The sequence below is a fragment of the Bufo bufo genome, chromosome 9 (assembly GCF_905171765.1).
Source record: "Bufo bufo chromosome 9, aBufBuf1.1, whole genome shotgun sequence".
In the NCBI taxonomy this organism is placed as follows: domain Eukaryota; kingdom Metazoa; phylum Chordata; class Amphibia; order Anura; family Bufonidae; genus Bufo; species Bufo bufo.
The window spans coordinates 191944903-192016991 of NC_053397.1; positions in this window are offsets into that span (position 1 = coordinate 191944903).

Consider the following 72089-nt stretch of genomic DNA (forward strand, 5'->3'; position numbering starts at 1 on the left):
ATAGGGAGTCTGCTTTGTTAGTGATATAATATTGTGAGTCCGTATAACATGGAAAGGACAGGCGTTGCTCTTAGAATCACGGCACACTTCACTTATTTGGGCAGTCACGGTGCCAAAGCTGACCAAATAACTCAAGTATGAACTCAGCCTTACAAGTCGATGTTAGCGCCAAGAAGAAGCGCACTCCTTTTACACAGTCGCCAGCTGATTCCACATAGATGACTACAGAACCTGTTAAACGCTTATACAAGTAGAGCCCCCCCCCCCCGGACAGAGTGGAGAGGGTGTCAGCAGTAAGTTTGTGTTGATGGCACTGATTAATTTGCCCTTCCTCTGATCCGTCAGAACAAGTGCCCACAAAAAACGGATAATGTCTGTGGAGCATATGCCTTGACTCGTCAGCATTTGCTCAATAATCCATCAGTATTGCAAATGCCCCAAAAAAACTGGAGTGGATCTAAAACAGAGATGACACGTAAATGGAATATTTGCATGTCTTCTGTGATTTGTACCCACTCCTGCTTTTGGCTACCAAATCATAAGTCAATTCTGATGGGACCATACAGGCCTTACAGCTGCTACACAGACAGGATCCGTTGTGCGTCTCATTTTTCCTTCTTTCTGACATATCAGAAGAAGGGTCAAACAAATGATGATGTCAGCCAGGCTGAAATGCAAAATAGTGGCCCAGTCATGAAGTGGGGAGGGTGGGAAAAGCATGAGGAGACCATGAAGTGGCCCAATGACAGGCTATGGAGGTTACGGCAGCATCAGGAGGCCACATAGTGGCACAATGACCGAGTATGGAGGTGGCAGCAGTATGAGGAGGCCACCGAGTGGCACAATGACCGAGTATGGAGGTGGCAGCAGTATAAGGAGGCCACCGAGTGGCACAATGACCAAGTATGGATGTGGCGGCAGTATCAGGAGGCCACAGAGTGGCACGACGACGAAAGATTGTGGAGGTGGCAGCAGCATAAGGAGGCCACAGAGTAGCACGACAATGAGAGATTGTGGAGGTGGAAGCAGCATGAGGAGGCCACAGAGTGGCATGAATACAAAGTGTGGAGGTGGCAGCAGCATGAGGAGGCCACAGAGTGGCATGAATACAAAGTGTAGAGGTGTCAGCAGCATGAGGAGGCCAGAGTAGCACGACGACGAGAGATTGTGGAGGTAGTGGCATCATGAGGAGGCCACAGAGTGGCACCACAACAAAGTGTGGAGTTGGCAGCAGTATGAGGAGGCCACCGAGTGGCACAATGACAGAGTCTGGTGTTGGCAGCAGCATGAGGAGATCACAGAGTGGCCCAATGACCGAGTCTGGAGGTGGCGGCAGCAGCAGTATCAGGAGGAGGCCATTGAGTGGCACAATGACCGAGTCTGGAGGTGGCAGCAGTATGAGGAATCCACCAAGTGGCACAATGACAGAGTCTGGAGGTGGCAACATCAGCAGCATCAGGAGGATACCACAGAGTGGCAAGATGACATACACTGCGTGCAGAATTATTAGGCAAATGAGTATTTTGACCACATCATCCTCTTTATGCATGTTGTCTTACTCCAAGCTGTATAGGCTCGAAAGCCTACTACCAATTAAGCATATTAGGTGATGTGCATCTCTGTAATGAGAAGGGGTGTGGTCTAATGACATCAACACCCTATATTAGGTGTGCATAATTATTAGGCAACTTCCTTTCCTTTGGCAAAATGGGTCAAAAGAAGGACTTGACAGGCTCAGAAAAGTCAAAAATAGTGAGATATCTTGCAGAGGGATGCAGCACTCTTAAAATTGCAAAGCTTCTGAAGCGTGATCATCGAACAATCAAGCGTTTCATTCAAAATAGTCAACAGGGTCGCAAGAAGCGTGTGGAAAAACCAAGGCGCAAAATAACTGCCCATGAACTGAGAAAAGTCAAGCGTGCAGCTGCCAAGATGCCACTTGCCACCAGTTTGGCCATATTTCAGAGCTACAACATCACTGGAGTGCCCAAAAGCACAAGGTGTGCAATACTCAGAGACATGGCCAAGGTAAGAAAGGCTGAAAGACGACCACCACTGAACAAGACACACAAGCTGAAACGTCAAGACTGATTTTTCTAAGGTTTTATGGACTGATGAAATGAGAGTGAGTCTTGATGGGCCAGATGGATGGGCCCGTGGCTGGATTGGTAAAGGGCAGAGAGCTCCAGTCCGACTCAGACGCCAGCAAGGTGGAGGTGGAGTACTGGTTTGGGCTGGTATCATCAAAGATGAGCTTGTGGGGCCTGTTCGGGTTGAGGATGGAGTCAAGCTCAACTCCCAGTCCTACTGCCAGTTTCTGGAAGACACCTTCTTCAAGCAGTGGTACAGGAAGAAGTCTGCATCCTTCAAGAAAAACATGATTTTCATGCAGGACAATGCTCCATCACACGCGTCCAAGTACTCCACAGCGTGGCTGGCAAGAAAGGGTATAAAAGAAGAAAATCTAATGACATGGCCTCCTTGTTCACCTGATCTGAACCCCATTGAGAACCTGTGGTCCATCATCAAATGTGAGATTTACAAGGAGGGAAAACAGTACACCTCTCTGAACAGTGTCTGGGAGGCTGTGGTTGCTGCTGCACGCAATGTTGATGGTGAACAGATCAAAACACTGACAGAATCCATGGATGGCAGGCTTTTGAGTGTCCTTGCAAAGAAAGGTGGCTATATTGGTCACTGATTTGTTTTTGTTTTGTTTTTGAATGTCAGAAATGTATATTTGTGAATGTTGAGATGTTATATTGGTTTCACTGGTAAAAATAAATAATTGAAATGGGTATATATTTGTTTTTTGTTAAGTTGCCTAATAATTATGCACAGTAATAGTCACCTGCACACACAGATATCCCCCTAAAATAGCTAAAACTAAAAACAAACTAAAAACTACTTCCAAAAATATTCAGCTTTGATATTAATGAGTTTTTTGGGTTCATTGAGAACATGGTTGTTGTTCAATAATAAAATTAATCCTCAAAAATACAACTTGCCTAATAATTCTGCACTCCCTGTAGTGTGGAGATGGCAGTACCAGCATCAGGATAGCACAGAGTGGCAAGTTGACATAGTGTGGAGGTGGCAGTATCAGCAGCAGCATAAAGATACCACAGAGTGGCAAGGTGACATAGTGTGGAAATGGCAGTAGCAGCAGCATCAGGAAGATACCACAGAGTGGCAAGGTGACATAGTGTGGAGATGAGAGTAGCAGCAGCAGCTGCAGGATACCACAGACTGGCAAGGTGACATAGTGTGGAGATGGCAGTAGCAGCAGCATCAGGATACCTCAGAGTGGCAAGGTGACATAGTGTGGAGATGGCAGTAGCAGCAGCAGCAGGATACCACATATGGTGACGCTGCATAAGTTAATGCAGGGCTGTGGTGCCAACATTGGCACCCTGGCCACACTTCACCTTCTGCCCACATATTCTACATATGGCCATGTTAACCTCCTCCGGCAGCTTAACAAAAAACTGCCACACCGCCGAGTAGGTGATTTTCCCCCCAACAGTCCGTACTGACTGACGGCTACAGCCGCTGCTTCCGTGAACCCCTGCACCACTACTTCCCGGGCAGGTAGGCTGCTGCAAAGCAGGTGGTCTACCCCGGGCACGTTTGTCTCCCTACCTCCCACTGCTGCCACCCTGCTGACTCCAAGCTATGCTTTCAACACATATAACCGCCGACGTGAACTGAGAATATATTTTTATTTTTGTACTGAAATAGGCCACTAAACACTTTCAACACATATAACTGCCGACGTGAACTGAGAATATATTTTTCTTTTTGTACTGAAATAGGCCACTAAACGCTTTCAACACAAATAACTGCAACAGTGAAGTGCGTATATATTTTTCTTTCTGTACAGAAATAGGCCACTCAACGCTTTCAACACGTATAACATCCAACGTGAACTGAGAATATATTTTTCTTTTTGTACTGAAGTAGGCCACTAAACGCTTTCAACATATATAACCGCCGAAGTTAGCAGGCCTTCACCTACAATCTTTTACTGGGTCAGCTCACCAGCAAGCCCGCACATAAAATCTTTTACAGGGTCAGATCACCAGAAGGCCCGCACCTTAAATCTTTTACTCATGCTGCTCTACAGAGCACTATTGAGACCTCATTTGGAGTATTGTGCGCAGTACTGGAGACAATATCTCCAGAAGGATATTGATACTTTGGAGAGAGTTCAGAGCAGAGCTACTAAACTAGTACATGGATTGCAGGATAAAACTTACCAGGAAAGATTAAAGGACCTTAACATGTATAGCTTGGGAGACAGACAAGACAGAGGGGATATGATAGAAACTTTTAAATACATAAAGGGAATCAACAAGGTAAAAGAGGATAGAATATTTAAAAGAAGAAAAACTGCTACAAGAGGACATAGTTTTAAATTAGAGGGGCAAAGGTTTAAAAGTAATATCAGGAAGTATTACTTTACTGAGAGAGTAGTGGATGCATGGAATAGCCTTCTGTCACCGCCAGTTCTGTGAGAAGGTCTGGCAGACGTTCTTCTCTACCTCTTGTATGACGTTCTTTGTTTTGGTTTCACTTTGTCATCTCCTTTTCTTCTGCCAGGTGTCACTTATTTTGACTAATCGTCTTCCTTTATATTCTCTCCCATACTGCCTCACTTTGCGGTTTATACTACTTCCTGGATGAAGTGTTCACTGCTGGAGGCTGCTGCTGCTGTTTGCTCAGATAAGTCTTTTCCTTTATTGTGTTTCCTTGCTGGCTTGATTTTAGGTGACCCTGACTCCGTCCGTATTAAGTGCAGGGATTGGTGATCGTGTCCCATCACTATTATAGGGTTTTCAGGTGTCACACAGTCTTAGGTACGTGGGCATGTAATCGTCTACCATTGAGACCCTTGCATGTGCATAGCAGTCAGGGAGAGCTCATAGGGTTTTAAAGGGCTCACCTATATGCCCCTTAGTTGGGGATCAAGCGAGTCGGTCGTTTATTTATAAGTTCCAGCTATTTGCAACTTCATTCGTGACACCTTCCTGCAGAAGTGGTAGCTGCAAATACAGTGAACGAGTTTAAGCATGCATGGGATAGGCATAAGGCCATCCTTCATATAAGATAGGGCCAGGGGCTATTCATAGTATTCAGTATATTGGGCAGACTAGAGGGGCACAATGGTTCTTATCTGCCGACACAGTCTATGTTTCTATTTTTCTATGTTTACCGAGTCAGCTCACCAGCAGGCTACCACCTCAAATCTTTTACAGGGTCAGCTCACCTGAAGGCCCTCACATTTAATTTTTTAGAGGGTCAGCTCACCTGCAGGCCCACACATAAATTTTTTTACAGGGTCAGCTCACCAGCAGGCCCGCACCTCAAATCTTTTACAGGGTCAGCTCACCAGCAGGCCCGCACCTCAAATATTTTACAGGGTCAGCTCACCTGAAAGCCCTCGTATTTAATTTTTAGAGGGTCAGCTCACCTGCATTCCCTCCTGTGCCATCAGGGAAATATAGCGTCCCTGGCCGAATGCACTTGTCCATGTGTCCATGGTTAACCACTTGCCGCACACATAACGCTGATAGGCGTCCGGGCGGCGGCACTCTCAGGCTCAGCGACGCCTATTGGTGTCATCTCGTGTGAGCCGAGATTTCATGTGAACGCGCGCTCACAGGAGCGCGCGTTCACAGGATCGCGAAGTAAACAAGTTGAACTACAGCATGCCAGCAGCGATCATTCGCTTGCAGGCTGTAGATGCGATTTTTTTAACATCAGAAAGGTATATTAGACGCTGTTTTGTTAAAAGCGTCTGATATACCTGCTACCTGTTCCACTGGTGGTCCCTTTTGCTTGGATCGACCACAAGAGGACACAGGCAGCTCTGTAAGTAGCACCAAGCACCACACTACACTACACACACCCCCCTGTCACTTATTAACCCCTTATTAACCCCTGATCACCACATATAGACTCCCTGATCACTCCCTGCCATTGATCCCCCCCTGTAAGGCTCCATTCAGACGTTCGTATGTGTTTTGCGGATCCGCGGATCCGCAAAACACGGACACCAGCAATGTGCTTTCCGCATTGCCAGAACTATATAGAAAATGCCTTTTCTTGTCCGCAATTGCGGACAAGAATAGGACATGTTCTGTATTTTTGCGGAACGAAAGTGCGGACTCGGAAGTGCAGATCCGCAATTCCGGATCCGAGCGGGACAAAGTCTGTCCCCATACAAATGAATGGGTCCGCAAAATGCGGAACAGAATTGTGGACGTGTGAATGGGGCCTAAGGGTCCCTTATCACCGCCAGTTAGTTAGCTACTTGTTAGGTAGTTAGCGCCCAGCCCACCGCACCGCAGTCACTGATTAGTCACTGATTAGCGTCATCGCTGTCGCTAATCAGTACTAGTACTATATAGTATCTGTAAGTGATCAAGACTGATCGCAATCAGATCTATATCAGTACATTAGGGTCACCTTAGGCTCTACAAAAAACGCAGTGTTCGCCCGATCAGGCCTGATCTTGTGCGCACACTTGCGTTCAGTCCACCCCACCGCAGTGACAGAATTTTTTTTTCCTGATCACTGCAAAAACATCGTAAAATCGCTGCGGCGCTATAAAGATCACTTTTGAGCCTTTTTGATCTTTATTAGTGATCGCAGCTTTTTTTTTTTTCGCACAGAGATTTTTTCATCCACATTGATCGATGCGAATGAAGAAATCTGTGCCGTTCACTTTTTCTTTCAGCCCAGAGGCTGAACGAAAAAAAAAAAAATCTCATTACCCGTATGCTCAATATAAGGCCTCATGCACGCGACCGTGACGTTTTTTGCGGTCCGCAAACCGCGGATCCGCAAAAAAACGGAAGGCGCCCGTGTTGACTTCAGCAATATAAATGCCTATTCTTGTCCGCAAAACGCGGACAAGAATAGGACAAGAATAGGACACTCGGAGTGCTGTCCGCATCTTTTGCGGCCCCATTGAAATGAATGGGTCCGCATCCGAGCCGCCAAAATTGCGGCTCGGATGCGAACCCAAACAACGGTTGTGTGCATGAGGCCTAAGGAGAATAGCAGAAACTCCTAATGCTGGCCATACATGTAATGATTGCGGAGACCCTCAAATGTCAGGGCAGTACAAACACCCCACAAATGACCCCATTTTGGAAAGAAGACACCCCAAGGTATTCGCTGAGGGGCATATTGAGTAAATGAAAGATTGAACTTTTTGTCACAAGTTAGCGGAAAGGGAAACTTTGTGAGAAAAAAAAAAAAATAATCAATTTCTGCTAACTTGTGTCAAAAAAAAAAATCTTCTATGAACTCGCCATGCCCCTCACGGAATACCTTGGGGTGTCTTCTTTCCAAAATGGGGTCACATGTGGGGTATTTATACTGCCCTGACATTTTATGGGCCCTAAAGTGTGAGAAGAAGTCTGGAATCCAAATGCCTAAAAATTCCCTCCTAAAAGGTACTCGTTGGACTTTCGGCCCCTTTGCGCATCTTGGCTGCAAAAAAGTGTCACTCATGTGGTATTCGCCGTACTCAAAAGAAGTAGGGCAATGTGTTTTGGGGTGTATTTTTACATATACCCATGCTGGGTGAGAGAAATATCTCTGTAAATTGACAACTTTGTATAATTTTTTTTTTTAAGTTGTCATTTACAGAGATATTTCTCACACACAGTAGGGGTATATGTAAAAATACACCTCAAAACACATTGCCCTACTTCTTCTGAGTACGGCGATACCACATGTGTGACACTTTTTTGCAGCCTAGGTGCGCAAAGGGGCCCAAATTCCAATGAGTACCTTTAGGATTTCACAGGGCATTTTTACGCATTTGAATTCCAAACTACTTCTCACGCTTTAGGCCCCCTAAAATGCCAGGGCAGTATAAATACCCCACAAGTGACCCCATTTTAGAAAGAAGACACCCCAAGGTATTCCGTGAGTGGTATGGTGAGTTTGTCTAAAATTGTATTTTTTGTCACAAGTTAGTGGAATATGAGACTTTGTAAGAAAAAAAAACAAAAAACAATTTCCGCTAACTTGTGCCAAAAAAAATTAATAATTTCTATGAACTCGCCATGCCCCTCACGGAATACCTTGGGTTGTCTTCTTTCCAAAATGGGGTCACTTGTGGGATATTTATACTGTCCTGGCATTTTAGGGGCCCTAAAGCGTGAGAAGTAGTTTGGAATCCAAATGCTTAAAAATGCCCTGTGAAATCCTAAAGGTACTCATTGGAATTTGGGCCCCTTTGCGCACCTAGGCTGCAAAAAAGTGTCACACATGTGGTAATGCCGTACTCAGAAGAAGGAGGGCAATGTGTTTTGGTGTGTATTTTTACATATACCCATACTGTGGGTGAGAAATATCTCTGTAAATGACAACTTTAAAAAAAAAATTATACAAAGTTGTCAATTTACAGAGATATTTCTCTCACCCAGCATGGGTATATGTAAAAATACACCCCAAAACATTGCCCTACTTCTTCTGAGTACGGCAATACCACATGTGTGACACTTTTTTGCAGCCTAGGTGCGTAAAGGGGCCGAAAGTCCAACGAGTACCTTTAGGCTTTACAGGGTTTCTCACAATTTAGCCCTCCCAAAATGCCAGAACAGTAAACACACCCCACAAATGACCCCATTTCGGAAAGTAGACACCCCAAGGTATTCACTGAGTGGCATAGTGAGTCCGTGGGAGATATTTTTTTTTTTTTGCCAGAATTTAGCAGAAATGGAAACTTTATTATAATTTTTTTTCCTCAGAAAGTGTCATTCTCCGCTAACTTGTGAATTTTTTTTTAATCATACATGAACTCACCATGCCTTCCGCGAATACTTTGGGGTGTCTTCTTTCTAAAATAGGGTCATTTGGGGGGTATTTATACTATCCTGGCATTCTGGCACCTCAAGAAACATGACAGGTGCTATAACTTTTGCGCAAACCAATAAATATACACTTATTGGATTTTTTTTTATCAAAGACATGTAGCACAATAAATTCTGACACAAACTTGTATAGAAATGTAATTATATTTGAACAATTTTACCAGAAAAAGTTAAAAATACACTTTTTTTTAGAAAATTGTGGTCTATTTTGATTAATATCAGAAAAATGAAAAATGTCAGCAGCAATCAAATACCACCAAAAGAAAGCTGTATTTGTGAGAAGAAAAGGAGGTAAAATTCATTTGGGTGCCAAGTTGCATGACCGAGCAAAAAACCGTTAAAGTTGTGAAGTGCCGATTTGTAAAAAAGGGCCTGGTCACTAGGGGGGTATTAACCTGTGGTCCTTAAGTGGTTAAGTGGACCTTCCCAGTAACTGCGTTGGTCAGGGTACGTGTGATGTTACGGGAAACATGTTGGTGTAAGGCGGGCACGGCACACCTTGAAAAATAGTGGCAGCTGGGGACTGCTTAACAAGGAACAGCTGCTGACATCAGGCTGCGGAATGCCTCAGTGTCCACAAGCCTAAATGGCAACGTTTCCAGGGCAAGTAATTTGGAAAGTTGCGGATTTAGTGCTGTGGCCTGTGGGTGGGTGGCTGGGTATTGCATTTAAAGGCCTGGGGTAAGGACATTTGGACGCTGCGCTGGGACACGAAAGTGGATGTGGTCGCTGATGGTGCTTGCGAAGGTCCAGGTGCAGGGTGGGATGCATCCAGGCCCGTGCCTTCGACAGGGGATTGGCCAGCCCGTAACACGGGAAAGAGGAGGCAGTGGTGTGACCCGCAGACACAGATTGTGGACCCAGGCGTTCGTCCAACTTATTACGGTGCTTGGATGCCATGTGACGGATCATGCTGGTGGTGGTGAGGTTGCTAGTGTTTACTCCCCGTCTCATTTTCGTATGGCACAGGTTGCAAACTACTATTCTTTTGTCGTCCGCACTTTCCTCCAAAAAGTGCCATACTGCAGAACATCTATCCCTTGGCAAGGGAGATTTCTGCAAGGGGTTGCTCCGTGGAATAGTTGCGGGCCTGTGTGGTGTGGCCTGCCTTTTCCCTTTTGCCACCCCACTGCCTCTTCCAGCTTGTTGCAGTGCTGCAGATCCCTCCCCCATTGTACTGCTGTCCTCGCTCTGCTTTCCACCTTCCCAGGTTGGGTCAGTGACCTCATCGTCCACCACCTCCTCTTCAACTTTCTCACTCTAATCATCCTCCTGATTTGTTGACTTAACCACAACTTCATTGATTGACAACTGTCTCTCATCCTCTTCATCAACCTCTTGAGACAGTAATTGCGGTTGACTCATTGGCAACTATATCTCATCATCATCCTCCTCATTAAACACTAATTGCCATTTCCCACCGTCTTGTTCTTGTGACTGTGGATGGCACGAGGGTCGACTCAAGTAATGCTGATGAAAGAGGTCCTCGGAATATCCAAGTGTTGGATCACTTGTTTGGCCAGACTGAAAATGGTGGTAGGAAGGAGGATCAGGGTGAGGATTGTGTGGACCAGACTCATGGCTACTGAAACTGAACTTGGTGGAAGACAGGGTGGTGCTTAACCGACTGGAAGCATTATCTGCTGCAATCCAACCGACCACCTGGTCGCACTGGTCTGACTTCAAGAGTGGTGTCCTGCGCCGCCCTGCAAACTGGGACATGAAGCTAGGTATCTTGGATGATTGTTTTTCTTGTGCTCTGGCAGAAGGCACAGTTTCTCTGTGCCCAGGACCACGGCCTCTGCGTGCACCATCAGCATCACGGCCACTTCCCCGTCCCTTACTGCTCACTTTCTTCATTTTAAATGTGATATATGCTTGAAAGTATGTCACACGTACAGTAGCGTAGGATTTGGAAGTGTATGTGCAAAAATTTTTACAAAGGTATTTGTGATGAGGAAACGTTATACAGGACAGGTACCACAGGTAATGTCACAGTTCGCAGTGTCTATGGAAAAAGTGTACTGGATGTCACTGATATTTTAGGGATGCGAACACTTTAAACAGTAGACGTGACATGGATAATTTAACTGTCCACAGCGGACACTATCTACGGAAAAACTGCACTGGATGTCATTTTACATGGTACTTTGCGCAGGATGCGCTAAAAATATATATTGCTGCTGTCACACACAATAGGTCTTAAAAGGACTTTTGGGTCTATGAAACGTTTTTGTCAAAAAATTTAATTCAATTACACTCCCTACGATCTCTGTCCCTTCCTATGGTCAGCTCTCCCTGACTTAGAATGAGCCGAACACGCGTCATCTGGTGCTATATAGCACCCGATGACGCGTTTCCGGACAGCCAATCACTGTAATGCCAACATGGCTACTGGCATTACAGTGAGGGCAGTACTTACCTGCACGTTTATTGGCTGCTTAGCAGCTGTGAAACGTGCCGGGAGGAGACTCGAGCATTGCGCTCAAACACATGCGGTACTCGGCTGAGTACCGCCATGTGCCGAGCATAGCGATGCTTGAACCGAACTAGTATTCGGCCGAGCATGCTCACTCAACACTAGTGCATATATATTTTTCTTTCTGTACTGAAATAGGCCGCTAAATGATTTTGCCACAAATAACTGCAACAGGGAAGTGCGTATATATTTTTCTTTCTGTACTGAAATAGGCCGCTAAATGATTTTGCCACAAATAACTGCAACAGGGAAGTGCGTATATATTTTTCTTTCTGTACTGAAATAGGCCACTAAACGCTTTCAACACATATAACTGCAGAAGTCAACTGAGAATATATTTTTTGATTTGTACTGAAAAAGGCCAGTAAACGCTTTTAGCAGAAATAAATGCACCAGTGAAGTGCGTATACATTTTTCTCTCTGTATTGAAATACTGTAGGTCACTACGCACTTTTGCCACAAATAAGTGCACCAGTGAAGTGCATATATTTTTTTTCTTTCTGTGCTGAAATAGGCCACTCAATGGTTTTCCCAGAAATAAATGCACCAGTGAAGTCCGTATATATTTTTCTTTCTGTACTGAAATAGGCCACTAAACGCTTTTGCCACAAATAAGTGCACCAGTGAAGTGCGTGTATTTTTTTCTTTCTGTACGCTTTCAACACATATAACTGCAGAAGTGAACTGAGAATATATTTTTATTTTTCCACAGATATAAGCCACTAAAGGCTTTTCAGCATAGCACTTGCACCCCAAGAACAAATTGCTGGAATGACAGAGCTGTATAATGGCTATTTGGATCCCCAAATAACCTTTCCCTGCACTTGTAAATCGCTTTTCTAGCACTGTCCCTAGCGCCTTCTGACGTCTCTCCCTGCACTAAGATGCTGTGAAATAATTCCTCCCTATCCTTTCCCTGCACTTGTAAATCGCTTTTCTAGCACTGTCCCTAGTGCCTTCTGACATCTCTCCCTGCACTAAGATGCGGTGAAATAATTCCTCCCTATCCTTTCCCTGCACTTATAAATTGTTTTTTTCAGTTTCTTTGTTCGCAATGAGGTTTTTCCTATTGCCCATTCGTTGCAAATCAAATTTTTCCTGAAATTCGGATCGAATTCCACTTCGTCAGTTTCTATTCACTCATCTTTAGTCACTTTGCCTCCCAAAAAATTATTCAAGCATGGTATGCACCCCAAAATGGTACCAATAAAAGATGTATACTCTGCATTCGGGTTTAGCCCTACACCAAATCCATTGAGGGCCTAATGGGGCCATGTATTCTGTTTATTTATTTTATTTATTTTACGCACTTATATAGCGCTACTATATTCCGCAGCGCTTTACACTCATTAGCATCCAATTGTCCCCAATGAGGCTCACAATCTAAGTCAGTAAGTCTTTGGAGTGTGGGAGGAAACCGGAGAACGTGGAGGAAACCCACGCAAACACGGGGAGAACATACAAACTCCATGCAGATGTTGTCCTAGTCGGATTCAAACACAGGACCCCAGTGCTGCAAGGCAACAGTGCTAATCACTCTTTCTTTGTTACAGACATCTTGTAATTTTTGTGAGAACCTTTTAGCAAAAGTTTAGACTTCTGACAGGTTGGACCTATTGTATCATCTAACCAGTTTGACTTTGGGATATCTCTAAGGGCGTTATCCTAGAGGTCCCCTGACAGGTTTCACTCTTTGACACCTATGCAGTGATATGACCTAAACTGCAGTGAAGCCACTAGACTGCTACCCCTTGAGACAGTCCTGATGTAGTTAGTGACTGACCCAAGGAGACAGAGACTCGCCGGTGTAAAGCACCAAGGGATCAGGCAGTATAGGTAGTCAGAAACATGCTGAGATCAGAGCAGACAGAGTTTGTGTGTTTCCATGAAACTAGTCAGGTCAGGGCAGGCAGCAATGGTTCAATATTGTAGTCAGGGCAGGGGATAATCAGAGTCAAAGAGCAGGCAGAGGTATGGTACATGGGCAGACAAACAAATAAGTACTAAAACACTAGAACACTAGGAACCTTAAAGCTCAGGCAAAGGGGTGGGACAAAAGAGCCCAGCATAAATAGGAAGGTTGATTAGCACCTGGGCAGAAAGCAAGGAGGAAGGTTAACTCTTGGAGTACTACAGAGAAGTTCACTGAATACTGTCCTCAATACACACGAGAGTGGAGTGACTCCTGCACCCTTCCGGGATGGTGGGGCAGTGGTGGTCACACTCCACCAGCGTAAAAGTTGTTGAAAGTTGAAACGCTCAGGCCTACAAATGTTATTTAAATGATGAAATCTACTGCATATAAATGCACGCGTGGCACGAGGCGCAGGTTGCCTGATACCTCAGTGCTCTTACAGAGTATATAAAAGGACTGCTTTAAGTTCAGATCACTATCTGCGCAGGTTTACTTTAATAGCAGGTTTAAATCGTAATACTAATGTAAACTGAGAAGAGTAAATGTGCCCAGAATCGTATTCTATAACATACTTCAGTTCATTTTTCAGTCAAGCTCTTGTAAGGAACAAGCCCTGCTCACCTGACCAATCACTTATTTTAAATGCATTTACAGTAGGCCAAATTAAATGGAAATCTCACTTTCCCGCAGCAATTTAAGAACCTTAATTCAGTTTAGCAGGAAAATGCTGAAGAAAAATCAATGTTTTTATTAAATTGTGGTGTACATAAAAAATTATGTTTTCACTAAGCCGAGAACTGCCGAGTTATTTAAATGGTGGTCCCTTCCTGCTGATTATAAGAACAGCCATGGACAGATATTGTATAAATGGCCATAACACCGCTACCCGGGAAAAGCAGACCTATATGCACTGTTCCAATGTTTAACATTGATTTTAAGCTTAAAATGGCATTTTGAAAAATGATGTCTCCTGTGGATGGGAATAAACAGTGTGCCTCGGTAAACTCTGTTTTCTTACAGGTCCTATAATCAATATTATTGTGTCTGCATCTAAATACATTGGGTCTCTGCTGAGTAGATCTGTAATTGGTGACCTATTTGGAGTTACTTCTGTTTTGTAAATAACTAGATTAATAAATCTGTAATTGATACAATGTTTCTATGAAAAGACTAATTAAAATAGAGCATCCCAAATTTTCATTATTCTGTAATTGTGTGTATGGGGTTATAGTAGCATTATATGAAAAATACATAGATGAATACTTAAAGACTATAAACACAATATCTTTATTATTGCATTTTTTTATGTTGGGCTAAATATCGATTTTTTAGGTGGTCTTTATTAAACATTTTTTTACCAGGTTAAGTTTCAGCCTATCTGTGGAGCATATAGCTTTCCATTTAAAACTGAACCATCAAGTTGCTGCTCTGAAGGCTGTATGTATAGCACTTATCTCTAAATTCCTGACAGCTCTTAAACACTCATTATAGCTAAATTCTTATCAAAGTGAAAAAGAGAGCAGAATTGCTGCCTTGGCTACTTCCAGAGGTCCCATAGCAGTGAATGGAGAGCATGCAGTGCACGCTGCCGTTCACTATAGGGGGCCATGGAGATAGGTGCAGGTCCCAGAGGTGGGATCCCCATCTATCTGACATTGATGGGACATCCTAGAGATATGCCATCAGTGTCTGAGATGGGCAAATCCCTTTAAGTGTTCCAATTAGTGATATATCAAACTCCTAATATACAGTTGCAAGAAAAAGTATGTGAACCCTTTGGAATTATATGGATTTCTGCACAAATTGGTCATAAAATGTGATCTGATCTTCATCTAAGTCACAACAATAGACAATCACAGTCTCACTAATAACACACAAAGAATAAAATGTTACCATGTTTTTATTGAACACACCATGTAAACACTCACAGTGCAGGTGGAAAAAGTATGTGAACCCCTAGACTAATGACATCTCCAAGAGCTAATTGGAGTGAGGTGTCAGCCAACTGGTTTCCAATCAATGAGATGAGATTGGAGGTGTTGGTTACAGCTGCCCTGCCCTAAAAAAAAACCACACCAGTTCTGGGTTTGCTTTTCACAAGAAGCATTGCCTGATGTGAATAATACCTCGCACAAAAGAGCTCTCAGAAGACCTACATTTAAGAATTGTTGAATTGCATAAAGCTGAAAAGGGTTATAAAAGTATCTCCAAAAGCCTTGCTGTTCATCAGTCCACGGTAAGACAAATTGTCTATAAATGGAGAAAGTTCAGCACTGCTGCTACTCTCCCTAGGAGTGGCCGTCCTGTAAAGATGACTGCAAGAGCACAGCGCAGACTGCTCAATGAGGTGAAGAAGAATCCTTGAGTGTCAGCTAAAGACTTACAAAAGTCTCTGGCATATGCTAACATCCCTGTTAGCGAATCTACGATACGTAAAACACTAAACAAGAATGGATTTCATGGGAGAATACCACAGAGGAAGCCACTGCTGTCCAAAAAAAACATTGCTGCACGTTTACAGTTTGCACAAGAGCACCTGGATGTTCCACAGCAGTACTGGCAAAATATTCTGTGGACAGATGAAACCAAAGTTGAGTTGTTAGGAAGAAACACACAACACTATGTGTGGAGAAAAAGAGGCACAACACATCAACATCAAAACCTCATCCCAACTGTGAAGTATGGTGGTGGGGGCATCATGGTTTGGGGCAGCTTTGCAGCGTCAGGGCCTGGACGGATTGCTATCATCGAAGGAAAAATTAATTCCCAAGTTTATCAAGACATTTTGCAGGAGAACTTAAGGCCATCTGTCCACCAGCTGAAGCTCAACAGAAGATGGGTGTTGCAACAGGACAACGACCCAAAGCATAGAAGTAAATCAACAACAGAATGGCTTAAAACAAAAGAAAATACGCCTTCTGGAGTGACCCAGTCAGAGTCCTGACCTCAACCCGATTGAGATGCTGTGGCATGACCTCAAGAAAGCGATTCACACCAGACATCCCAAGAATATTGCTGAACTGAAACAGTTCTGTAAAGAGGAATGGTCAAGAATTACTCCTGACCGTTGTGCACGTCTGATCTGCAACTACAGGAAACGTTTGGTTGAAGTTATTGCTGCCAAAGGAGGTTCATCCAGTTATTAAATCCAAGGGTTCACATACTTTTTCCACCTGCACTGTGAATGTTTACATGGTGTGTTCAATACAAACATGGTAACATTTAATTCTTTGTGTGTTATTAGTTTAAGCAGACTGTGATTGTCTATTGTTGTGATTAGATGAAGATCAGATCACATTTTATGACCAATTTGTGCAGAAATCCATATCATTCCAAAGGGTTCACATACTTTTTCTTGCAACTGTAAATTAGATTGATATTTAAAATCAGATTTGACTAAGTTGGAATAAAAGTGTTGCATTCAGCATATCAGGCTTATGAGGCAAAGTGTGGCAAAGCAAAAGCAGATATGCTACATTTTATATGGTATTGCCAACTTTGAAAGAATTCTAGGGAGAAATGACCAATTTTACGGAGATATTAAACAGGTTATCCCATGATTAATGTAAAGAATTAAATTTGAGAAGTAAATATTATGGAGGGCACTCAGTTATCTGGCTATTGCAGGGAAATATAACAACGAAAATATAGCAAAAAAAATATTTTTATTCACATCTATAAACCACTAGTTGGCCCAAAGAGATATATATGCTGAGTCCATCAAAAATTATATAAAAATAAGTAAAACACTAGTTCAAAATGTAGATATGCACGTACATTTCACCTAATTATACATGTGTGATAGTCATGGTTGATGACCAGACCTAATAGGTGAATCTGCATGTACACCTCATCTAAATATGCATTATATCATAATTGGTACATGGTTATCTCACAATAAGTTGTGTCAACAAATCACAATTTAAAATGAATCAGAAAATGCACATCAATTGCATAGTGCAAATGGCCAGCAATACTCTATATGAGTGTTGTTATAGTGTCCTAAGAACAGAAGATATCAGAGTCCAATTTGGAACAATGTCCTTATATTTCACTCAGTTGCGCCTGCGCTATATCAATGTGAACTGTAGATAGTAAGTGTCCACAAAGTGCACATTATCTACATTTTGAACTGGTGTTTTTAAACATTTTAATTCCATTTTATTCTTATCTTACTGGTTTTATATAATTTTTATGTACTCAGCATATTTATCTCTTTGGGCCAACTAGTGGTTTATAGATGTGAATAAAAATCATCCATAATATTTACTTCTCGACTAAGGCTACTTTCACACTAGCGTTCAGAGCGGGTCCGTCTGTTGTCTGCTCAGACGGATACGCTCATATAATGCAGACTTGGGATCCGTTCAGAACGGATCCGTCTGCATTATATTGTAGAAAAAATTCTAAGTGTGAAAGTAGCTTCAGACGGATCCGTCCAGACTTTACATTGAAAGTCAATGGGGGACGGATCCGTTTGAAGATTGAGCCATATTGTGTCATCTTCAAACGGATCCGTCCCCATTGACTTACATTGTAAGTCTGGACGGATCCGCTTGGCTGAACGCTGCCAGTCTGAACGCTGCCAGACTGATGCATTCTGAGCGGATCCGCGTCCACTCAGAATGCATTGGGGCAGTACGGATGCGTCCGGGGCCGCTTGTGAGCCCCTTCAAACGGAGCTCACAAGCGGACACCCGAACGCTAGTGTGAAAGTAGCCTTACCGTTATTCTGTTGGTATTGGTTATTACCAAGGAAGAGTGAACCTAATCTGTATAATTCGTGCTGGTTGAGCCACTGCCATTATTTATATTTTTCCAAAGAATGAAACTTGTCAATTACTTTCCAAAAAAGCCAAAACCAGCGCTATACCTCACATAGATACAGAGATCTCCCAATTTACTGCTCCAATTGTTCTGCTACGTTTATTTCAAGCTGCAAGTTCAGGGGATGTGTTCTTTCTCAGGGGTCATGTCCTTTCTGCTGCAGCTGGTGGCAGCTGAAGGATGGAACTGAGCATGTGCGTCCACCTCAGTCAGATGGACACAGAAGTTAATAAGATAACAAACGGCAGGTGCTGCTACACAGATTTAATAAATAGCTCATTGGCTATACTAAATGTTTAATACCGTGGGAGCATCCATAGGAATGCATCCTCCTCGTATCTGCTCTGCAGAGGTGGTTGTAACCCCTGAAAAATGGCAGTGTATACTGCAATGGAAAAATTATTCAAGCCGTCAACGGGGGTAATATGCACAATCACAATACATTAGGAAGTGCTTTGTATTAACTTTCTCTACATGATTAGTGTTGACGAAATTGAAGCATACAAAGTGGAATTCGATCCGAAGTTTAGGAAAAATTGGATTCGCCATGAATATGGACAATCACAATACATTAGTAAATGCCTTGTATTAACTTGTTACTTAACCCCTTTAACCCCTTCCCGACATGTGCTGTGTGACCAAGGCATTTGAAAGGTCAGAAATGTGCACTTGCCAGGCACGAATGCCGCCCCCATGGGGAGATCGTGTAAGGCCGTCCAGAGAAGTAAAGAACCAGAGCCTGTACTGTACTAGGCTCATTACTTGTATATTGCAATTCAGCCAGCAGGTGACAGCACTGGATCGTAATATAGCGATCTCTGTATAGTTCGGGTTCGTACCGAACTTTAGGATTTTGGACCCCGGACCCGAACCCGAACATTTCAGTAAAAGTTTAGGTTCAGGTTTGGTGTTCGGCGATTTCTTAGCGCTTTTTGAAAGGCTGCAGAGCAGCCAATCAACAAGCGTTTAGCTGTGTGACCTTAGAAGTAGAGTTCAGCGAACACCTGGATGTTCGGGTTCGAGAAGTTTGGCCGAACTTCCCGGAAATGTTCGGGTTCGGGATCCGAACCCGACCCGAACTTCGTCCCGAACCCGAACCCCATTGAAGTCAATGGGGACCCGAACTTTTCGGCACTAAAAAGGCTGTAAAACAGCCCAGGAAAGGGCTAGAGGGCTGCAAAAGGCAGCAACATGTAGTTAAATCCCCTGAAAACAAATGTGGATAGGGAAATGAATAAAAATAAAAATAAAATAAATAAAAATTAACCAATATCAATTGGAGAGAGGTCCCATAGCAGAGGATCAGGCTTCATGTCAGCAGAGAATCAGTCTTCATGTCATAGCAGAGAATCAGGCTTCACGTCAGTCAAAACTGGAACAGTCCATTGTCATATATTTAGGCCCCGGCACCCAGACAGAGGAGAGGGGTCCCATAGCAGAGATTCAGGCTTCATGTCATAGCAGAGAATCATGCTTCACGTCACCCAACACTGGAACAGGCCACTGTCAGATATTTTTAGGCCCCGGCACCCAGACAGAGGAGAGGTTCATTCAACTTTGGGTTGCCCCGCAATATAATGGTAAAATGCAAATAAAAATAGGATTGAATGAGGAAGAGGTAGTTAATGTCTAATCTGCACAAGGGATGGACAGGTCCTGTGGGATCCATGCTTGGTTCATTTTTATGAACGTCAGCTTGTCCACATTGGCTGTAGACAGGCGGCTGCGTTTGTCTGTAATGACGCCCCCTGCCGTGCTGAATACACGTTCAGACAAAACGCTGGCCGCCGGGCAGGCCAGCACCTCCAAGGCATAAAAGGCTAGCTCTGGCCACGTGGACAATTTGGAGACCCAGAAGTTGAATGGGGCCGAACCATCAGTCAGTACGTGGAGGGGTGTGCACAGGTACTGTTCCACCATGTTAGTGAAATGTTGTCTCCTGCTAACACGTTCCGTATCAGGTGGTGGTGCAGTTAGCTGTGGCGTGTTGACAAAACTTATCCACATCTCTGCCATGCTAACCCTGCCCTCAGAGGAGCTGGCCGTGACACAGCTGCGTTGGCGACCTCTTGCTCCTCCTCTGCCTTCACCTTGGGCTTCCACTTGTTCCCCTGTGACATTTGGGAATGCTCTCACTAGCGCGTCTACCAACGTGCGCTTGTACTCGCACATCTTTCTATCACGCTCCAGTGCAGGAAGTAAGGTGGGCACATTGTCTTTGTACCGGGGATCCAGCAGGGTGGCAAACCAGTAGTCCGCACACGTTAAAATGTGGGCAACTCTGCTGTCGTTGCGCAGGCACTGCAGCATGTAGTCGCTCATGTGTGCTAGGCTGCCCAGAGGTAAGGACAAGCTGTCCTCTGTGGGAGGCGTATCGTCATCGTCCTGCGTTTCCCCCCAGCCACGCACCAGTGATGGGCCCGAGCTGCGTTGGGTGCCACCCCGCTGTGAACATGCTTCATCCTCATCCTCCTCCACCTCCTCCTCATCCTCGTCCTCCAGTAGTGGGCCCTGTCTGGCCACATTTGTACCTGGCATCTGCTGTTGCAAAAAACCTCCCTCTGAGTCACTTCGAAGAGACTGGCCTGAAAGTGCTAAAAATGACCCCTCTTCCTCCTCCTCCTCCTCCTGGGCCACCTCCTCTTCCATCATCACCCTAAGTGTTTTCTCAAGGAGACATAGAAGTGGTATTGTAATGGTGATAACGGCGTCATCGCCACTGGCCACGTTGGTGAAGTACTCAAAACAGGGCACACAGGTCTCGCATGGAGGCCCAGTCATTGGTGGTGAAGTGGTGCTGTTCCGCAGTGCGACTGACCCGTGCGTGCTGCAGCTGAAACTCCACTATGGCCTGCTGCTGCTCGCACAGTCTGTCCAGCATGTGCAAGGTGGAGTTCCACCTGGTGGGCACGTCGCATATGAGGCGGTGAGCGGGAAGGCCGAAGTTACGCTGTAGCGCAGACAGGCGAGCAGCGGCAGGATGAGAACCCCCGGAAGCGCGCACAGACGGCCCGCACTTTATGCAGCAGCTCTGACATGTCGGGGTAGTTGTGAATGAACTTCTGCACCACCAAATTCAGCACATGCGCCAGGCAAGGGATGTGCGTCAAACCGGCTAGTCCCAGAGCTGCAACGGGCCGGGCTTGAGGCTCACCGGCAGCAACCACTCGTCGGTCTGTTGTTCTATACCCCGCCACAACTCCTGTGCGGTGTGGGGCCTGTCCCCCAAACATATGAGTTTCAGAATGGCCTGCTGACGTTTACCTCGGGCTGTGCTGAAGTTGGTGGTGAAGGTGTGTGGCTGACTGGATGAGCAGGTGGGAGAAGAGGAGGAGGAAGCCGAGTAGGAGGAGGAGGCAAAGAATGTTGCCCTGCGATCCTTGGCGGCGGAAGGACGTGCGCCAAACAGCTCTTCACCTGGGGCCCAGCCGCCACTATATTTACCCAGTGTGCAGTTAGGGAGATATAGCGTCCCTGGCCGTGCTTACTGGTCCACGTATCTGTGGTTAGGTGGACCTTGCCACAGATGGCGTTGCGCAGTGCACACTTGATTTTATCGGATACTTGGTTGTGCAGGGAAGGCACGGCTCTCTTGGAGAAGTAGTGGCGGCTGGGAACAACATACTGTGGGACAGCAAGCGACATGAGCTGTTTGAAGCTGTCTGTGTCCACCAGCCTGAATGACAGCATTTCAAAGGCCAGTAGTTTAGAAATGCTGGCATTCAGGGCCAGGGATCGAGGGTGGCTAGGTGGGAATTTACGCTTTCTCTCAAATGTTTGTGATATGGAGAGCTGAACGCTGCCGTGTGACATGGTTGAGATGCTTGGTGACGGAGGTGGTGGTGGTGTTGGTGGTACAACCTCTGTTTGCTGGGCGGCAGGTGCCAACGTTCCTCCAGAGGCGGAGGAAGAGGCCGAGGCGGCGGCAGCAGCAGAAGAGGTAGCAGGGGGAGCCTGAGTGAGTTCCTTGTTTTTAAGGTGTTTACTCCACTGCAGTTCATGCTTTGCATGCAGGTGCCTGGTCATGCAGGTTGTGCTAAGGTTCAGAACATTAATGCCTCGCTTCAGGCTCTGATGGCACAGCGTGCAAACCACTCGGGTCTTGTTGTCAGCACATTGTTTGAAGAACTGCCACGCCAGGGAACTCCTTAAAGCTGCCTTTGGGGTGCTGGGTCCCAGATGGCGGTGGCCAATAGCAGACGGACTCTCTTGGCGGCGGGTGTTCTGCTTTTGCCCACTGCTCCCTCTTTTGCTACGCTGTTGGCTCGGTCTCACCACTGCCTCTTCCTCCGAATTCTGAAAGTCAGTGGCACGACCTTCATTCCATGTGGGGTCTAGGACCTCATCGTCCCCTGCATCGTCTTCCACCCAGTCTTCCTCCCTGACCTCCTGTTCAGTCTGCACACTGCAGAAAGTTGCAGCAGTTGGCACCTGTGTTTCGTCATCATCAGAGACGTGCTGAGGTGGTATTCCCATGTCCTCATCATTAGGAAACATAAGTGGTTGTGCGTTAGTGCATTCTATCTCTTCCACCCCTGGGGAAGGGCTAGGTGGATGCCCTTGGGAAACCCTGCCAGCAGAGTCTTCAAACAGCATAAGAGACTGCTGCATAACTTGAGGCTCAGACAGTTTCCCTGATATGCATGGGGGTGATGTGACAGACTGATGGGCTTGGTTTTCATGCACCATCTGTGCGCTTTCTGCAGAAGACTGGGTGGGAGATAATGTGAACGTGCTGGATCCACTGTCGGCCACCCAATTGACTAATGCCTGTACCTGCTCAGGCCTTACCATCCTTAGAACGGCATTGGGCCCCACCAAATATTGCTGTAAATTCTGCTGGCTACTGGGACCTGAGGTAGTTGGTTCACTAGGACGTGTGGCTGTGGCAGAACGGCCACGTCCTCTCCCAGCACCAGAGGGTCCACTAACACCACCACGACCATGTCCGCATCCCTTACTAGATGTTTTCCTCATTGTTACCGTTCACCACAATAAGAAAAAAATTATTTGGCCCAATGTATTGAATTCAAATTCAGGCCTTTTTTTTACAGGCACCTAACACTATCTGGCTATCTATTTAGGTACCGTATTACACTAATACAGGCACAACAGTAACGACAGATTTAGCTGAATATAAATTGTAGGCCTAGTATTTAGGCGCTGGATGACAGGTATCCCTTTTACGGACAGAATTAGACTTGGAGATGCACGGTAGCGTGTGAAGTTATTGAGGATAACCCTATCCGCACCTTCAATCTAATATACCCTTTTATGGATAGATTTAACATTGGCCTGATAGTAATTCCCTAAATTTGTGGTTTCTGCTCTAAGTTGGGAATTGTATTTCAACCCAGAACAAAAACTGTGCTTTGGCAGACACTAAATAGATTGACCAGCCACAGCAGTATCAACAGATTTAGCTGAATATAAATTGTAGGCCTAGTATTTAGGCGCTGGATGACCGGTATACGTTTACGGACAGAATTAGACTTGGAGATGCACGGTAGCGTGTGAAGTTATTGAGGATAACCCTATCCGCACCTTCAATCTAATATACCCTTTTATGGATAGATTTAACCTTGGCCTGATAGTAATTCCCTAAATTTGTGGTTTCTGCTCTAAGTTGGGAATTGTATTTCAACCCAGAACAAAAACTGTGCTTTGGCAGACACTAAATAGATTGACCAGCCACAGCAGTATCAACAGATTTAGCTGAATACAAATTGTAGGCCTAGTATTTAGGCCCTGGATGACCGGTATACGTTTACGGACAGAATTAGACTTGGAGATGCACGGTAGCGTGTGAAGTTATTGAGGATGACCCTATCCGCACCTTCAATCTAATATACCCTTTTATAGATCGATTTAAACTTGGCCTGATACAGCAGAAAAAAATTATTTAGGGAATTGCTAAGTTGGGAATTGTATTCAACCAAGAACAAAAACTGTGCTTTGGCGGACACTAAATGAATTGACCAGCCTCAGCAATAAACACAGATTTAGCTGAATATAAATTTTAGGCCTATTATTTAGACGCTGGGTGACAGGTATACGTTTACGGACAGAATTAAACTTGGAAATGCACGGTAGCGTGTGAAGTTATTGAGGATGACACTATTCGCACCTTAAATCTAATATAATATACCCTTTTATGGATCAATTTAAACTTGGCCTGATACAGCAGAAAAAAATTATTTAGGGGATTGCTAAGTTGGGAATTGTATTCAACCCAGAACAAAAACTGTGCTTCGGCAGACAGCAGACAGTATTACAATTGGCTAGCCACAGCTGAAACACCAGATTTAGGGTACTGCTATTTTGGCCAATTGTATTTTACCCCTCAATAAAATAGCAAGCACAGCCAAGCCCCTGATGTAGGATATAGCAAAAAAATAACCACACTATTGATGGTTAAATGGACTTGGTGGCAGCTTGTGCTGGCACACCACAAGACACAAAATGGCCGCCGATCACCCAAGAAAAAAGTGATATAAAAACCCTCTGGGCAGCCTAAAAACAGTGAGCAATTAAATAGCAGCAGTTCAATGATCCACAGCTGTAGATCGATCACTGAATTAAGTGTTTTTGCAGAGTTAATCACTGTCTAATCTGGCCCTAACAGCAGCTGCAACCTCTCCCTACACTGAGCATAGCAGAGTGACGTGCGGCGCTACGTGACTCCAGCTTAAATAGAGGCTGGGTCACATGCTGCACTGCCCAATCACAGCCATGCCAATAGTAGGCATGGCTGTGATGGCCTCTTGGGGCAAGTAGTATGACGCTTGTTGATTGGCTGCTTTGCAGACTTTCAAAAAGCGCCAAGAAAGCGCCGAACACCGAACCTGAACCCGGACTTTTACGAAAATGTTCGGGTTCGTGTCCGTGTCACGGACACCCCAAAATTCGGTACGAACCCGAACTATACAGTTCGGGTTCGCTCATCCCTATTCTTCACCTCATTGAGCAGTCTGCGCTGTGCTCTTGCAGTCATCTTTACAGGACGGCCACTCCTAGGAAGAATAGCAGCAGTGCTGAACTTTCTCCATTTATAGACAATTTGTCTTACCGTGGACTGATGAACAGCAAGGCTTTTGGAGATACTTTTATAACCCTTTCCAGCTTTATGCAAGTCAACAATTCTTAATCGTAGGTCTTCTGAGAGCTATTTTGTGCGAGGCATCATTCACATGAGGCAATGCTTCTTGTGAAAAGCAAACCCAGAACTGGTGTGTGTTTTTTATAGGGCAGGGCAGCTGTAACCAACACCTCCAATCTCATCTCATTGATTGGACTCCAGCTGACACCTCACTCCAATTAGCTCTTGGAGATGTCATTAGTCTAGGGATTCACATACTTTTCCCACCTGCACTGTGAATGTTTACATGGCGTGTTCAATAAAAACATGGTAACATTTGATTATTTGTGTATTAGTTTAAGCAGACTGTGATTGTCTATTGTTGTGACTGATGGAAGAAGTTAATAGGCAAGATCACAGAAAGAGAAGGAATGGGAGAGAAGGAAATGTGATAGAAGGGAAAAGGAAAATTGGATTATGAATGGAAATGATGCATTGATTGTTGTTTCTCTTTTCCTTTTTAATGTGACACACCTTCTGACCACTCGGATTGTTGTCTTCTAGGTCAGACAACCCCTCCTAGGCCACCTTCACAGGTCCTGGGTCTCTTTGAATCAACATTCTGTTGATGGAGGTCACTTGACCACTGCAGCCAATCACTGGCCACAGTGGTTACCTGTCTCCGCCTGACCCAATAACGTACTGCATGGGCCATAAATCAGTAATGGTGCTCCTTAGTGCTCTACACTGAATAATGTTTTCCCTTCAGTGCTCCCCTCTCCGCAGTGGTGTTCTCTCACACTAAGTAACAGTTTCAACGTATTGCCTGCTCCCAGTAGTGGTGCCCACTCTATAATGTTACTGTAATTTGACTCCCCCTTACTGTCCCCTCCCCCCCCCAGAGAAATAGTCCCACAAAATGAAGGAATACTGACCTCCCAATGAACATACCTGTTGAATCTCTTGAGGTTTGCCTAATGAGATTTATGAACATAAACACCCTTGATCTGACACAATATAATATCATCATTGCGTTGGCTGCTCAGACGTCTTGTCTTGGCGTCTTATAGGCCACAGGCTTCTAAAGTGGCCCGTAGCCTTTATTAACAGAATAGCAATGGTTTCCTGACTGCTACCACACCATACACTGCCTATTGCACTGCTACACCTCCAGAAAGGCACCCATAAAACCACCAACATCAAAGGCACCCCAAACTACCATCAAGCAGGAAACGCAACTACAGGAAGTGGGAAAAAAGTTTAAAACAGCCTGAGGGAAAACCCTGTGACACATTCTATAGAGGCACTACTACTCCCATTCTCTGCTATGGCTCCTCAAGCGTTCGCTGCAGGAGGGCCCATGAAAACATTGAGAAAAGCCCCAGTGTGTTGGCAGAAACGTTGATCCTTTTATTACATGTTTTTTTGTTGTTGAAGGTTTTTTAAACATTTTGAGCTGAATAAAACCACTTGAATTGATGATACCCTATACACCTGTATATTTATATATCCTTTCTGTTTAGATACAACCACCTTAGAAATAGCTCAAAGCAGAAAAATGGGTACCGTAAATTATTTTTATTTCTAAAAATAAATGTGGTGTACAATACAAAAACAAAATTCTCCCACTGATACTATTAACTGAAATATCTCCAAGTATCAGTCCGCTCAGGGAGGAAGATTTACATATCTACTGTGTATTACTGGAGCTATGTCGTTCTGCATAGTCTGTAGGAAGACAGTTCATTTATATACAGTGATATTTTAATAACTTTATTGAGGACAATAAAATCTTAATCCCACAGGTTACTTTACAAGGAGGTATAAAAGAAGTGCTCAGTTATAAGAGACAAGGTTTTAGAGGAAATTCATACTTGATGTTATATTAAGACAAGTAAGAAATTGTCTTGATACAATTACTGTGTATATAGAAAAAAAACCTGTAAAACATAAATCTAGTAATTCAATCTAAAAGCGATAAAAATTTTAAAACTCTTTTATTCCTAATCTATATTTTGAATTATAAAATGGGTATAATCATTATGTGTGTGATGCCCTAAAAGAGTCAAGGCGGGTTCTCACCGGCGCTAGGAATTCTGTTGTAGCATTCCATTATAACAGAGTTATAACGGAATATAACAGAATTTTAGGACGGACTGCAAAACAGAACCCTTTAAGATGTATTCCGTTTTGCTAAGTCCTAATACATGCATATGGGCACAAATAACGGTTTAGTTTTGCTCCTATATAAATGATGGGGAAAAAAAGTCCCGTCGACATGCATAACGGAACAAAACGGAACCATTATTTGTGCCCATAGACATGTATTTGGACGGTGCAAAATGGAATGCCTAGGGTTCCATTTTGCATTCTATCCTAAAATTCCGTTATATTCTATGCTATAATGAAATTCCTAGCTCTGGTGAGAACCTGCCCTTACCAGTTTGTATGTACCAGCTTGCAATTGACATCAATTAGAATTATATGTGAAGATGTTTTAATTTAAAGTGTATTTCTCGAGATTTGGTCAAAAAGTTCTAAGGCTTGTTTTTCAAGGCCTACAGTAGAACTAGCTTTTTTTTTTCCTTTTAATAATTTTATGTCTCAGATACATTCATTCCTTTTGAAAACTAAGTAACTCCTACTTAGATCAGTACTTTCAACCTCTCTCGATAGGGATGAGTGAATCGACTTCGGATGAAGCATCCAAAATCGATTCGCTCATCCGTAGTCATCAACACTAACCCATAAGACACAGCTATTTTACATTCTAATGACACACACATTTATTTTGCTTTTGCATCACAGTGTTAAACAAACTATGACTTTTTAGTTTTTCTATTGAAGTAAAATGAAGGCTTTGGGTCACCATATACTGAGAGCCATTCCTTTTACTTGTATGTTTTTCAAACATTAGTTTTTATTAGTACCATTTTGGGCAACGTGCAACCTTTGATCACTGCCATTTTTTAATTTTTTTTTTTTTTAGTTCACAGAGTTCACCATACAGGACAATTAATATGTTGTTTTTATAGAATGGGTCACTACACTAGCAGTAAAACTATTTATTTGTTTTGTGATTTGGTTACTGTATTGTTTTAAACATTTTAACTTTTTTTTGCTTTTTAGTCCCAGTAGGTGACCCTTGTATGCAATCCTTTGATTACTGATATAATACACTGCAATACTTCTATATTGCAGTATACAGTACCATACCCATCAGTATAAAACTGACAGGCAGCCTGATGGATTCACATAGTCCCCCCCATCCCTGCTCCAGTGCCATAAACGTACTGCAGATGGTGCCAAGGGGTTGAACTACTTGTTTTGCAATATGCCTAAACTGAACAAAGACTGGTAGCCTTATAGCTCGATGCATTGGTCTCTCAAGTTACAAAACTATTATAACCTGAGGCCATAACTTTATGAAAAACTAACTGAATCCAAAGGCACCAAAACTGAACATTACACAAAAATGAGCAGGTAAAATACAATTCCTGACATATAAAAATAAACTTTGGAAAAAGTTGCTCTAAGTTGTAACGTGATGAAGACAGGATCCATTAGACACAGTGTACCAAGAAAATAAACTGGAGCCACTCACAACTGGTGTCCAAGGGAAATACTCATCATGACACAGGTAAGGAGCAGCATAGAGCATGTAGTACCGGACAGGACTGTAGAGAGGCGCTACTAGAAGTAAATGCCAGTGCTGATTGGCTGGACCTTCTAGTCAATTATACAAGACTTAGATTGGCAGTGTCTGTGGTATTCTATGTTGAATGTTGAACTATGTTCAAGTTGCAATGACCAAAGAAAGACCATTATGCGTCAAAAATATTGTATTCTGAGGCCATTGTAACTTTAGGGAGCACTGTACAATAAAGTGCAGGTTCCCATCTGTCTTACACATCCTTGGTAGACAAATAAACATTGTATTACTGATACTAGATCATGCACCATACTCTGTGTGCAGTCAAACATGTCCATGCACAGTGCAGAGGATGGAAGATGAAAATATCTCTTACAGTACTTGACTTCCAGAAGATAAGCCTTTGGGTGACTAGTTGACAATGGTATCTGTTAGCTACTTCCCATTTCAGGGACTACCGTATAGCAGAAGAAGACTGAAATTATAAAGACAGCACATAGGCTATACATAGAAGAACATTTCTCATGTAAATGCTATACATAAAGGAGATCCCCCCGTGTTCCAGCACCGCCGATCCATGGTTCCTTGGGTCTGTGTTTACACTGCTGCTAAATGTACCATGCTTTACTGGCATGTGACTGTTTCATCACCTACTGACATCACCGCTGCGACCAATGATTAGCTATAGTGATGGCATGAAGATGTGACGTGTCACAGATTCAGCAATATAAACACAGACTGACGAGCGGCTTTGGACTGGTGTTGCTGAAATGGACGAGAAAACCTGGACTTTTTTCATAATTTTATATCATATTTAGCTGAAAGGTTTGATTTTGTGTTCTTTTTTCAAAATCCGGAAATACTAGAGTAAGCCGGCAAGAGGGCGAGGGGGGCACAATGCCATCGGCAACCCCATCCAGGTGGTAGACAGGTTATGGGCACAAAAGTTGAAGGTAATACTTCTGCTAAACTATGAATTTGTGTAGGCTTGTAGCCACCACATTTTTTTTCTCTATCCCTGGCTAGAAAAACATGGCTGCTCTTCACCACAAGCAGCAGCACACCTGTCCACAGGTTGTGTCTGGTATTGCAGCTAGCTCCATTGAAGTGAATGGGACTGAGCTGCAATGCCACATATGACAGGTGGACAGGTGTGGTGCTTTGTTTTGGAAGAAAGCAGCCATGTATCTCTAATATTGGACATTCATTTTAATGTTATTAATGACTTGTTGGTGAGATTAACATCTAGATAAAATGCAAGTGGAGAAGAATCATTTCATAATCATGGTAATATAGTAACATAGTATATAAGGCCGAAAAAAGACCTTTGTCCATCCAGTTCAGCCTGTTATCCTGCAAGTTGATCCAGGGGAAGACAAAAAAAAAACTGTGAGGTAGAAGCCAATTTTTCCCACTTAAGAGGGGAAAAATTATTTCCTGACTCCAATCAGGCAATCACAATAACTGCCTGGATCAACGACCCCTCTCTAGTAGCTATAACCTGTAATATTATTACACCCCAGAAATACATCCAGGCCCCTATTGAACTCTTTTAGTGAACTCACCATCACCACCTCCTCAGGCAGAGAGTTCCGAAGTCTCACTGCTCTTACCATGAAGAGTCCTCTTCTATGTTTGTGTACAAACCTTCTTTCCTCCAGACGCAGAGGATGTCCCCTCGTCACAGTCACAGTCCTGGGGATAAATAGATGATGGGAGAGATCCCTGATATATTTATACATACTTATTAGATCTCCCCTCAGTTGTCTTTTTTTCTAAAGTGAATAACCTTAATGTTGATAATCTTTCAGGGTACTGTAGTCCCCCCATTTCAGTTATTACTTTAGTTGCCCTCCTCTGTACCCTCTCTAGCTCTGCTATGTCTGCCTTGTTCACAGGAGCCCAGAACTGTACACAGTACTCCATGTGTGATCCGACTAGTGATTTGTAAAGTGGTAGGTCTATGTATCACCGGCATCTATGCCCCTTTTGAGGCAACCCATTATCTTATTGGCCTTGGCACCAACTGCCTGACACTGTTTTTTACAGCTTAGTTTTCTGTTCACTAAAATTACTAGGTCCATGTCAGTGTTACCCAGTGTTTTACCATTTAGAATATACTGGTGACTTGCATTATTCCTTCCCATGTGCATAACCTTACATTTGTCAGTGTTAAAGAGGACCTTTCACCAGAATAAAACATCTAGACTAACTATACATACGTGTAGAGCGGCGCCCAAGGATCCCCCTGCACTTACTGTTATACCTGGGAGCTGCTCCGTTCGCCCGTTATAGCCCCTGGAATCTTCATAGTTAGGCTCCCCCCAGGGGAACCTGACAGCGTCTCTTTCTCCTATGCTGTAGCGCTGGCCAATCGCAGCGCTCAGCTCATAGCCTGAGAGGTTTTTTTTTCTCTCAGGCTATGAGCTGAGCGCTGCGATTGGCCAGCGCTACAGCATAGGAGAAAGAGACGCCGTCAGGTTCCCCTGGGTGGAGCCTAACTATGAAGATACCGGAGGCTATACCGGGCGAACGGACCGGCGCCCAGGTATAACAGTAAGTGCAGGGGGATCCCTGGGCGCCGCTTTACACGTCTATATAGTTAGTTTAGATGTTTTATTCTGGTGAAAGGTCCTCTTTAAACCTCATCTGCCACTTATCTGCCCAAGCCTCCAATCTATCCAGATCCATCTGTAGCAGTATACTGTCCTCTTCTGTGTCAATTACTTTACACAGTTTAGTGTCATCTGCAAAAATTTATATTTTACTGTGCAAGCCTTCTACAAGATCATTAATAAATATATTGAAGAGAATAGGGCCCAATACTGACCCCTGAGGTACCCCACTAGTGACAGTGACCCAATCTGAGTGTGTACCATTAATAACCACCCTCTGTTTTCTATCACTGAGCCAGTTACTTACCCACATACAGACATTTTCTCCCAGTCCAAGTATTCTCATTTTATATACTAACCTTTTATGTGGTACAGTGTCAAATGCTTTGGAGAAAACCAGATATACGACATCCATTAATTCGCCGCTGTCAAGTCTAGAACTTACCTCCTCATAGAAACTGATTAAATTTGTTAGACATGACCGATCCCTCATGAAGCCATGCTGATATGGCGTTATTTGCCTATTTTCATTGAGGTACACCAAGATAGCATCTCTTAGAAAACCTTCAAACAGTTTACCCACAACAGATGTTAAACTTACCGGCCTATAGTTTCCGGGCTCTGTTTTTGGACCCTTTTTTAATATTGGCGCTACATTTGGTATGCGCCAATCCTGTGGAACACTCACTGTCAGTATAGAGTCGTTAAATATCAGAAATAAGGGTCTGGCTAGGACATTACTTAATTCTCTTAGGATACGGGGGTGTATGCCATCTGGTCCTGGCGATTTGTCTATATTAATCTTTTTAAGACGACGCTGTACTTCTTCCTGGGTCAGGCAGGGCACTTTTAACGGGGAATTAACTTTTACATTCTGCATTTCATCTGACAGTTTATTTTCCTCAGTGAATACAGTGGAGAAAAAAATATTTAATAGCTTAGCTTTCTATTCATCGCTCTCTGCAACTCCCCCCTCATTACTCTGTAGAGGGCCGACACCTTCAGATTTATACTTTTTATCATTTATATAATTGAAAAAATGTTAGGGTTAGTTTTGCTCTCTTTTGTAAATAATCTCTCGGTCTCTAGTTTGGCTGCTTTAATTTGTTTTTACATATTCAATTTTTTTCCTTATAGTTTTTCAGTGCTTCCTCACTATCCTCTTGTTTTAGTGATTTAAATGCTTTCTTTTTGTCATTTATTTCTTTCTTTACAGTTTGAACATATCCTCATTCTGGCATGAAAAGGTTGACTCAAAAGTAACTTTTTTGACATGTGAATTAAAAATGTCCGTAGTTTCAAATCCAAGTCCTTGTACAATCATAACTGTGAAGGAACAGTTCTGTTTCAGCTTCCCTAAAGTCTCATTTAGCCATATTGTTCCCTGTTTCAGCTGCACAGCTAGATGCATTTCACTCACAAGCACTTCTCTTTTCTTGTCAGTATCAGTACTGTTTGTTGTGACTTCACTTCCTTTCCTTCCCTCTATGTTTGTTTTCTTCTAGAGAGCTTGGAAAGATGGTAAGGAGGGATAAATCACACTTACAGAAAAGCAGGGGGCTTCTGGGATATTTAGGAGCAGTTCTTTTATAAGGCTCAGGATCTCAGCTAGCTCTGAAGCGTCCCCACTTCCTCTCTGCCATCTCCTGAGACTCTGTTACCAAGGACCGATCTTGCCTGACTACAGGCAGTGGACTGCAAGTTAGTAGGAAGTGAGATCCTTAGTGGCTTTTTTTCCTTCAGGTATATGCAGGCATATTTTTTTTATGAAGTTGTAACGGTCACGTACACACACACACAGGGGGGAGGATAGTGACCACTGCGCTCCACCCTCACCCCTGGCCCTGCCTTCTTGCCTCGCGAGTCCTGATGACAGGGGACAACTGGACGGCAGTCCCTAACTTAGGATACGTGCTGGGAGGACAGACAAGACATATAACGAATCGTGAAAGGACCGGGTCAATACCAAGAGAGCAACGCAGTACAGAGGGATAAGCAAAGAATAGTCAGGAGAAGCCGAGGTCAAATACCAGGAGAGTAATGAAGTACAACAGGAGTCTGCAAAGAATCGTCAGGTGGAAGCCGGGGTCAGAATACCAGGAGAGATGCGCAGTATAGGAGGAGCAGGCAGAGGATGGTCAGGGAACACAGGATCAGGTAAGTATACAGAAATCAAAAATCGCCAGGAACCTAAATTAACAGGCAACCTGTGGCCAGCAGGCTACCTGTTAAATACTAGCTAGCTGGAGTCATCTGACGTGGCCAGCGTCACATGACCTGCACTAGGAAGTACAGCTCAGACCTCGCCTGGTTGCTGGGGGAACTGGGGACGCCGGCTGCGCGGAGGAGAGCGAGCGCCTCGGCGTCCCGTGACAGAAGTGATTTAGATATTTGCTAGTTACACCATTTTCTATTAAATTTAATTGTGTAAAAGTATGATTACCCTTTAAAACCAGGTACTGGTAACTGCTATTCCACTGATCCTAGTGCCGGTCAGTGTAGATCCAGACCTGTACATGGTCCTCTTCATAAAACATAATGGGGCCTTTTAGTTTCAACAGTAAGGGTCACTTTTTTAGGTTTGAAACATTTAACCTCTTCTAAGGTTGGTGGCTATCAAGATGACAGAGGTATAGGGTGACATACAATATATGAAAGGTTACATTTAGGTATTGGTGAGATAAACTAAATAAATATCCTTATACAGGGTGGGCCATTTATATGGATACACCTTAATAAAATGGGAATGGTTGGTGATATTAACTTCCTGTTTGTGGCACATTAGTATATGTGAGGGGGGAAACTTTTCAAGATGGGTGGTGACCATGGCGGCCATTTTTAAGTCGGCCATTTTGAATCCAACTTTTGTTTTTTCAATAGGAAGAGGGTCATGTGACACATCAAACTTATTGGGAATTTCACAAGAAAAACAATGGTGTGCTTGGTTTTAACGTAACTTTATTCTTTCATGAGTTATTTACAAGTTTCTGACCACTTATAAAATGTGTTCAATGTGCTGCCCAATGTGTTGGATTGTCAATGCAACCCTCTTCTCCCACTCTTCACACACTGATAGCAACACCGCAGGAGAAATGCTATCACAGGCTTCCAGTATCCGTAGTTTCAGGTGCTGCACATCTCGTATCTTCACAGCATAGACGATTGCCTTCAGATGATACGAGATGTGCAGCACCTGAAACTACGGATACTGGAAGCCTGTACTAGCATTTCTCCTGCGGTGTTGCTATCAGTGTGTGAAGAGTGGGAGAAAAGGGTTGCATTGACAATCCAACACAATGGGCAGCACATTGAACACATTTTGTAAGTGGTCAGAAACTTGTAAATAACTCATGAAAGAATACAGTTACGTTAAAACCAAGCACACCATTGTTTTTCTTGTGAAATTCCCAATAAGTTTGGTGTGTCAAATGACCCTCTTCCTATTGAAAAAACAAAAGTTGGATTCAAAATGGCCGCCATGGTCACCACCCATCTTGAAAAGTTTCCCCCCTCACATATACTTATGTGCCACAAACAGGAAGTTAATATCACCAACCATTCCCATTTTATTAAGGTGTATCCATATAAATGGCCCACCCTGTAGATACTTGTATGGTCCCTGACTCTCACCCTGCATTTTCCAGAATACTAAAGGTATGAAACCATCAATATCTTTGCATACTCTAAAAAATATAGATGTCCTCAGAGTACCATGAAGAATCGGGACCATTTTTACCAGGTCTTTGCACTGGAAAATTATTGAGCTGACTAGACTCCATTTATAAGTAGTAGCTAAGGTAATTAGTCTTTACTGTACGTAGTGAGTGTCATGGGATTATTTATCAAATCCCATAAGAATGGTCTAGAAAAAAGCCCCTCCTGCATAGCAATACTGACTGTGGGTTTATATTTGCTGAATTCTGTGCTAAGTAAATCCCATAGGGTTTGTTCATACCTTTAAGCCCTCTTACAGAGAATGCATTTCTCTTTTCTGCCTGTGTCTTTCCCATTATTCTTCTTGAGGTTGTTACATTTTTCATATTGCACAGATGAGCAAACAGTAGTTTGTAATACAGTCCTGACAAGCCAGAAATGCCAGGTGCAGCAGCTACATGTGGCCAAGAAACTAACCAGATATGACCCCATATTCCTTTGTATTTCGTTTTGCAATGTGCTAGCTGTGTACAGTATGATTGCATTGCTGATATTTAGTTGTGCTTCTGCATCACTCACAGACAGATCTGCTATTTTATTATGTAGCATAAACAACCAACCAAAATTAAGGGCCCAATCGTGAATGCTATCTTTCAACTTAAAATTGCAAAACTACTCAAATTCAATCCAGGGGAAACACATTGTTTTTAAGGATTTCCAACTGTTGAGATGAGCAAATTGATTCAATGGATTCAGAATTTATCCTGAAATTTAAAAAATGTAGATCCTGATGAACCAAAATTTCTTGTGATTTGTTTCAGATGAATCAGAGAGAGATAGAGAATAGGACAACCAATGTGTTACATTCCACTGTGGAAAAAGATTTGTGATTCAGCTTTCCTTGCAAAAGGGAAAGAAAGCTGAGTGTTCCAATAATACCAAATATAATGTAGCCTTCAAGCCTGACTTGAATAGTAGTTAACCTAGAATATCATCTGCTGTTTAGAGGGGATTGCCCCTCATAAGCGTAAAGCAGAGAAAAATGGCTTAGTGGCTGAGAGGCCTTGGTCAGGATCTGGGGGAAGGGCGTGCTATTTCTGCTTGATTCATTTCTCCATCACATTATACACAGCTTGTTTCCAGGGGTCCCAACCACCATGAAATCCAGCAGCGGTGGCTGTGCTTGCACACTATAAGAAAAAGCTTTTGCCTCTCTGGTCGCCAGGACTGTGGTAGCGCACATTAGCTCGCATGCACAGCAGCTCCCATCCCGGTCACCTCATATCTGCGCTGCAGCTGTAAGCTCTGGAAATGAGCAGTGTATAATGAGATGGAAAAATGAATCCAGCCAGCAAAGGAGGCAATATGGACAATAAGTACATTAGTATGTGCCTTGTATTAACTTTGTCTACATGATAAATGCTGTTTGCTAAAGTGAGACAACCCCTTTAATAGAAACTATATAGAAGCAAACAAAGTCATTGCATTCATTAAACAAACTCACAGAGAACCAGTAATGGGGAAGGAAAATACAGTAGCTTGTACTGTGAGCTATGAGCACAGCTAAGAGATGTATGTGTGGTACCAGTAAATATTTCTCCTTAGTCCTGATTTTTAGATAAAAAAAAATATAGGGTAGTTAGGATTAATAAATATTGGCGCTCCCACTAACAATTTGATGAACAATAGAGAATTTGGGAGAGCTTAAAATATAACTTTTAATGTTAATTTATATAAAATATATAGCGCCACAAACAGATGCTTGAAGTATGGCTAGAATGTAAGGAACAGTCTTACCATTCAGACACCCCCTGATATGGATCAGCCTAGCGTGGTGGATATAATACCGCGTCTGGGCCGAGGGTTATATGTGGTCGCAGGTAATTCCAGGATGTAGACTGGTACAGGGAACCGTTGTCCCTAGTAAGCCCTGATGGGGAAGGGGGCAACGCTGCTGTTCCCCTGCCTATCTACACAGAGTTCCTACCCCGCAAGGGGCGGCCCTGTCCGGATACCTTACCCTAGATAATCCTTTAGGGCATTTATAGGGATACCCGCCTTATCTAGGGTAAGGTATCCGGACAGGGCCGCCCCTTGCGGGGTAGGAACTCTGTGTAGATAGGCAGGGGAACAGCAGCATTGCCTCCTTCCCCATCAGGGCTTACTAGGGACAACGGTTCCCTGTACCAGTCTACATCCTGGAATTACCTGCGACCACATATAACCCTCGGCCCAGACGCGGTATTATATCCACCACGCTAGGCTGATCCCTATCAGGGGGCGTCTGAATGGTAAGACTGTTCCTTACATTCTAGCCATACTTCAAGCATCTGTTTGTGGCGCTATATATTTTATATAAATTAACATTAAAAGTTATATTTTAAGCTCTCCCAAATTCTCTATTGTTCATCTGATTTTTAGATAGACTAGAAGAACCCTTGAAATTAGAAGCCAAGAAGAGCATGGGGGTGATTTACTGGGTGTAAGTGAACTCCACATTTGAACATGGTGATATAAACTACAATGTTCTATTCAAATAAGAAGCAAACATATTACTATGGCTGTAACAAATGCAGGTTGCATTAGCCTTGGAGACCCTAGTAAATCAGCCTCATCAAGGGGAAGAGATGGTCCTAGGATTCATAATGGGGAGAAGGCAAACTGTGGAGGTAGTGTGATGCTCTGGGCAATGTTCTGCTTGGAAGCCTTGGGTCATGGCATTCATGTGGATGTTACTTTGACACAAAGCACCTTCCTACACATTGTTGCAGACCAATTAAACTCCTTTATGGCATCAATATTTTCTAAAGGCATTGGCCTTTTTCCAGCATAACGCAATTTGCTACACTGAAAATATTCTCAAGAATGGTTAAGGAGCATAAGAAAGAGTTTAAGGTGATGATATGGTTTCCAAATTGCCAACATCTCAATCTGATGATCAATCCTCTGTTGGATGTGCTTGAAAAACCAGACTGATCCATGGAGGCCACATCTCACAAATACAGAATTTAAAGGATATGCTGTTACTGTCTTAGTGCCAGATGCCACCACATGTCACCTTCAGAGGTCTTGTGGAGTCCATGCTTGTGGTGGAGTCAATGCTGTTTTGGTTGGATGAGAGGGACATGCACAATATTAGGCAGGTGGTTTTAATGTCATGGCAGATTTCCACTGACCTTCACAGTAGTTACAGCTGCAGTCTGGGAAATACAGCTCCTCAGACTATTCACCATTATCCATCTGTCTCAGATGGGTGGGTGACAGATTGTCAATCCAGAGCTATACACAGAAAAGAACAGAGCATTTCTGCCAGCTTGTAATAGAAATACAGTAAGCAAACCAGTTTCTTAAAAATTGCTTCAATTAATTTGGTATGGTTCATTGCATGATTTGTCACTGCATCTGAAACAGACTGAAAGAAAATTGATCTTATGATCACAGACACAGTATAGAGCAATGCAATTTTATTCAGCTTGTGTTATTACCCATGAAACTGTACAGAATATCTAGAGATAGATTGGACTGGAGTTGATATTGTTCTGCAGAGATAAAACCAGTTAGGCTTGAGCTGTCACACAGCATTTACGAAAAATCCAAGACATGATGACTTATAGTTGTCTTTTTTTTTATTTTATTGTATCATATTTTTTTCTACTAATTAAATTTACATATATTCTGAAAATGTTATTCTATTTTTAAGACATGGGCAGACATCTTGCCCGAGCTGCTGCAACAGCAGTTCCAGAGGTTTGATTTATGGCAGACATATACCTATTGACTTCTATTGGAGAGTGGTGTGGGTATGCTCCATTCAGACGTCCGTATGTGTTTTACGGATACACGGATCCATGGATTGGATCCGCAAAACACGTACGGACGTCTGAATGGAGCCTTACAGGGGGGTGATCAATGACAGGGGGGTGATCACCCCATATAGACTCCCTGATCACCCCCCTGTCATTGATCACCCCCCTGTAAGGCTCCATTCAGACGTCCATATGTGTTTTACGGATCCACGTATCCATGGATCGGATCCGCAAAACACGTACGGACGTCTGAATGGAGCCTTACAGGGGGGTGATCAATGACAGGGGGGTGATCACCCCATATAGACTCCCTGATCACCCCCTGTCATTGATCACCCCCCTGTAAGGCTCCATTCAGACAAGTTAGCGGAAATAGTTTTTTTTTTTGTTTTGATTTTTTGTTTTTTCTTACAAAGTCTCATATTCCACTAACTTGTGACAAAAAATTAAATCTCACATGAACTCACCATACCCCTAACGGAATCCAAATGCGTAAATTTTTTTAGACATTTATATTCCAGACTTCTTCTCACGCTTTAGGGCCCCTAAAATGCCAGGGCAGTATAAATACCCCACATGTGACCCCATTTCGGAAAGAAGACACCCCAAGGTATTCGCTGAGGGGCATATTGAGTCCATGAAAGATTGAACTTTTTGTCCCAAGTTAGCGGAAAGGGAGACTTTGTGAGGAAAAAACAAAAATAAATCAATTTCCGCTAATTTGTGCAAAAAAAAAAAAATCTTCTATGAACTCGCCATGCCCCTCATTGAATACCTTGGGGTGCGTTCTTTCCAAAATGGGGTCACATGTGGGGTATTTATACTGCCCTGGCATTTTAGGGGCCCTAAAGCGTGAAAAGAAGTCTGGGATCCAAATGTCTAAAAATGCCCTCCTAAAAGGAATGTGGGCCCCTTTGCGCATCTAGGCTGCAAAAAAGTGTCACACATATGGTATCGCCGTACTCAGGAGAAGTTGGGCAATGTGTTTTGGGGGGTCATTTTACATATACCCATGCTAGGTGAGATAAATATCTCAGTCAAATGCCAACTTTGTATAAAAAAATGGGAAAAGTTGTCTTTGGCCGAGATATTTCTCTCACCCAGCATGGGTATATGTAAAAATACACCCCAAAACACATTGCCCAACTTCTCCTGAGTACGGTGATACCACATGTGTGACACTTTTTTGCAGCCTAGGTAGGCAAAGGGGCCCACATTCCAAAGAGCACCTTTCGGATTTCACAGGGCATTTTTTACACATTTTGATTTCAAACTACTTCTCACGCATTAGGGCCCCTAAAATGCCAGGGCAGTATAACTACCCCACAAGTGACCCCATTTTGGAAAGAAGACACCCCAAGGTATTCCGTGAGGGGAATGGCGAGTTCCTAGAATTTTTTATTTTTTGTCACAAGTTAGCGGAAAATGATTTTATTTTTTATTTTTTTCTTACAAAGTCTCATATTCCACTAACTTGTGACAAAAAAATAAAAACTTCCATGAACTCACTATGCCCATCACAAAATACCTTGGGATGTCTTCTTTCCAAAATGGGTTCACTTGTGGGGTAGTTATACTGCCCTGGCATTTTAGGGGCCCTAATGCGTGAGAAGTAGTTTGAAATCAAAATGTGTAAAAAATGCCCTGTGAAATCCTAAAGGTGCTCTTTGGAATGTGGGCCCCTTTGCCCACCTAGGCTGCAAAAAAGTGTCACACATCTGGTATCGCCGTACTCAAGAGAAGTTGGGCAATGTGTTTTGGGGTGTATTTTTACATATACCCATGCTGGGTGAGAGAAATATCTCGGCCAAAGACAACTTTTCCCATTTTTATATACAAAGTTGGCATTTGACCGAGATATTTATCTCACCCAGCATGGGTATATGTAAAATGACACCCCAAAACACATTGCCCAACTTCTCCTGAGTATGGCGATACCACATGTGTGACACTTTTTTTGCAGCCTAGGTGGGCAAAGGGGCCCACATTCCAAAGAGCACCTTTAGGATTTCACAGGGCATTTTTTACACATTTTGATTTCAAACTACTTCTCACACATTAGGGCCCCTAAAATGCCAGGGCAGTATAACTACCTCACAAGTGACCCCATTTTGGAAAGAAGATACCCCAAGGTATTTCTTGATCGGCATAGTGAGTTCATGGAAGTTTTTATTTTTTGTCACAAGTTAGTGGAATATGAGACTTTGTAAGAAAAAAAAAAAAATCATCATTTTCCGCTAACTTGTGACAAAAAATAAAAAGTTCTATGAACTCACTACACCCATCAGCGAATACCTTAGGGTGTCTACTTTCAGAAATGGGGTCATTTGTGGGGTTTTTCTACTGTCTGGGCATTGTAGAACCTCAGGAAACATGACAGGTGCTCAGAAAGTCAGAGCTGCTTCAAAATGCGGAAATTCACATTTTTGTACCATAGTTTGTAAACGCTATAACTTTTACCCAAACCATTTTTTTTTTTACCCAAACATTTTTTTTTATCAAAGACATGTAGAACAATAAATTTAGAGAAAAATTTATATATATAAATGTCGTTTTTTTTAAAAAATTTTACAACTGAAAGTGAAAAATGTCATTTTTTGGCAAAAAGTTCGGTAAATTTCGATTAATAACAAAAAAAGTAAAAATGTCAGCAGCAATGAAATACCACCAAATGAAAGCTCTATTAGTGAGAAGAAAAGGAGGTAAAATTCATTTGGGTGGTAAGTTGTATGACCAAGCAATAAACGGTGAAAGTATTGTAGTGCAGAATTGTAAAAAGTGGTCTAGTCATTAAGGGTGTTTAAGGTACGGGAGCTTAGGTGGTTAATTTGCATTACTGAAATAAATGGACTTTTGCACGACATTCAAATTTTTTGAGTTTTACCTGTATACTGTGGTGCTATCCCCATCTAGTGGTGGAATGTGTGTAGTGCACTTAACAGCCTGGCAACAGGAATTTTTACATAAGAATGAAATATAGCATGATATAACATGTGACATAATAAGCTTTTGCAGTGCCCACGTACACTAGTAGTACGCTGCAATAAGGTACTGAAGGAAGTAGTATTCGGAGACCTACTCCCATCATCTATTGTTATTGGATACTAATATGTAACAGACCTCCAACTTTAAAGAGTTTTCTGCCTTTTTCTTACTGATGATCTATCCTTTAGATAGGTCATCAGCATCTGATCGACAAGGGTCCGACACCCGGGACCCCCACCGTTCTGCTGTTTGAGAAGCCAGTGTCGCTCGCAGTAGCACCACTGCCTTCACGCTGCTTCCTGAAGACCAGTGACTTCACAACTATGTCACGTGGCCTGGGCACAGCTCAGCCCCAATGAAGTGAATTGGGCTGAGCTTTGCCCAAGTCACGTGACATAGTCCCAACGTCACTGGCCTGCATGAAGCAGCAAGACGACAGCAGCCCTACTGCGAGCACCAGTGCCTTCTCAAACAGCTGATCAGTGGGAGTCTTGGGTGTAGGACCTCCGCCGATCAGATACTAATGATCTATCCAGTGGATAGATCATCAGTAAAAAAAAGGCTGAGAACCCTCTTTAAATTAGAGGCATTACTGACTGCTATACCAGAACTTGGTGCACACAGCACATGCAGAAAAGCGACAGGAAGAATTATCTCATTTTGAGTGCTCCGAAAACGGTATGAAAACTGGAATCTTTCAGTTTTATTTATTTATACAGTACATAGTGGCATGGTAGATTAAAAAAGTCACCAAATTAAAAGAAAAATGTTTAAAGGGGTTCAGTAGGTCCCAGGCTGTCATTGTAACCAATAGTAGCCCCTCAATTCACTGCGGGAGCTCTGATCAAAAGGCAGAGGAAACAGCCTCCCTCTATCTAACTCCACAGAAGCCTTGATTACTATTGATTGACATCTGAGGAGTTATATGACCAGGTTTGGTGTCATTGTCGATCCCGAGCATTGCGGCTGGGTGCCTGCTGTTTTAAAAAGCCGGCACCCACCATGTATGGTGCGGGCTTAGTGCAGCAGTGGCCGCTCTATACATTCCCTCAGCCACTATGATGTTCAGTTACGGAAAGGGTTAAAACATTCAGTTTTTTTTTTTTTTGTAAAGGGCTTTAAACCTTCTTTAAAGGGGTTGTCCAGCTGTTACTAAGTGATGGCCAGCTGAACGCTATTTTTCTTTTGTTGATCTGATGGTCCGTTCCCGAGTTATGATACTTATTCCTAATATGCAAATTAGGCCTTTGGTGCAATGAGGGCATCACCATTGCTTCTGTTTTACTCAAGCGCCACTCCATTCTGTGGTCAGCCCCTCCCTGGCTGCTTTGCCACTGTCTTGTCCTGTCAATCAAACCAGCCGGGTTTGAGGTTGACCACAAAAAGTGGAGTTTAGATGCAACAGGAGCAATGGTGACGACCCTATTTTGCACATTAGTAAAAAGTATCATGACTCAGGAATGGAGCTTCAGATCGACAAAGTAAAATGGCATTGTCATCAGGTGAACCACAGCTATGTGTCTGTGCAGACAGCTGGATAAAGAGGTCACTGGTGACAGATAAACAAAATTGAAAATAAAATATAAAATTTCATTAAAATATGCAGTATTATGGGATAAAATTCAATGAAAAAATAATAAAGCAAAAAAACAAAACAACAACAACAACAACAAAAAACCCACCTGGTAGCAGGTAGAAATTGAAGCAATTTTATAGGGAAGATCTATACACTAGGAAATTGGTTTTCTGTGAACATGCTGAAGCTTTTGTGGAATTAAATAAGAATTTCCCCCCTTTCTGTAGATAGCACATACCGTATGTGACCCGTCTGACCTTGCTTCTCAGCCTGACACAATCACTTTAAAATATATCAGCTCATGTAGGTGAGTGACCATGCAAGTATTAGATTTATTAAGATAAATTGCCAAAACATTCAGACAATGTTCTGGATGAACGGCTTCGTGCGAAACACAAATAGGTGTTACAATATTTGTAATGTATGTAATATAATTGTTACATAGTTTCATTTATTATTGCAGTGTTGCTGAGTCATTTGCTTTTCACATTACATTTGGTAACTGAAGAATTTCTGAGTTCCTGCATCATACATGTAAATGTTGGGCAGGCACGTACTGTAAATTGTCACATTCTTTTTACACCTCACACCCACGGACAAGCAAATGGTTTTTGTAATGAAGTTGCTGTAATAGAAATTTATTTATTTTTTTACCTTTTGCACAAAATTATCTTTATAGCAACATCATCGTTCCTCCACACAAGAACTGCTGTAGAAGACCTCTTCTTTGTCTTGAAGTCGGCAAGGCCAAAACTGAAGCTCCATGGTTCTGAGAGGCATAATCTGTCTTCTAGACCCCAAAGCAAAATCTGTATCTGGGCATTTATAATACTGATGTCCTATTATTGGGACCCCCCCTGGGTCCCGCTAAGCCGCCATCCAAGGTGCGACTGCTACCCCTTGACTTCCTAGATCTAGGTCCGTGATGTTTTTCATTTTGCATTAGGGGCTCCTGTATTCTGGATGAGAAGAATAGCACAGTTGACAACACTATTCTTTCCATCAGAAATACTACCGGTGTTCTATCAGAAACCGGATTCCCCATTATTTGGAAATGGATAAAAAAATAATTTCAACAAAGATTTTTTTTTTGTTTCATATGATGTTTCCTCTTTCCAACTGGAGACTGTCAGTCTAGCTGTTGCTAATAGATTGCAATCATGGAGTGTGTGGTGTGTACTTGATTAAATACTGTACCTCTGGTTCTTCTTTTTGCCATCAAAAATGTATGTTTCCTCAGTGGTCACATACCACATGAGGACACGTCACTGCTGAGGCCAGGGAATGGCTGCAGTAGTGCAAATGACTGAGGATGGAATGTAACACTTCTGTTTCTCCGGGGACTTGAAGGAGAGGGTATGGACACTTCGTTCTGGAATGGAGCAGTGGTGAAAAAGTAAACCGGGGGACTGAAGGAGTTGGGTCAGAGCTTAGTTCTGGAATGAAGCGTAATGAAGTGGAGGTAGAAAGGTAAACCTTGGACCTGAAGGAGTTGGGTCAGAGCTTAGTTCTGGAATGGAGCAGTTGTGAAAAGGTAAGTTAGGGACCTAAAGGAGCGAGGTGGGAGCTTAGTTCTGGAATTAAGTGGTGGCGGAAAGGTAAACCGGGTACCTGAAGGAGTGGCGTCAGAGCTTAGTTCTGGAATGGAGCAGTGGTGAAAAGTATTGCATTATCCCTTAAATTTAACACTAATTTCTAATTTTCCCTATTGTTTTCATCTCTCTATCCCTATTTTTCTCCCAGTTTATCCCTTCTTCATATTTAGTCTCCTCCTTAGTGAAACACAGTTTGCAAAAAGTCGCAACCAATAGATCTTCCTAACAAATCAAAGAAGGGCACCATATATATATAAAAGCTGCAAGGTATGTTTCATTGTCAATCTTTTCTCTTTGCCATCTGTCAAAACTAATGCTTGACTTAGTCATACTTTTGACACAGGCAGACAACTCTAACGCCTCACAATCATTTGCCTGTCAAGCGCTTGAATGAATACTCTATGATTTATAAGAGACTTCTAAAAAATGATATATGAATTTATTACCCATGTTTTATTTATCTTTCTTAAATCACAGAAACACCTTATTGAAATCATGGAACCTATAATTTATTCTTTTTTTTTTTTTTTTTGCAGAAATATAAGTTTGGCATTGTGGCGATACAGTCAGCTTCTTTTGTGTCCTTGAAGTGGCACTTCCTATAATTTATGGAGTCAAAAACAAAAAATTCAATACAGAAAAACTTCACACACATGCTGACTAAGGTCACCTACTGGCCTGGTATGGGTCTATCAACTTTCTGACTGTGCAGCAGCGTCCACCTTCTGTCTTACAGATTATATTAATGAATTTACAGAGGCAACAGGCGTTAACATGACACATGTTAAATTCACAGTTGCAGAAATGCCTGTTTTAATAGCCTAATGCATTCCCCCATGCAATAACAATTCTGGAGCATCTATTCTTATGGCTCTATGTTGTGCCATTCCTTTATTATTACTACTAGAAGTTGTGATTTAATTGCTAGCAGTCTGCAGTAAGGGTACAGAGGGGAGGTAACCAGTTGGGGGTGTGTCCCTGCACAGTCTCACAATGGCAGCACTGATTGGATAGAGTCAGACTGTGCAGGGACACCCTCCAACTGGTTAACACTTCTTTGTACCCTTACTGCAGACTGCTAGCAACTCATTTATAACATTTAATTGAAATAATAAAGGAACGGCACAACATAGAGTCATAAGAATAGATGCTTCATAATTGTTATTACATGGGGAATGCATGAAGCTATTAAAACAGACATTTCTGCAACTGTGTATTTAACATGTGTCATGTTAACGCCCTCTGCCTCTGTAAATTCATTAATGTAATCTGTAAGACAGAAGGTAGACGCTGTTATTACATGGGGGATGCATGTAGCTATTAAAATAAGCATGTCAGGAGAGGTGAAAGGTCCTCTTTTACAAAACAAAAGCCCATAGAAAAGTCAAGTTAAAATTTGCTGCACCCATATACTTAACATGTTAAGTTAAAGTTTGCTGTATATCCAAAATGAATAGGAGACATAAAACAATGAATAGCATACAGTATCAGCAATCATGCTAACTGCATACTACAGCTCCAAGCTGTATGGAGGCTAGAGCAACACCTATTGACATCTATAGGTGCATACTGTGCCTCCGTGTGTCACTGATTTAATATGGAGGCATAATTAGGTAGGTTTATTAAAAAATGTCAGATTCATAGGAAATACGAAAAACAAATCATGCCATTTTCCATAGGATTTGATATTGCAAGCTATTCTCTGTAAATTAGTATGTTGAAATTTCAGTCATACTTCCATACAAAAAAAAAAACAGGATGCACTGTGCTGGCTGCATGCATGTGTATAGCCGCATTAGAGAGAGAGGCAAAATATAGAACAACATAATAGTTTTTAGACTCGTTTGGGGGATGGAGGTACTCTCATTAACAACCTTAAAAATATCCTGTGGACACAAATGAAAAGCTTGAAAACCAGTGAAAAAAATCCCCCATCCCTGTATCCTTCTACAGTCAGTAATTGAATTCCTATATCTGTAAATAAAACGAATAAAGAGCAAAATATAAAGAAAAAATTATAATAGAAGGAAAAGGGAAAAGGAAGAGAGACAGATAAAGAACAAAGAAAAAAGAGAAAGTAATGGAGAAAAAAGAAAAATTATAAAAAAGATAAAAAAAGATAGATGTCTCTTTGTCATAATCTACATTATGAAAACACATAGTACTTAGTAACAAATCTAAAGCATTTTTAATAATCATTATGTTGGTATTTAATTTAATAGGAAACTTTGTGAAGTATGCATTTATAACTATTTTGCGGATTACTATTCTACTACCCACATCTATAAGTGCAAATAATTGGTGCAACCTATTTAGATATGTTTAATCAACTCTAATAGAGACAGAACATTAAAAAACGCACCTAAAACGCATTGATAACGCAGATGCATTTTTTGACTTTTTTTGAAATTATAATCCCACCTATTTAAGGCTAGTTTCACACTAGCGGCAGGGGACTCCGGCAGGGCTGTTTCGGCGGGTGAACAGCCTGTCAGATCCGTCCTGCCGCTAGTTCACGTGTATCCCCGGACTGCCGCTCCGTCCCCACTGTCTATAATGGGGGCGGGGCGGAGTTCCGGTGGCAGCGCGGCAGCGCACGGCAAGAGGCAGCCGGACTAAAAGTACTGCATGTCGTAGTTTTAGTCCGTCTGCCTCTCGACGTGCGCTGCCGTGCTGCCGCCGGAACTCCGCCCCCGCCCCCATTATAGTCAATAGGGATGGAGTGGCTGTTCCGGGGGCACACGTGAACTAGCGGCAGGATGGATCCGACAGGCTGTTCACCCGCCGGAACATCCTGCCGGACTCCCCTGCTACTAATGTGAAAGTACCCTAATTCTATGTGATTTTCATCAGAGATCCTCCTAAGGGTTCGGTATTCAGGTTTTTAGAGGTATACATATATATATATAAATATAGATATATATATATATACACAAAATTGTTTTTCGTCTGTGGTGGATTGGTATGAGACACATTCCAGTCCATGTTTTTTAGATGTATGGGGATCATAGATATCACTCCTCCTCCAATTAAGGAATTACCCTTTAAAATGCAGCAAGCAAATACACACTGCTCACCACTGAAGAAAGAGTTTGTCACTCCGAAACGCGTCTGGTGCCTTGGAGCAGTGTATTCGAGAATGCGATATACCAACTGCGGCTTCTTACAGCATTGGAATTAAACACAATAGATCGCTACAGCGCAATAGTGGGGATCGGCTGAGTCCACGCTGACATCTCACGGCCAGGAGATACAAGTGCAGCGCACATATAACATTTTCCTGCGGCCGATTCAAGTAACAGCTTCCCAAGCACGTGGGAGGCTACACCAGCCGAGATGGTGATCTTCAGCGGTCATTTAAACTCAGAGGTGGCCCGCTCATACAGAGTGGTAATGTACACAGCGTGTTTGTAACAATAACATGAAATGATCTATGTGGCAATAACATAACTGCCACAATTAGAGATAAACTAGACACAAGTGGCACCATGTTATGACTATAGAAGAGACTCAATGTTATTTCTAACATAGTGTCAATTCATTTACCAGTGGGATTACAAACACAAGACATGCTGTTAGAAATATTTGACTGGTTATTTGTCCACTATATGTCAGTTGCAAGAACAACAAAAGGAGGATTGCAAATTTTTTGCCTGAAAATCGTGGACGTTTGATATTTATTTATTTTATTTTTACCTTTTTGCTGGCCAAAAATTGGAGGGAGTGATCTATTTTTAGTTTTTTTTTTACGAATATGTCATTACAGTAATTGTTTTTCTTGATACTCTCTAATTTAGAGATTGAACGCAGATTTTCACCCTCACAGCATATAATCTATTGCCAACCTGCGGTTGTGAGGCTGCAAACCAACATACAGAGTCAATTTTCAGCTCACTATGATATAGTTCTATGCATGGACACAGTTTATGGGTACTTTCACACTAGCGTTCAAAGCGAAATTAGCTCCTCCTATATCCCGGAAAACCAGATCCTGCGTTGCGGCAAATTTCCAGAACACTTGGTACCGGATCCGGCATCAATACATCTCTATGGAAATTAATGCCGGATCCGGCAAGTGCGATATTGTTCCGGGATTTTGGACGGAAAAATACTGCAGCATGCTGCTGTATTTTGTCCGGTCAAATACCGTAGAAGGGACGGAACAGAAGACATCCTGATGCATACTGAACGGATTGCTTTCCATTCAGAATGCATTAGGGCAAAACTGATGCGTTTTCTTTCCGGTATTGAGACCCCGGAAAAGAATAACGTTAGTGTGAAAGTACCCTATAACTACTTTTATTTTTATGTTTATTTTTATATACAGTACAGACCAAAAGTTTGGACACACCTTCTCATTCAAAGAGTTTTCTTTATTTATTATGACTATGAAGGCATCAAAACTATGAATTAACAGATGTGGAATTATATACATAACAAACAAGTGTGAAACAACTGAAAATATGTCATATTCTAGGTTCTTCAAAGTAGCCACCTTTTGCTTTGATTACTGCTTTGCACACTCTTGGCATTCTCTTGATGAGCTTCAAGAGGTAGTCCCCTGAAATGGTCTTCCAACAGTCTTGAAGGAGTTCCCAGAGATGCTTAGCACTTGTTGGCATTTTGCCTTCACTCTGCGGTCCAGCTCACCCCAAAACATCTCGATTGGGTTCAGGTCCGGTGACTGTGGAGGCCAGGTCATCTGGCGCAGCACCCCATCACTCTCCTTCATGGTCAAATAGCCCTTACTTTCAAAGTTTTTCCAATTTTTCGGCTGACTGACTGACCTTCATTTCTTAAAGTAATGATGGCCGCTCGTTTTTCTTTACTTAGCTGCTTTTTTCTTGCCATAATACAAATCCTAACAGTCTATTCAGTAAGACTATTAGCTGTGTATCCACCTGACTTCTCCTCAACGCCACTGATGGTCCCAACCCCATTTATAAGGCAAGAAATCCCACTTATTAAACCTGACAGGGCACACCTGTGAAGTGAAAACCATTTCAGGGGACTACCTCTTGAAGCTCATCAAGAGAATGCCAAGAGTGTGCAAAGCAGTAATCAAAGCAAAGGGTGGCTACTTTGAAGAACCTAGAATATGACATATTTTCAGTTGTTTCACACTTGTTTGTTATGAATATAATTCCACATGTGTTAATTCATAGTTTTGATGCCTTCAGTGTGAATCTACAATTTTCATAGTCATGAAAATAAAGAAAACTCTTTGAATGAGAAGGTGTGTCCAAACTTTTGGTCTGTACTGTAAATACACATCTGATTATTCTATGCAGCACCAGATAGCAGAGTGCCCTCCAATATATATATATATATATATATCTTCTAAGTTTCACATTTACAGTCAAGAAATCGTAGTAAAGACCGCGCTGCTCAAGTTATCCAGAAGGCATCCAATTTAAAAACAGCCAAACACAGCGTTCAGAACAGACATGTCAGGAGAGGTGACAGGACCTCTTTAAGTTGTGCCTCTATAACACTGAAAGGGTTAAGCATCCGATTCCAGACGTAATGTAGGAATAAAATGTCTTGACATTTGGTCACTGGCAATATCAGTGACATTTTCATGAATAAATGCCTAAAACTTGGAGAGCGTAGCATCATCATCCCCAAAATTCTGGAGATGCAGCAATTAAGAAAATGCCGGGCTAAGGGACTGCGTTGTCGCCGCGAAGTGATGGATTACCCCATCTCGACGAGCGCTGCTCAGCGCAGGCCGATCTGCCAGCTGTTCTAATTGTGTCACAATCATTTCAGCAGAACAATGCGCTCCTCCTGATACTGATCTAACAGTCCGCTCTGTCGCAGACCTCGCTTTAACCCATTAAGGGCTGCATCCTCATGGTGCCCCGAGGCGCATCCCTTATCCTCCAGATACATGTTATAAAGGACAAGGATCAAGATGTCACCGTTTTCCTATTTTGTCAGTCTCTCATTTCTCCGACATCCACTCATGCTGGGATCAATTGATTGATCTTGAAGATTCTTATCTGTGACTCTTTTGTAACCCATCGCACAAGACGCACTGGAGAGAAAACTGCGCCGTGTATTTCAGCACAGGCTTCATACATCCTGGGTATAGAGTCTAAAATAGGTTTTCCACACGGCCCACATTTTCATTTGCATGGTTTGTGTTTACCACGACTTCTGCTGATATTGGTGTCTTTTATGAAAGTGAAGAAAATGTACCGTAACTTGAGTCTGTCTGGCGACATTTTGTATGTTGTATTATAATTTGGAGCCATATACATTTGTTTTTTCCCCCTGTATTCCTTATTATTTATTTATTTTCCATTTTCTCAATAGAAAGTCATATTTGGCTTTGCAACAAACTGTGTGAATAATGTGACTTGGATCCTCGTAATACAGAATATGCGAAGAAAATCTAGTTACTAACATACAAAGCAATCTATGATTTTGGAGGATGGGGAAGCTACGATACTTTGTAACAAACATCGGGGAGAATTTATCATGCCCAGCACTCCAGAATTCAAGCTTCAAAAAGTCTCAAAAATAGGGATTTATGACTTCTTTAGGCTTACTTGTGAAACAGTTTTGAAACTTTTTTGCATTTTTACACCACTCACTCCAGTTCAGAAAAGTGGGTGGGAGAGCAGGTATGGTTAAAAAGTAATTACACCTTCTTTACATTTTTGATATGTCATAGGGACATACAGTGGTGTACATAGAGACGTAAGGGCCCCATAGCAAGGATCAAACCAGGACCCCCACACAGGACCGAAGGGTTTCTGCCTAAACCCCTTTCAATGACCCTCGGGCCATTTTTCCACGGCCTCCTTTGCTAAAAGTTGTTCCTTTAGAGGGTAGAGTCCTGACCGAGTTTTCACCCCCAGTAGAAGAGGAGATAATCCCAAATAAGACTGGGCCCTCTCTTGCCCTGGGCCCCATAGCAGTCGCATGGTCTGCCGCTCTGGTAGTTACGCCCCTGGGGACATATTAGAAGTGTTTATTGGTGGGAATCACAGCTCTGAGACCCCCACCAATCGCTAGAACGAGGAGTCAGAAGTGCTTAGCTGAGCGCGAGACTGTGGACAAACTCAGGTGTAGTTACTCTTTAACTACTGTATGTGAAAGGGATTTTCCAGGACTTCTCTACTGATGACCTATTCTCCGATTGATGGGGATCTGATACCCAGGACCCCCGTCGATCAGTTGGTTGAGAAGGCACCGGGGCTTGCAGTAATCCCGCGGCCTTCTGTCAGCTTAGTCTAGGCCATGTGGCGACTTGTGGCGTCGTGTTCATTGGTCACATAGCCTAGCTGCAGCTCAGCGCTATTAAAGTGAATGAAGCTGAGCTGCTGTACCGACTACGGCCGCTATACAATGGATGGTGCTGTGCTTGGTAAGCAGAGAAAGACATCCATAATGATACAGCGAGCGCCAGTGCCTTTTCAAACAGCTGATTGGTGGGAGTCCCTGGTGTCAGACCCCCACCGATCAGATACTGATGACATATCTAATAATATCACACTAATAATAGAATTTGCTTTTTCTTAAACATTTCACTCTATTTGCCTTCTGCACCCTCCATATAGTCCCATACATTGCAGGCTGCTGAGTCTGGTTCAGCGTTAAATCTTTTGGAAAAGATCTCTGATGGCATGGTCAACAGTCCCTTCTTCTGCTGTCTTGAGCATTTATAAAGCTGATATTATTGCAACCAAATAAAATAATTGTAAATCAAAAGAGATGCCAGCTTTGTGAGTGCTCAGGAGATCAGAGAGAGAGAGGGAATACAGACTACGCCATCAGAGAGCTTGTCTGACAGATTTCACACTGAATGGGACTGAGCAGCCAGGAATGTCCGAGAATACATACAGGCTTCAGAACTCAAAAAGCAATCTCAGAGAATTAATGTTGACATATCTTCATTCCTTCTCACTAGGCAGTAGAGACGTTATTTCACTATGGATTTAATAATTTGCTCTAATTGTGGCTTCAGCAGCTTGACCATAATTTCCTTACAAGTTTGCGGTTTTTGCCCTTTTTATTTTAGATATTGTTACATGTACTGTATATTCTATTTTAGTTATCGATGTGGCGTTCCCTTGACTACAATACAAAGAATTGCTTACAATCTTCATTTTTCACTGACATAGCCCAACATGTCCTATGATCTGTTATTTACCTTCTAATTGCGTTATTTTATTGACAATGTGGCTCTTGTACTTTACCAAACAGAAATAAAAAATTAAAGTATTCTTTTTCATGCCAACCAGTGAATCTGCTGCTTACTGTAGAGCTGAATGGCTGCTGCCACCATGCATTAAGGCAGTGGATCTGCCCTCCCTAGGATTACACAGGGGAAGATAGCCTCCTATTCTTAGCACTGCTGCTTGGTTAAGACCGAAGGGGATGGGGATGGGGATGGGGAAGGGGGGGGGGGGGGGGGGAGACATCATTGGGAAAGATATTGTCTTCAGAAAGAAATGTTTCTTTATTCTCACAGTAAATAATCAGTTCATTGGTTGCTATGTCAGGGTATAATTACTTCATAACTAAAGGATTTGTACAATATGGTTGACTATGTTTCCATGCATTGTGGTGAGTTATGATGTCTGTCATATATGCTTGATAACATTTTCTCTACAATGCTAGGGGATATGAATCTTTTGTACAGACATCAGTTCTTTGCCTATAATAAATTCATGTTTTTTTTCCTTTTTTTTATCCATTTTTTCGCATGTGCCTTGGTAAATTCAGTTTGTGCAGTCATAACTTATGGCCATTTTTAATATATCAAGAGTAACAGAAAAAAAACAAAAACTGTATACTTGTATTGCAGAGACAGGGCAGACAAGTTTTCTTTTTTTTCTTTTTTTTGCCTGGTGGTATTTTTTCCTCCGAAATGCATGTTGAACCCTTTGCTGTTTTTTGCTGCATTTTTCTATCCCCTTTTCTATAGGGAAAAAAACACTAGACAAAACAATACCATTCAAACATTGGTTTTGCAAAAAATCTAACAAGAAAATAACCTTAAAGGGAACCTGTCAGCACCAAAATGGCCCCTAAATTGCCCAGCTGGTGTCACCTGTTTTCTAATGATATCTAAATGAGAATCTTGAAGTCAAGATTGCTGCGCCCCCGTTTCGCTCCTTCGCTTTTGATCGATGGGCTTTTTCGGTTCCTATGTGCGCCATTTCTTCTTGATAGTATTCTCTGTATTAATATTGCGCCAGATGATAATATTCTCTCTGGTGCACTGGTGCAAGATCGTAAGACGGGATTGTGCATGAAGTAAATGAAAAGGCCCATCATTTAAATGCGATGGGACAGTAAGGGGGCATAGGACGCTTGATTCAAGTTTGAAAGTCGCTGCCCCGTTGACTTCAAGATTCTCATTTGCATACAACCTGTGACAGAATAAAAGCCCATCGAATGACTTAGACAAACACATCATTACAAACCAGATGATGTCAGGACAGTTTAGGGGCCATTTTGGTGCTGACAGTTTCCTTTTTAAAAACACATGCCGTATGGGAAAAAAGCAATCCTTTCTATGGCATTTGTCAAGTAAGCAAAAATGCAACTTAAAGTGTAACAGTTGCTTTTTTTGTGCGTTTTCTTTAATGTGTAGGGGCAGTGATAATGACTGTTTCTGTAATTCACTGTAATTACTGAAATTGTACATTTCTGTTAGAAAAATAGCTCTAAAGTTGCCCATTTTGTACCTTAGCAATGCTCCCTGTCTTCTGTTTACTTAACTGTGAAGACACGTTCCACACTGACTGCTGCTGCCGTCATTGCCTCTCTCTCTCTCTCTTTACGTATACAGTATATGGGGCCACTTCAGAGCTATTTTTCGAATAGAAATGTACAATTTTGGTAATTAAAGTATATTACAAAAATAAAAATAAAGAATGACAGTAACAGTGATGGTAACAACCATTACTGATCTATTAAATCTCCTACATCTGCTCCAGTGCCACAGCTTGGTTGGTCATTACTGCTCTTTGCTTTCTTTAACTAGAATGATGACAAGTTTTCCATGCATGTGGTTATGCCTGAATATGCGGTACAGGGTCAGTGACTGGTTACAGCAGTTGAATGGCTGCAGAAAAGTAAAAAAAAGACCAGTTATGGGGGATCTACCAGGTGAATAATGGTTATTTTTTATTTATTACAAGTCCTTTAAAGGCATTTTCCAGGATTACTACAGTTGTTAACAGATATGATCATATCCTTGCTTACCTCATGTACAGCTTACCCATACTTTTTTTTATTTGGACTCTCCTGACCCGTTTTCTCCATGTAAACCAATCCCTCTGTTTTCTTCCCATCCTGTAGGTAGCACTTCCTGTTCCTGTATCCAACCAATCCCATGATGCACTTCTCCTTTCTCTGATACAGCTACAGCACCGCCCCTAACAATACCTAGCTAGTTTATGGCTCCTCCCACCCAACTAGTTACTTAGACACCCCACTATCACTTCCCCGACCATGGACATGACATCACAGGAAATAAGAAAGAGCTGCATGGACATGACATCACAGGAAATAAGAAATAGCTGCATGGACATGGTCATGTGACCACAGCCCCGAACAAAGGATAGGAGCGATAAAGGTAAAATAAATACAATAGAAATTACAGCGACCTTCATAAATGACTATTTTAAAGAATGTTGATGCAAACCAGGAAACCCCTTTAAGAAAATGCAAGAGTCTTTTTCTCTTTGAGACTTCCTGTCATGGATGTTTTGGAGGTACAGGTGAAACTCTGAAAATTAGAATATCATGCAAAGTTCATTTATTTCAGTAATGCAACTTAAAAGGTGAAACTAACATATGAGTTAGACTCATTACATGCAAAGAGATATTTCAAGCCTTTATTTGTTATAATTTGGATGATTATGGCTTACAGTTTATGAAACCCCAAAGTCACAATTTTGAGGTCCCCTTTGCTCAGGGGGTATGGAATAATTAGCTGACTAGAGTGCGACACTTTGAGCCTAGAATATTGAACCTTTTCACAAAATTCTAATTTTAAGCTGCATTAATGCAATTCTTTTTTATTTGCATTACTGAAATAAATGTACTTTTGCACGATATTCAAATTTTTCGAGTTTCACCTCTATATTAAAGCTCTAGTAGCACTGGCCACGCAGAGTTACGTTGATCCGGTAGGTTCATGTTTTCTATTCCTATTTTCTCTTTCCCTATCGATAAGTTTTATAACTTTCTTTATGACCACTGGTCAAATCCCCTCATTGGGAAAATTGTATGGGATATTCTGTAAAAGCAAGCCCAAATACCAACGTTGGTGTCATCACCAGATTTTTAATGTAAAGGTTAGCATATGAAATAATGCGAGCCATTCATGACAATGCCACATCCCCCCATTTAAGCAGTATGTCATAACAGACCCTATACACCCACCACAACAAACTGAAAACTAAGATGTTTCCAGCAAAATGTATGATTTACTGCCATAAGAAAACTTATTCATCATTTACACAACACCAAACTGTATTACATTTACAATTTATAAAACCTGGTAAAGTTTCAGACAACTTCTAACCTATTCGACTTCTATCATAAAAAAGACCTGCTTTGCGCACATCGAATTCCAATTTTTATGATATCGTAATTGTGATTTTGACCGATGATGGTATCATAATTACTGTACAAAAAGCAAAACTAATTAGGACTGGGCATTAGCAATTCCATAAAGATGGTTTAAACCTGCCAAGGATAACAAAAGGAGTCGAAAGAACATTTTCTGCTACAGCACAGATGGAAACTTTGATTTTCAACATTGTAATACCGTACTGTCCTATTTTTTTTCAATGTTTCTTACCAGTTGATATTAAGTCAGTGATGCACACAGCATAAGAACGATGGAAGCAATTTATTGCTACTAACAGATACAATGCAAGAACAGATCGGACCCTCTCATATTTGACCTTTCTTTCTTCTCATTGTCATGCTGCTACTCATCATTCACGTCCGCTGGAGTCGATGGGCAAATAAAAAGTGGTCCTGGTAGGCACGTGGGCAAACAAGGGCAGAAGGATTTGGTAAATAGTTTATTGATTAGTCGCCTCTGCCCTGGGTCTCTCTCACCATAGTAAATTCAAAAAGAGTACAGTCACTGAGCGTATGAAGGTTCATAAGAATGCGAGTCATAAGCAGGATAGATGGTGGTTTCTTTCCAGGCCATCAGCCAAGCTGAGAAATGGCCGGGTATTTATAGGATAAGATCACAGATACAATGCCTTAACCTTAGTCAAGGGACTTACTGGAGAAAGTCGATGCTGTGGATATAGAAAACACAAAAAGAAGTCTGACGGCCATTAAAAAAATGTTGGCCAAGGAAGACCTTGTCCCTTACTTCTTGGAGTTGCTTAATCACAGAATCAAGGTGAACTCAGAATGTATGGTGGCAAATGCACAAAAACAGCTAGATCAAAAAAAAATACTGCCCCTCTAAAAAAATAAAGTGAAACCTACATATGCATTAATTACTTTACTTCAGCTTTTACTTTAATTACTTTAGCTCTAAGTGCAGTACCCCAGAGCTGGGGGTGCTTGCAAATTGTTTGTTGTCATGCATACCCACTATAGTTATGGATGGAAGTGACAGAGTTAACCAATTGTGACACAAACACTTCAGGAAGCTAAAGTGTGGATCCTGGATCCGCCCTTAGCTCAGTCTAGAGAGTTCTAGTTAGAGGAGGAAGAATGAGGAAGCAACTCTATGTACTTTAATCCTCACAGGACTGGACTAAAGTTACAGTGAATTACCTTCTCTCCAAATTATCTACTGAAAGAAAGATCCCAGCATTTCTACAGTACTCAAGAAGGAAAGAGATAAATAGACCATAAGGCCCATAAATCTGCGTGGCCGAGCATAGGATTCAGACAGAATGGTATATGCTGATCAAAGCTATGAGACCTTACTGCAGTGAGGGGAATACTGTTAAGACAACCTAAACACTTGGACATGATCTATCCACTCGTATCTCAAACCTATACACCTGAGTTGTGAATTACAGCTACTATCTCAAATGTAACATTGCCAGCCACAGATTCTGCAGAGAGAGACTTGGGGAAGATAGAGAAGAAAGATTTTCATAATTCCCATCCTTGTTCAAATCCATAAAAAACCATCTGGGGAGATTTTTGAAACTGTGTTTTGGAACTATTTGATTGTATACAACCCTCATTGTGCACTTCAGTAAGGAGAGAAGTTTATTCTGTTACATCTGAACTGGTTACTGACTCCAATACCATTTGCTGGTCACACCACCATCATCTCATGCCTTACACCAACACCAAAAACCACAACATCAAGGGCACCCCAACTACTATCAGGCAAGACACCCAACATCAGGGTGTGCCCCTAGGGAAGGAAGGGTGTGTGCTCCTTTCACTGCCCTGGTGTAGCAATGGTATAAGGAAGGCACCGTGATAGACTTTTTGTAGCAAAGCCACTACCACTCCCATCCTCCACCCCAGTTCCTCAAGGGCTTTCAGCATAAGCAATGCCATCAAGTTTTATTTTTTAATTTCTCAACAGCAACAACAGGTCTGTGCAGGAGAGAACACAGATCTCGTAGGGCCCCGTAGCAAACCTCATAGCTTTCCTTCACAGTTGTATGACAAACTATGCTTTTTTTTAAAGTGGAGTACATTTTTAATTAAGAAAAAAGTTGTGCTCCCCATCACCCACTTTACCCATTTTCTATTTTGGGAAAAGTAGCAAACTTGGTGAGCAAATTTCTCAAAGTACTTACACCAGATAGATGGCAAAAGTATCTTGATAAATCGTTCCCATGCCTTTCTGTGACCTCTTACCCTCAGGGCATGATAAAACTGCATGCCAGCAGCCACCACTAGAGGGAGCTCAGTATAGTTAACATCATATTCAGCGGCAGCTGTAAATAAAAATCTCTATACACTAGGCAACTGCTAGTGGCTTCTGGAAAATCCTGTGACTTTATGTCAAGAAGCATTTCAGCCCTGAGCATCCATCCCCTGAGCAGTGGCATACCTCCAATGGAGGCAGACCACACAGCTGCTATGGAGCCCATGGGGAAAAGGGGTCCATAGGGAACTAAAGGCTCCACCCCTAATTACACTTATTACTGTCAAGATCCGGTATAGTATCCCTATAATCAGTGGAAAAAGCTAAAGGGCCTGTGACGATGTGCCTATTTTTACTCATATATCACTAATATATACAGTACTGCAGACAGTTACAACCACTATTACCTCATGTACCTCACACAATAACCAAACGATATGACTGACCACATACAGTACAGACCAAAAGTTTGGACACACCTTCTCATTCAAAGAGTTTTCTTTATTTTCATGACTATGAAAATTGTAGATTCATACTGAAGGCATCAAAACTATGAATTAACACATGTGGAATTATATACATAACAAACAAGTGAGAAACAACTGAAAATATGTCATATTCTAGGTTCTTCAAAGTAGCCACCTTTTGCTTTAATTACTGCTTTGCACACTCTTGGCATTCTCTTGATGAGCTTCAAGATAGTAGTAGTCCCCTGAAATGGTTTTTACTTCACAGGTGTGCCCTGTCAGGTTTAATAAGTGGGATTTCTTGCCTTATAAATGGGGTTGGGACCATCAGTGGCGTTGAGGAGAAGTCAGGTGGATACACAGCTGATAGTCCTACTTATTTGTATTATGGCAAGAAAAAAACAGCTAAGTAAAGAAAAACGAGTGGTCATCATTTTTTTAAGAAATGAAGGTCAGTCAGTCAGCCGAAAAATTGGGAAAACTTTGAAAGTAAGGGCTATTTGACCATGAAGGAGAGTGATAGGGTGCTGCGCCAGATGACCTGGCCTCTACAGTCACCGGACCTGAACCCAATCGAGATGGTTTGGGGTGAGCTGGACCGCAGAGTGAAGGCAAAAGGGCCAACAAGTGCTAAGCATCTCTGGGAACTCCATCAAGACTGTTGGAAGACCATTTCAGGGGACTACCTCTTGAAGCTCATCAAGAGAATGCCAAGAGTGTGCAAAGCAGTAATCAAAGCAAAAGGTGGCTACTTTGAAGAACCTAGAATATGACATATTTTCAGTTGTTTCACACTTGTTTGTTATGTATATAATTCCACATGTGTTAATTCATAGTTTTGATGCCTTCATAGTCATGAAAATAAAGAAAACTCTTTGAATGAGAAGGTGTGTCCAAACTTTTGGTCTGCACTGTATATCTGGACACACTTCATCTATTATACAGCAGTGTACTGATAATTAAGGTAGGAGGTATAATAGATGCAGTATGTACAGATATATACTGTATACAGCAGTGTACTGATATGTGAGGTATGTGCTGTAATTTATACCTCATACCTCACATACTGTATCAGTACACTGCTGTATATACTAGCAGCTGGGAGAAGCTCTCCCCTCTTCAATCGGCACAAACAAAAACTCCAGTGTGTTTCTTTAGTGCTACGTTTGTGCCATTTAAAGGGAACCTGTCACCGGGATTTTGTCTATAGAGCTGACGACATGGGTTGCTAGATGGCGGCTAGCACATCCACAATATCCAGTCCCTATAGCTCTTTGTGCTTTTATTGTGTAAAAAAAACAAAACGATTTGATACATATGCAAATTAACCTGAGATGAGTCCCGTCCCTGACTCATCTCACGTACAGGACTCATCTCAGGTTAATTTCCATATGTATCAAATCGTTTTTTTTAACAAAATAAAAGCACACAGAGCTATGGGGACTGGGTTTTACTGATGTGCTAGCCGCCATCTAGCAACCCATGTCCTCAGCTCTATACACAAAATCCAGGTGACAAGTTCCCTTTAAATCTCCATTTTATCTCCTTTCGTTGTCAAGTTATTAACCATTTATTAAAAGGTCACCAAAGGTCACCCAGCCCCCCACCACAGCCAAAAGACACAAAACCGGGCTGGTTGGTTAGTGCTACGTTTGTGCTGGTTTATGCCATTTAAATCTACATTCTACCTCCTTTCGTTTTCGAGTTATTAACCATTTATTGAAAGGTCGCCAAAGATCACCCAGCCCCCCACCACAGCCAAAAAACACGAAACCGGGCTGGTTGGTTAGTGCTATGCTTGTGCTGGTTTGTGCTGTAAAAATTAACATTTGTGCTGCTTTTATTTGTAAGATAATTGCAATTGTTTTTTTTTTTAAGATGATGACATCACCATAATATCTTGACAACGAAAGGAGATAGAATGTAGATTTAAACGGCACAAACTTAGCACTAACCAACCAGCAAGTTTTAGGTCTTTTTGCTGTTGTAGGGGGGCTGGTGATGTCATCATCTTGAAACAAACAATTGCTATTATCTTTAAAATAAAAGCAGCACAAATGTTAATTTTTGCGGCACAAAACAGCACAAACGTAGCACTAAAGAAACACACTGGAGTTTTTGTTTGTGCCGATTGAAGGGGGCCAGCTTCGTCCAGCTTATACTAGCCAGGAACGAATAGTAGGAGGGGCTATGAAAGGGGCATGTGGCCCCAATTTAGAGTCTTGCTATGGAGCGGGTGTTGCATGGACTGCCCCCATTGTACACCACTGGGTCTGTGTCCAGGCATTAAACGCAGCAGCCTCTTTTGCCTCAACCACAGCACAATCCAAGAACTGAACAGCAGTGAATTATATGCAACCAGTAACAAAATCCTTCTTTCTCTATGCACCTGAAGGGCTCTTTCACACAGGCACTTTTTTCAGCAGATTAAAATACATAAAAGAACATACCTTGTGTTTCAGGTTACGTTTTTGGTAGCTTTTTTTCCCCCCATAGTTCATTAAATTTATATTTTTAAGTCCTATAGAGAAAGCGATTGAAAAAATGCCGTAGATAAAAACACCATACCCGGAGCAGAAATATTCCACTGATCCCAAATATGCGACAAACCTCCAGAACGACCTACATTTATACTTTACAGTATTAGGGTCTATTCACGCGACCGTATTTCACGGTCTGAATCCGTTCCGCAAAATTTTGCGGAACGGGTGCAGACCCATTCACTTCAATAGGGCGGCAAAATACGCGGACAGCGCATCCGTAGTTCCGTTCCATGGCCCCACAAAAAAAGATAGAGGAAGTCTTATTCTTGTCCACAATAGCGGAAATTTATATCATAGGGCCGGCAATGTGCAGTCCACAAAACGCGGAGCGCACGTGGCCGGTATCCGTGTTTTGCGGATTTGCAATTTGTGGACAGCAAAACACTTACGGTCGTGTGCATGAGCCCTAATGCTGCAGACTATAAAGCAACATCTGGCCACAGCATTTTTTACTTTCAAAAATGTGTACAAAACGACATGCACACGGATCAGAGATTACTTTGCACTGAACTGGATTTTATGACATTCGTTCCTTTTCCACAAACTACAGCATGCCTTATTTGTGGTGTTTTTATGCTGCTTTGTGTGTTTTTTTTTCTGTCCTCAATCGCTTTCATTAGAAAACTACAACCATAATCTCATCTGCAACTTTAAACTTTACTTATGGATTTTATTGCAGAGCTTTTTTTCCCATTTCTTCAGAAATGTAAATTAAGGAAAACTGAATTTTTTATTTTTTAATGATTACAGTATTACAGAATTTTTTGCAATGTTTTTTAGTGCAGAAATGGCTCCACTTTTGGCTGAACCATTACTGCCCTGTATGCTTCTATCCTAAAGCAGCCGAAGTATGTACTGGAAGCGCCCACAATAAAAGTAGCAGTTTTGATTGACAGCAAGAAGGTTTTCAGTCTTGAACCGTGGCAGAAAGGTGAATGCCTCTTGCTTGGCGGCTGACAGTCCATTGCACATTAGGGAGATTGTCAAGCTTTGTGCACTTTTTAAAATTTCAAGCCAAGCCTGCTATACTTTTTGAGAAAGAAAACCAAACTTTCTTGCTCCCTATTGCTCCGCTCATACCCTGGGTCTCTAGATCTCTTCTGTGGTGTTACTCCAATGGCTGGCCTCAGTGGTGACGTGTCCCCAAGCGGCATGTGACCCACCATGCTACTTGGGAACAAACCTTCACTGAGACTAGTGATTGGCTGCAGCAGCACACATAACCCCCGTCCATCCAAAGGTTTATAGGACGGGGACCGGAAGACTGCAAAAGGTAGCTAGGGACACAGGGAGCTGAAAGGAGCAGCGGGCAGCAGGTAAGTATGGTTTTCTCAGGCTTGGATTGAAATGTAAAAAAGTGTACAAAGCTTAAAACCCCTCTAAAGAAGACCCGTCCCCTCTCCTGACATGTCCATTTTCGTAACTACTTGCATTGCCCATGTAATAACAATTCTGGAGCATTTATTCTTATGACCTTATGTTGTGCCATTCCTTTATTATTCCTTCTAAAAGCTATGGATGAATGACTAGCAGTTTGCCAAGAAAGTCCAGATGGGCATTACCAGTTGAGGGTGTGTCCCTACACAGTTTGACACTATCCAATCAGTGCTGCCAGCGTCAGACTGTGCATGGACACACCCCCAACTGGTGACACCCATCAGGACGTTCACTGCAGCCTGCTAGCAATTCAGGAATAATAAAGGAATGGTGCAACATGGAGTCATAAGAATATATGCTCCAGAATTTTTGTCCTATGGGGGATACAAGGAGTTTCTAGAACAGACTTGTCAGGAGAGGAGGTCTTTTTAAGGCAATATGATAGCTGTGTTCAGGCTTTTGAGTTTTCTGCAATACGGCACTCGTGGAAGTCGATGGGGAACTACTGTGCTTTGTATGGATTGGGGAAATATATACACACCCTGGTAATTGAACCCCTCTGGCTGACCCCACGTAATACTGCTATTACTGAGAAAACCTTTTACAAAGTAATATCTTATTCCTCGCGTACGTTATATATGCAACTCTTATTTCGCCTTTCTCTGCCTTTAGAAACCGAACTGGAACAAATGAACAATGCAGCGATGATGTTGTAAATTATTTATGGCAAACACATTGCGGCTGCATTATGCTAGTGAGTATATAATGTCATTTATATTCTTTGTGGCAGAAAATATCAAAGCAGCACTTGTGGAATTGTTTTTTTGTCTTATTTAGAATAAGTCCTGATGAATGCTGGAGATACTTAAAGGAAATTACACTCCTGAAAATAAGTTAGCCTTAATTACCTTTTAAAAATGTATTTTCCCTTTCCACCGTTGTTTTCTTCCTTTTCAATTTTTAATATCTTTAAAGTGCGCCAATGTAATTGTCTGAAGTTTCTAAGTGAAATCTCCAGAATAATTCCATAACTGGCATCGGTACATTGCCTCGCTGACGTCGCTTTTATTTCAAGAAATGTGGTGTCTGCTAAATGCAATTTACTCATGCGGTGCAACAAAGTTTCTTCATGTACATGGCGCTTACATGTTCAGCGGCGCTGCACGGAGATTGTCATCACTCGCATCGGCCCCTCTCTCCTTTAGGGCCCATGCGCACGACCGTATGTATTTTGCAGTCCGCAAAACACGGATTTGCAAAAATAAAACGGACGACATCCGTGTGACAAATGCCTGTGCAAAACGGACAAGAATAGGAAATTTTCTATTTTTTTTGCAGAATGGACATACGGAAACGGAATGCACACGGAGTCATTTACGTTTTTTTGCGGACCCATTGAAGTGAATGGTTCCGCATATGGACCTGTAAAAAAACGGAGGAGAATCATTTTTGTGCATCAGCCCTTGGGGTTCACAATCTAAATTTGGAATTGACCTATCAGTATACTTTTGGAGTGATGGGGGAAACTGGAGGAGACCCACACAAACGTGGGAGGAACAAGCAAACTTCATGCAGATATAGCCCTTAGGTTACTTTTACATCTGTGGCATGGAGATCTGGCCGTCCGATCCGGCGAAAAATGGCGAGACTCGGCCAGACACAAACTGCAGCATGCAGCGGTTTGTGTCCTGCCGATTCTCTTCATTTTTGCCGGAATGTGGCCAGATCTCCACCGGACCCAATTATACTTAATAGGGCCGGCGGGCATTCTGTTTGCATCGGGTCCTGGATCTGGAGAATTCCAGCAGGCTGTTCTCTGCCATAACAGCCTACTGGAATCGCTGCCGCAGATATCAAAGTAGACTTAGTCAGATTTGGCCCCATGACCCCAGCTTTGCAAGTGGTAGTAACTAATTCACCATTTTTTGTGGTTCTAGCACTACACTATATAAAGTCCTGCAGCTGAACAGGAAGACTCAGGAAAACATCCGGTTGGGACCTGACTGGAAGAGCCCGCAGCCAGTCTGAGCATAGTGGAGATGGCAATATTGGCGGTCCAAGGGGGTATACAGGTAAAACTCCAAAAAATTTGAATATTGTTCAAAAGTTCATTTATTTCAGTAATGCAACCTAAAATTTGAATATTGTGAAAAGGTTTAATATTCTAGACTCAAAGTGTCACACTCTGGTCAGCTAATTAATCAATACCCCCCTGAGCAAAGGGGACCTGAGATTGTGACTTTGGGCTTCCATAAACTGTAAGCCATAATCATCCAAATTATAACAAATAAAGGCTTGAAATATCTCACTTTGCATGTAATGAGTCTCTCATATGTTAGCTTCACCTTTTAAGTTGCATTACTGAAATAAATTAACTTTGCAATTTTGCTATATATTCTAATTTTTCGAGTTTCACCTGTATACTGACCAGACTATCTTCTCACAACAGGTCAGAAAGCTGCCGGAGATTTGTAAAAAAAAAAAAAAAAAAAGCCCTGAAAAGCCCTTTGAGGAATGCAGAAACTTTTATTGGGATCTAAGGACTCTTTCACACGGGCGTGTCCGGATTAGGTCTGGATGCGTCCCGGTGCATTGCGGCAAACCCGCCCGAGTATGTACGCAATTGCAGTCAGTTTTGACTGCGATTGCGTTCCGTTGTTCAGTTTTTATCGCTCGGGTGCAATGCATTTGCACGCGCGTGATAAAAAACTGACTGTGGTACCCAGACCCGAACTTCTTCACAGAAGTTCAGGTTTGGGTTCAAGGTTGTGTAGATTGTATTATTTCCCCTTATAACATGGTTATAAGGTAAAATAATAGCATTCTGAATACAGAATGCATAGTACTATAGGGCTGGAGGGGTTAAAAAAAATAAAAAAATTTAACTCACCTTAATCCACTTGTTTGCGCAGCCGGCATTTCTTCTGTCTTCATCTGTGAGCAATTGGACCTTTGATGACATCACTACGCTCATCACATGGTCCATCGCATGATCCATCAACATGGTGATGGATCATGTGAAGAACGCTGTGACGTCATCAAAGGTCCTATTGCTCACAGAACAAGACAGAAGAGATGCCGGCTGCATGAACAAGTGGATTAAGGTGAGTTAATTTTATTTTTTATTTTTTTTAACCCCTCCAGCCCTATTGTACTATGCAGTCTGTATTCAGAATGCTATTATTTTCCCTTATAACCATGTTATAAGGGGAAATAATAATGATCGGGTGCCCATCCTGATCGTCTCCTAGCAACCGCCCGTGAAAATCGCACCGCATCCGCACTTGCTTGCGGATGCTTGCGATTTTCACGCACCCCTATTCACTTCTATGGGGCCTGCGTTGCGTGAAAAACGCAGAATATAGAACATGCGGCTATTTTCACACAACGCACAAGTGATGCTTGAAAATCACCTCTCATGTGCACAGCCCCATAGAAATAAATGGGTCCGGATTCAGTGCGGGTGCAATGCTGTCACGCCGGTGACAGGTTTGAGAAGGTCTGAAAGAATATCTGCACATTAGTGATCTGACAGCCTTTTTTGGTTTCACTTTGTCTGTGTGTTGCTGGTATGTCCACACCCCCTGTTCAGGTGTGGATCATGTGACCTTCACCTCCCCCTATTTAGTCTGACTTTACCCATCACTCCTTGCTCTGGATAGCTTCATTTGGTTTTTGGAAGAGCTGGAATGTGGTTCGTGGTAAATTCCTGTTCGTCCATCATCCATCAGCCTCAGAAGTTAAGTGTTCCGCTTGTTGTGTTTTGTATTCCCCCCACCTTTGTTGTTTACTAGGCCTCAGCGAGACGCTGGTTCCTTCACCAGGGAAGGAGCGGGTTGTCTCTGCTAGGTCATTACTATTAGGGCAACTGAGGGCCACCAGGGTTTTCTAGGTTCCTGTGTATGGGCATCTCTACCATCGAGAGGTGCCCATATGGATAGCAGTTAGGGCCAGGAGCAGGGTTTTATAGGTGGTGACCCTTTTCCTTCCCTATAGTGGCATCGCTAGGGGGGGGCGAGGGGGGGCAATCGCCCCCCCCTATGTTGTCCTTTGCCCCCCCGGTTGCCCCCCCGCTGATTCCCCCAGGTGAATACTAATGAGCGCTTCCATTATGGAAGCGCTCATTAGAACCGAGAGACCAGGAAGTGGTGAACGCTCTGTACTCACCACTTCCTGGTCCTCGGCTGTCGGCTGTGCAGGGCTGCGCACAGCGTGAGGGCGCTCTGTGACCTCACGCTGTGCGCGCCAGTTCAGAGCACAGAGTCGACTGAGGAGAGGCAGGCGGCGTCCAGGAGCAGGAGAGGTAAGTGTTTTTTTATTTTATAAAAAAATGTGGCTGCTGGGGGCATAAGGGGGCTAATGGAGAGGCATATGGGGGCTAATGATGAGGCATATGGGGGCTAATGGAGAGGCATATGGGGGCTAATGATGAGGCATATGGGGGCTAATGAAGAGGCATATGGGGGCTAATGGAGAGGCATATGGGGGCTAATGGAGAGGCATATGGGGGCTAATGGAGAGGCATATGGGGGCTAATGGAGAGGCATATGGGGGCTAATGGAGAGGCATATGGGGGCTAATGGAGAGGCATATGGGGGCTAATGATGAGGCATATGGGGGCTAATGGAGAGGCATATGGGGGCTAATGGAGAGGCATATGGGGGCTAATGATGAGGCATATGGGGGCTAATGATGAGGCATATGGGGGCTAATGATGAGGCATATGGGGGCTAATGGAGAGGCATATGGGGGCTAATGATGAGGCATATGGGGGCTAATGGAGAGGCATATGGGGGCTAATGGAGAGGCATATGGGGGCTAATGGAGAGGCATATGGGGGCTAATGATGAGGCATATGGGGGCTAATGATGAGGCATATAGGGGCTAATGATGAGGCATATGGGGGCTAATGATGAGGCATATGGGGGCTAATGATGAGGCATATGGGGGCTAATGGAGAGGCATATGGGGGCTAATGGAGAGGCATATGGGGGCTAATGATGAGGCATATGGGGGCTAATGGAGAGGCATATGGGGGCTAATGATGAGGCATATGGGGGCTAATGATGAGGCATATGGGGGCTAATGATGAGGCATATGGGGGCTAATGATGAGGCATATGGGGGCTAATGGAGAGGCATATGGGGGCTAATGGAGAGGCATATGGGGGCTAATGGAGAGGCATATGGGGGCTAATGGAGAGGCATATGGGGGCTAATGATGAGGCATATGGGGGCTAATGGAGAGGCATATGGGGGCTAATGGAGAGGCATATGGGGGCTAATGATGAGGCATATGGGGGCTAATGATGAGGCATATGGGGGCTAATGATGAGGCATATGGGGGCTAATGATGAGGCATATGGGGGCTAATGATGAGGCATATGGGGGCTAATGATGAGAGGCATATGTGGGCTAATGATGAGAGGCATAAGGGGGCTAATGATGAGAGGCATATGGGGGCTAATGATGAGAGGCATATGGGGGCTAATGATGAGAGGCATATGGGGGCTAATGATGAGAGGCATATGGGGGCTAATGATGAGAGGCATATGGGGGCTAATGATGAGAGGCATTTGGGGGGCTAATGATGAGAGGCATATGGGGGCTAATGATGAGAGGCATATGGGGGCTAATGATGAGAGGCAGCATATGGGGGCTAATGAGAGGCATAATAACAGTGTCATCCACAGATGCCCCCATAACAGTGTGTCTTCCACAGATCCACCATAACAGTGCGCCTGCGCACTGACGAGAGACAGAAAGAAGTGGAAAGAATCCGCAGAAGCAAGCAGAGGACGGCACAGCAGACGACTGAACAGCTTCTTTTGTAAGTAAATAGTTTTATTATAAATGTATCCCTGCATACCGCAATTCTCTCATATTTTGTAATCTTATTTATATATACTTATTTAGTTTTTGCCCCCCCATTTTTGACTGTGGTATCTTTGTACCCCCCCTATATATTATTCCTAGAGTCGCCACTGCTTCCCTAGATGTGAGGCCTAGTATCTTTTCCCTTCCTTCTTGTTGCCCTTTGGTGTTCTCCCCTACAACATCCGTGACAAATGCGTTCACTTCACGCATTGCACCCGCGCGGAAAACTTGCCCGTGTGAAAGGGGCCTAAGGGAAAAACATTTTTTAAAAATTCACTAAATCGCAAACACTGTGGTGTTTTTCTGGGTATAGGATTTTTCCTCTAACAGCGCACCATGAGGCTAGGAGTAGTATTGCAAGTAAAGGCCCCCTACATAAACATATTTGCTTGATTATTAACCAATAAAAGGAAACAATGCCTTGCATTTTTCTATATTGCGTGTTGTTTTTACAGTGTTTTTAGTGGCAATATTTCTTTCTGATACTTTTCCCTACAGAAAAGGAGATGTCAAAATGCCAGAAAATGGCAAAAGTTTTGACGTGCTGCAGTATTAAAAAACACCTGAGACCCAAAAAGTTCCAATTACCAAAAACACCAGTAGCAGGAAAAAAAAAATCTATTGTGTGTGGCCTGCATTTCATATTTCCCATAGACTTTTAGCTAGAATCTGATGCTGGCATTTTTACCACAAAAAGTACACCAGAAACCACAGGTCGAAAACATGATACTAAAACCGCTATAATGCTGAAAATCGACCCAAAACCCACCCAAAATAATTATGATTATATTTAAAAGGGTTTTCCTGTGATTTTTTTTAATCAAACAGAAAAGGAAGCAGTCTAAAAAATAGCAAAAAACTCCCTCACCTTTTAAAAGTCTCTGTTGGTTCTGCAACCATGGCATCACGTCCATTGTTCAAATGACTGCTGCTGCCAATGACTGGTCTTACCAGTCATGTGCAGTGGTGCTAGTAAGAGGTTTTTTATGTTAGACATCCTCCCGCACTGTGTTCAGTGTCATACTACATCCCTTTTACAGTGTGATTTCAAATACGACAAATGATCATTCTGATGCCAGCATTTAGACAAAGGTGTTGCCATAGATATCCTAATTTATGGGATTCCTTTTCAGCTATATTCTAACTTTTCTGCTACATTCTGCATCTTATCTCCTGATACAGTATATTGTCCCAGTCACTTTGCATCTTTCTCTACTAGGGAGACTGCAGTAAATGTGAGCGATTGCTCTTCCATTATCCTATCTTCACACCTCTCAAGGATGGTAGGTGACATAATGTACATATAGTATTTGGAATAATTCTAGACATGATATAAAGCTTTTAATCTATTCCCAAAAACATATGTTCATGAGGACATTGATGTGAGTTGGCAGCATGTAATACTTCACCTTCCCTGTGGAGGTGCTACAGAAAAAAAGAACTTTCCCACACATACCGTATTACATTGAACTGCTGGAGGCCCCACAGTGGCATACAGAGTGGTCAGTTAGTTTCGGACCCTCTATACACCCTTTGTCCCCTTTAAATTGGCAGTTTATTAAACAAATCCAAAGAATTCATGTATACCAACCTGCGTCCCTCCAGCTGTTATAAAACTACAATTCTCATCATGCATGCACAGCCTACAGCTATGAGGGAGTTGTAGTTTTGCAACAGCTGGTGGGCCGTAGGTTGAGCATCCCTGATGTAGACCAAATATAAGTAAAAAAATGCACAACGTCTTCTTTAATCAATTACTATAAAAAAGCAAAATTAAAGATAATACACCACAAAAAAGGACATTTGGAATCATCTTTTTGTGTCATACTTTTTATGTATTTTTTACAGTAATTTATTAATAGAAAGTTTGCGCCAATTTTTTGAAAATATTAATAATTGATCCTCATGATTCCTTTGGATTTGTGCTCAGGCATGTAGCCAACTATTCTCGGTCTAGGTCGTTGGTTTTTCATTTGTTAAAAAGTACCTCAATGCTCCCGAGATCTTTCATACTTATGCTACATGAAAAAAAATAAGACTTTTAGCTCTTATCGTGGCAGATTTTCTAACTCCAGTAATGGTTATTGATTCAGGAATCAATGATCAATTTGCAAACTTTGAACCTGGTGAATCAATTCACTGATCACTTAATATATGGCGGCAAACAACATGAAGCCAACCGAATTGATGTCTGTAGCAACTACTGTGATATATGCGTCGACAAGCCCAGCGGTAATGTTAAAAAAATCTTAATATCCAATAAATCTACAATTTGGTCCTGTGTGTAGCATTTTTCCTTACTAAGTACACTATGCCAAATTAAATCCAGTAAAGTGCTCAGAATTATAAAGGGAATATATAACCATTTCTATTAAAGGGGTTGTGCAGACCTGCGAAGTGAGGCATACTTACCTGGCTCACCGCTCCTTCTTGCCCCGATATCGGCTGCTCTGCTACTCTACCAGGATGTAATTTTCTTTCTTGATGCTGCTGCAGTCAATCACTGGCCACATTGGTGACCTGCTCCCCTTGCATCACGTGGCCATTTGACATGACGTAAGGAGGGCGATGCAGTGGCATCAAAAACGGAAGTTTACAACCTGGGAGGGCCGCAGAGCAGTCAAAGCTGATTAAAATAACATGACTGCTGAAAAGTGATCTGTCCAGTACGGGAAGGGTCAGACTATTATCAGTGAGCAGTGAGAAAACGGCAAGATTTCAGGATTTCTTTGAACTATAGATGATATAGAAAAGTGAACAAAAATCTTTTAAAAAAATACCCCGTTACTATAAAATCTTAAGCAGTAAGCCATTTTCTGATGATACATTCCCTTCAACTTACTTTGTAAACTATTTTTCTCCATCTGTGGTAGAGTTATTTGTTGTGTCCTTCTAGCTTGAAAACTG